The sequence below is a fragment of the Cynocephalus volans genome, chromosome 13, assembly GCF_027409185.1.
Source record: "Cynocephalus volans isolate mCynVol1 chromosome 13, mCynVol1.pri, whole genome shotgun sequence".
In the NCBI taxonomy this organism is placed as follows: domain Eukaryota; kingdom Metazoa; phylum Chordata; class Mammalia; order Dermoptera; family Cynocephalidae; genus Cynocephalus; species Cynocephalus volans.
This window is the reverse complement of record NC_084472.1, coordinates 68,482,883-68,543,830: the sequence shown is the minus strand read 5'-3', so window position 1 is coordinate 68,543,830 and position 60,948 is coordinate 68,482,883. Positions and strand designations below refer to the sequence as shown.

The 60,948-nt window shown below is 47.8% G+C and overlaps 1 protein-coding gene across 1 annotated transcript; it reads left to right on the top strand.

Moving 5' to 3' along the window:
* Positions 1 to 564: 564 nt before the first annotated feature.
* DIPK1C (divergent protein kinase domain 1C) lies at positions 565 to 28,578 on the top strand. The gene is made up of 6 exons (XM_063076695.1): positions 565 to 753; positions 9,727 to 10,389; positions 15,157 to 15,321; positions 19,617 to 19,807; positions 27,870 to 28,079; positions 28,449 to 28,578. Exons 1-6 carry the CDS (start codon positions 565 to 567, stop codon positions 28,576 to 28,578), a joined length of 1,548 nt encoding a protein of 515 aa, XP_062932765.1.
* Positions 28,579 to 60,948: the final 32,370 nt, after the last annotated feature.

The window sequence follows — 60,948 nt, the reverse complement described above, 5'->3', positions numbered from 1 at the left end:
CCAGGAGCCCCTGAGGACACCCAGCTGGGGTGACACTCAGGAGGGCAGTGTCTAGTGGACAGGTAAACGGGGAGAGGGCGCCGAGCTGCAGCCCCGGTGACCAGGGCCCTGGCGGGGGGGAGTGGAGGCGTCCTGCAGAGGGACAGAGCGCGGCGGCGGGGGCACGAGTGGCCGCCCAGAGAAGGAGAGGGCTGGGGGATCTTGTCTGGCAATTAAAGATGTGTTGACAGAGGAGCCGGGAGTCCGAAAGGAGGGAGGGGTTGAATTTACGCGGATTCCGTTTCAGTGGCGACTGTTCTCCTGGGGAAAAAGTGCAAAAAAAAAAAAAAAAAAAAAAAAAAGAAAGAAAGAAAAATCCGCAAAGTGGAACGGGCGGCCGTAGGAGGGTGGAGCAGGGCGGCACCTCGCGGACCCCTCTCCCCGCCCCCCGCTCCGGGACTGCGCCGGGCGCTGGCGATCGGGCCGCCCCTCTCCCCGCGCCGCGCCTCCCCCGCACGCCCTCGGGGCCGCGCCAGGCTGAGTCGCGGGGCGCGGGCGGCGCGGCGGGCGCGGGACCGGCTGGCCATGGCGCGGGCGGCGGGCGCGCGGGGCCGGGCCGGGCGGGCCGGGCGGTGCGGGCGGGGCGCGCTCCTCGCCGTCGCCGCGTGGACCGCGGGCTGGGTGCTGGCGGCCGCGCTGCTGCTCCGCGCGCACCCGGGCGCCCTCTCCGAGCGCTGCACCGACGAGAAGAGCCGGCGCATCCTGGCCGCGCTGGTAGGTCCCGCCGCCGCACTGCCGAGCGCCGCGCGTCCCGAGGGGGGGTCCGACACTCTCTCTCCCCTGATCCCCCAAGAGCCGGCCCCCTCCCGCAGCGCTGCGGCGTCGCTGCGTTCATCCCTCCCAGGGGACTTGGGTGGCGGTGGCACCCGCCAGGGGGACGGGTCCCGACACGTGCGTGGAATGCCGGAGGCGCACGGCCGGGGCTCGGGAATGGGGACTCGGCCGGGGAGTCTTCTGTGCGCGCGGGGGGTTGTCTCTCTCCTTTTCGCCAAAATTGATCCTTTGTCCCAAGACAGTCTTCCTGTCCTCTCTTCCGCCACCCCTGAGCCCACGCTCCTGAAAGTTTGCGGGTCTGCTCCGAGTCTCCGGGCATCCCCTCGGTGCCCGCGCCCAGTGGCGGGGGGCCGGGCTCAGGGCGCGGGCCGGTGTGGGGCTCAGGGCCGACCGGGACCACGACTGTGTCTTTCGGGTCCCCAGCGTTCTAGCCCAGCCGCCTCCCGCCGGGTCAGCCCCCACCTCGCGGAGCCCGATGCAGATGGCTTGCAGGGCCCCCGCCTCCCTGAGCCCGAAGCCAAGACTCTGCGGCGTGGTGGTCTGTGGGAACCAGGGCAGAGCGCGCTTGGGTGAGCGGAGCGTGGGGCGGAGGCGGCTCGGACCCCTGCGGACTCCTGTCCTGGGCCTGGACGGCGGAGGCTCCTAACCGCGGAGACCGTGAGTCCAGCTGCTTAGCTGAGCTGGGCAATTAGGGAGAAGCACTTTGGCTTTTGCAGACTGCTGCATGTGCTGGGCCTCGGATGCCCAGAAACAAAATGCTCATCTTTAGTTGATTCAAAACATAGGCTGCTCCTTAGTCTTTCCATTTGGCGCATGAGATTGTGCGCACAGGAAAGGTAGGAATCCCTAATAGGAAATCCAAGAAAGGGGAAGAGAACAGCAACTACTATTGCATGATTTCTTAAGTGATCATTCACGCCCTAAAATAGTGACCATCTGAGCATTTGGTTTGAAACGTGATCTATATTCTAAAAAGTCTTCAAGAAACACATGGGAAAATTTTCAGTCCAACTGGGCTTTTTAAGTTTGTAGATTTTCAAAAGGTGGGAGTATAAAGGTTTTTTAAGTAAATAAGTTTTTTTAAGTGAGATTGGAAAAAATTAAATAATGAGCCAAATAAGCTAAAACAAGTCATGTTCGGTAACTGAATCTGACACTCATCATCATGAATTGACCCTGTATAAGTGAGACACACTCTTCATAAATTCATCCCTTCCCACTGGTACACTGAAGTTCCGTCCAGTTTTCAGTTGCAAGAGCTCATTGACTTTCTTAGTAAGCCATGTAAAAATCCCTTTCGTTGGTACAGATATTTGGCTAGGATGGAGTACCTATCTACACATTTCATATAACAATCTTTTAGGTTAAAAAATGAACACCAGTTTTAGTTTATTTACCTTTGGCTAAGTGGGGAAAGGCCTAATGGAAATGAAATAGCCTAATATAATTTAAGTAATTGCTAATCATAACTTTCCCAGCATTTCAGGTCATAAATTAAAACCGGTCCTGTTCAGAGGCTTTATCAGTATATCTTCAGTAGCAGCCATATGGAATTGTTTTTAGTCAGACATGAGGCTGCAGAGATTGGTCCTGCCTCTGGAGGCCCTCAATCTTTCCTATTGCCAAAAGAACGATTTAAAATGCCACGGCCGTCTTCCTAAAGGCCTATCTGACAGTTTCTCATGTGAACTGATTTGTCAGGGTGCATCGGTTTTTCAGCCCTGTTTGAGTTCATTATTCCGCCCATATCCCTTTCTACCGTTTTCATTCTGAATTCACCGATGTGAGCCCTACGCAGCACCCTGGCTCAGCTTTTACTCAGGACACTCTAAACTAGCACAGGGTTTAAATACGACCGGAGTCTTCACAGACTCTGCCCGGCCAAGTCGCCGAGCAGAGGGTGGCATTGTGGCTTCTGAGGATGGAGCTGAATCAAGCCTCTGTCTCTCAGCTCCCACAGCACTGTTCAATTCATTCTGCCTGGCTTTTATCCTTCATAATAAAACTGGTTGTTATTTTTCTGGCTGGCCTCCAGACTCTCATTAGCTTTCACTCTGAATACTGGAGGACAGAAGAAAAAACTTTGCCAACCCTGCCAGAGAGAGACTCTGTCTGGCAGAGCTGAAGGGGTAGTGGTGAATTCCCCACCCTGGCGGCGTCTGCCAGTTCCCAGGTCTCAGCATGGCGGGTGGCATAGCTGGCCTGCCAGGGGTGAACCTACATGTAGGATAAAGCAGTCAGGTGATAAAGCTCAGGAGAGGGTTGGGGGATGGGGGCTGGAGGTCTGCAGGTTCCCCCAAAATCCCCATCCACTCGTGAGGGAGCCAACCACACTCCATGAACAAGAGTCCATAGAAGAGCCAACTTGAGTTGTTTCAGAAGAATCCAGCTCTGGAGCTTCAGGCTTTGGGCTTTCCTAGTCAGACCATGCTGCTCTTTTTTACTGCAGCTTTTCAGCATGTACCATAAGCAAGAAATAGGTACCCTCTTGTTGACCTCCCTATGAGGGTTCTAGAGCCCCCATTTCCAGTGAACTGTGACGGGAGGCTAAGCAGGCTGGAGAGTGCTATGTCGTGCCTGGTCATTTATCAGCCTGCCTTCTTGTCCTGCAGGCGGAGCACTTCACGTAGAGGCCAAAAGATGTTTGCTACTGGTGCCTGTTGATGCCTGCCCTGGGCAGACACTGTGCTATGTAGTTTTATTTATTTCATTTCATTTTATTTGTTTTAATTCTCTCAACAGCCTCTATGAGGTATTTGCTTTTAGTATCCCCATTTTGCAGATGGCAAAACCGAGGCCCAGGGAGGTAAAATAACTTGCCCTGCTTCACACAGTTAGCGGGTTGAGGAGCCAGACTGACCCCGTGCAGTCTGAAAGTGGAGACAGAAGTGGCTTCTCCAATAGCGTGAACCCTAAGTAACAACTCCATATACTGAACCTTCCACAGCACACCACTTTCAAAGCATCTCCAAAATATTCCCACACACTACGTTATTTAGAAGGCTTACCTGCCTTTTAGCTAGTTAGGTCCTGAGAGGATTTAATTTAGTTGCCCACATTAGGGATTCATTCTTAACAGGTCAGGCTTATCTTTCTTTGCTGTGATAGAAACTGTCAAGGTCCCAATGGGACTACACACACCCAGAAAGATTTCACAGCAGCGAATGACTCTCCATGAGCATGTGGGCCATACTTGTACCGTAGCAAGGCTGCACAGGGAGCGAGCCAAATGCATGGGGGCTGCAGTGCACAGGGGCACTGCTCGGGGAAGGACCACCGTGAATCTGAGCGCTGCTAACTGCACAGGAACTTAGTGCTCCTTACAAACAAAAACACACACACAAAAGAAAACCCAGGCTTTAGGCATGACCTCTGAGACCCTGTCAATAGTTTTCTAGACTAGATTGGACAGGTTTTGTTTTTGCCTGAGAGCCGTGATACCAGCTGGAGAGATACTAAGCCACAACTGCAAAGAATGCTTCCTGGGAATGTGCATTTGTACAAATCTACACACATCCATGAGAAACACGAATCTGCCATGAATTTAATTAATTTAAAAAATACACCGGGGGTTGCGGGTGGGGCTGGGAAAAGTGGTCAATGGATACAAAATTGTAGCGAGGAAGGAAGAATAAGATCTAGTGTTCTATAGCAATATACGGAGACTGCAGTCAGCAATAAAGTACCATCTAACTTCAAGTTGCTAGCTGAGAGGATGTTCAATGTTCCCAACCCAAAGAGGTGACAAATGCTTGAGGTGATGGACATGCTAAAAACCCTGATTTGATCGTTGCACACTGTATAAAGGTACCTAAATATCACATTGTACTCCATAAATATATACAAGTATCATGGGTCAATTAAGAAAAGATAAAAAGAAAAAAAAAATTGAGAGACAAGTATATTAGAGGTTACAAGGAACTGGAGGGAAGGAATAAATGAGCAGTTATCACTTAGTGGGTACAAGAGTTTATGTTTAGGATGACGAAAAAGTCTGGGAAATAGATGGAGGTAGTGGTTATATAGCACTGTGAATGTGATTAACTCCACACAATTGTATGTTTAAAAGTGCTTAAAATGGCAACCCTGTTATAGATATTTTACCACACACACAAACACACCAGCGTTAACTACAATGAGACTTTAACTCATTTTTCTAGTTTATTTCCAAGTCTGATACCAGTGGATTGTACCTGTCTTCAAGGGCACTTAGGAACTCCTCCTATGCAGAGAAAGGTCTGATAAAGTCTGATTTTAAAAATGGACCTAAATTAACCACTTTTATTGAGTGTAAAAATAGCTACTTCAACCGAGCATGCTACTAATAAAATAATTTCACTATTGTCTTTAACATGATGAAAATCTTAAATTATCTTTTAAATTTACAATCTGTACACTAACTTCACTGCTTTTTAAAATGCTGGATTAAATCTTTCTCTGTATTTAGCAGGCACAGACAGGCAAAAAGATCCTGCAGATTTTCCCTGCCGGTGATGACTGGCCATAGATGACGAATTTTACATTCTACATAAGAAGGGCAGGAACAGAAATGCCAAAAATACTTTATCATAAAGGGTAACAAAATACAGCTCTGTAATAACCACACTGTGTATACTTTTTAGTATATGCTTTGTGTTAATGTAAATTCTCTTATGGCAAACAAGGTAACTGGGGTACCAAAAAGTTAGGTCCTAAACCTAAGACCTCACCTGTGGTAGCGGGAAGGCCTGGGTCAGGGTTCTGGTCACCCTGCTCCACTCCTGCCCTTTTTGATACGTGGCAGCCCAGCAAGACGCCAGCTGTGTGTGAGGCAGGTTGCCAGACCGTGTGCTGATCTTCAGAAAAACAGCCAAAATTATGTTCATCTCCAAAACCCACAGGCTGTACGCTGAATTCAATGATTGTACCATTGTTCAGAATGTCTCACAGCTCCTGTTTGGAATTGCCTTCCAAATTCACAGGGGTAAATCTTATATAGGTTTTAATTTGATTTTTATTCTGTTTCATTGATGCAGTACCATTTCGTGTAAAACACTATGCTGGGGAGACCCAACACAGTCCAGTGCTCAGGTGGCCATTACTTGATGGGAGCTGGGGGTGGAGGAGGGGACAAGAATCCCCACTTGGGTGTGGGGCTGGCATCCTGGAGAAGATTGACTTGACCCCGCAGGGGAGAAAGCATATGTGTCAGATGGAGACTGGGAAACAGCATTTTTGATAGAACATCCCAGCCTGTCACATAGGTGCCACTTTAACTTGGCTGTCTACTCCCCTGGACAGTCTCTGGTCGTCTGAAGCTCTGGGCCTTTGCACCAGTTACTCCCTGCTTCTAGGTAGGCTTCTAGCCCATCTTTCAACATTGAGCTCAGTCACATCTCCAAGAAGAAGTCCCCACCCCCCAACACCCACCCTCTGATAGGTAGGACTAGAGAGGGTGGAGAGGGGACTAGCATCACCTGAGACCAACAGAGGGTGGCACAGTGCTAAGGGCTGTGCACATGTGACCTTGTCTAGCCTTCCCAAGTGTACTGTGACACAGCATCAATTGTCCTCACTTTACAGCCTTGGAAACAAGCCTCACAGCTATAGAGTCCAGAGGCAAACCATCTGCCCCTTTACCAAGCCTCACTGTGTTCCTGCCTGGCACACGTGACCCTCTAATGTTGTTTAGGAGTTTCAAAGAAAGTCACCTCTGTTCTGGGAACTCAGAGCCTGAGTCAGATGGTGCCCCGTGAATACTCACAGAGAGCTGGGCTCGCTTTGGAAGGTGGGTGCTGTTAATTTGTGGGTGGAAAGGTGGGCTTCAGCCTTGCCTGTGGCCAGTCCTGATCCTGGTGGAACAGAGCTGGCTTCATGGCCTGCAGGTGTCTCTCCTGGCTAGTGGCAACACAGCTACAGTACAGATGGGAAGAGTTAGGGTCCTGCAGTCAGTCGATGCCCTCCCCACCCTCTGCTCACAGACACGTTGAAACAGCGCCATGGCTGGGCCAGAGCCCAGGCCCAGCATCCTGCCTCCCACACTTCTCTCCTGGCCTCCCCTCCAGCTGTAGCCGGGATTGGTCTTCCCACACTCCCACAGCTCGCACTGCGGGGCTCAGGGTCACTGTGGGGCTCAGGGTCACTGCCGCTTCTGCACTGGGCATCTAGTACCTGCTTTTCTTTCCTTTTCAACTCTGGTCTGTACTTCATGCAAAAGCACTTTTGATTAAATTACAAATGTGATAACACTATAAAAATGCTTATGGAATTGAATCAACCCATTTTGGATATTATACTTACAAGGTTTTTTGATTTATAAGGAAATCAGGGAAAAATTGTTTCATTTTCTTATCAGGTTTATTACAGACATGTGAAACAATATAAATACAAAACAAAACGGGGAAAACCCCACAAATAAAAACACCACATACTATTTCTGTAATTCACTTTTCCTCACTCCTTGGCTGTCTTGGGCCCTTACCATTTGTCCCCCCCCTCACCTCTCAGGACTGTCTCGAAAGTCTCAATGGAGTCTGACCAGCTGCCATTCTCTTCCAAGGGTGACATGGAAACAATTACAGGCAGAAAGTGGCTGCCATGAAGGTCCTGACCCCTCCCATGCTCATTCCATGACCCAAGCCTTGGAAAGAGGTACCAGAGTTAGTTTAAAAATGGCCTTTTACCAAAATTCTGTTAAATTCCAAGACAAAGGCAGCATGCACACACAAGTTCATGTGTGTTTACAACCTTGCGTGGGTGTGTGTTAAAACAGCTTCATTAAGGGTGTTAGTTTTCCAAAGACAAAAAGCCAGCCCTAGGCAAACAGGGTGGCATTTACTAGCACAATGATCAGGTTGTGCTCGTGATCTCTAGCATCTGTGATCTCTATCGCCTACATCATGGTGTTTGGCAAGCGTGATAACCACCACCTCCCATCCGATGTGATATATAGACATCTAAAGTCTCAGCGGGAAGCCAGAGGGGTCAGCTCAGACAGTGTGGCTTTGGCCTTTCAGCCTGTTGTCGAGCTATTGCCTGGAATAGTCCTGAAAATCTAGATACTTCTTTTAAGCCCTGGAATATTTCTTTTTGAAAAGCACTTTGGGCAATTAGCCTATATTATTAATAAGGGTCCACAACCCCTTATCTAACACTTTTTGGCCAGGTGTGTTTTAAGAATTCAAACTTTTTAGTATGTTAGAAAGGCAAGATGGCACATACACGTTGTATTTTGCATATGGGGCAGCACTGGTAATCAAACAAATTAATGATTCTGCAGCAAAATATATGCAAATTCACACTGAGATGAAGACATACAGACTATAAATAGCCTTGCATCTTTTCAGTCAGGTTTTGACACCACATGAGGCCAAATGGATCATGAAAACATGTAGTTTTCAGAGCTGTTTTGATTCTGGAATTATTTATATGTCTAGGCACTGGAGATATATTATTCAACTTCAGGGAGCTGCTTCTAATCTACTTGGGGTTAATAAAGCCGACCAACACTGAACCCCAACAAGTCTTTGAGCAGCATGTGATTAAATAGCTCTCAACGCCTGGCACTTGTGCATACCCTGTGGCTTCTGCGTGTGTTTCTCACTTTCCTGGACCGTAAGCACACAGGGGTGGCAGCGTAGGTGTGATAGGTGAGGGGATGTGAGGCCCAAGCAGTTAGGGGACACACTCAGCATGTGGCAGCATCTTCCGGGTCAGAATTCAACTTTTTCTGGCTTTTGGTCCAGTCCTGTGTCCAGTGCATCCTGCTGCACATTCGCCACAGCTCATCATTCAAGGCCCTTTCAAGTACAAGAAATAGGGTGAAAACACCAACTTCGTGATTTTATGTTTGTCTTAGAACCTTGTAAGAACGAGGGGGACTCCCGTGTGCCACAGAAGTTCCAGGAAGCAAGAGAGGACTTTATTTGCTGATGTGAGAGGAAGATTCATTTGTGGGGGAAGCAGGTGGAATTAGAAAATATGCTCAACCCCTAATAAAAATGGGCCTGGATGTTTAGATTTTCTGCAAAAGATAAGAAGGAAGGACAGAATTGTAATCTTCCCTTTCAGGCCATGCTACACCCCCTCTTCCTCTTCCTCCCTCTTGTGGGATTGTTGGGGGGACAGTCGGAGGGGGTTTGTGGTGTGGTGGGGGGGCCACCAGGTCTGCTCAGTGGCCTCATCCTAAGGTTCCCTGACATTTAGGAGAAATGCCCCATCTGAAGGCTCCTGGACGGCCTGGCCTTCCTCACAGTGCCTGGAACACGAGCTCTCCCTGCACTTGCAGAATGTACCCCATGTGCCTCCTCCTGGGTGCTGCCTGTGCTGCAGTCCACCGGCCACGAGACCTGTGCCTCCTCCTGTATCCTCCCGTGGGTTCTCCTCTAAACACTTCTAATCCTCCTAGAGCCTGCTAGCCTAGTAGGCCACACAGTTTCATGTCAAAAACAACATGCTCAAGGAACAGGCCTGCTGGAAGGGTCATTACTGTGGTGGACCCCAGGGCAGATAGGGGTCCCAGGTCCCGTCTGACTTAACCGTTCTTGGATGGGGGCATTAAAAGCTCTCTGGATGATCCTGAAGGGTAGCCAGAGTTGAGAACTGTGGGCTTGGTCCAGGCCTTTCATTTCTATGATTTCATGGTCTTGGCTTTTCCCAGGACCATCCAGCTGGAGGACCACCTCAGGTGTCCCGACTCTGCAGACCCAGTCCTGGGCCTCACTGAGGAGGCAGTGACGGTGTGATTCTCTATAACCCTCTCACTGGGCCATGCATCGTCCTGAGTGACCTCTGTGGTCCACATTAGTGAGGTTTCTCTCAAAGGCTGGATTATAAGCGCCTGAGTGCAGGGACAACCTGTCCCCTTCTCCCCCCAGCCGAGCCCAGCGCGGTCTGTCCCTACCCTCTTCTGACCGACTGTTCGCTTCCTTCCAGTGCCGGGACTACCTGAGCGGCAGGCTCACGGGGGACCTCTGCGAGGATCTGTGTGTGGCAGGGAAGCTGCTGTACCAGCGCTGTCTATACTATGACAGGGGCAAGAAGGTGCTGCAGGCCGAATGGCGCGGCCGGCCCGTCGTGCTCAAGTCCAAGGAGGAGGTCTTCTCCAGCTTCCAGCCCCTCAGCCTGCTGGACGAGGCAGAGGAGCATGGCCAGGACGTCCCGGAGGCAGAACTCCTCCTGGTGGTGGCCGGGGAGATCAGGAGCGCCTTGGGCCTGGAGCTGTCCAATGGCAGCCTAGGGCCCCTGTGGCCAGGCAGGCGGGGCCCTCGGTGGCGGGGGCAGCTGGCCAGCCTGTGGTCCTTGCTGCAGCAGGAGGAGTTTGTCCACCTCAGCTTGCTACAGGACCTGAGCCACCACGTCCTTCCGGTGCTGGGCTCCTGTGGCCACTTCTATGCGGTGGAGTACCTGGCCGCCGGCAGCCCCCGCCACCAGGTTCTCTTCCCGCTGGACCAGGCCATGGGCACCCAGGCCCAGGCCGTCTGCAACATTGCGCTCAGCTTCCTGGACATGGTAAAGCATTTTGACAATGACTTTTCCCACCGCTTCCACCTCTGCGATGTCAAGCCCGAAAACTTTGCCATCAGGAGTGACTTCACAGTGAGTAGGGCTGGGTGGGTGTATTGACAGTATGGAGCAGGGAGCTGGTGGATCTGGGAGTTTCTGAGATCCTGGCCTCAAAAAGCAAACCACTGTAGTGTCTTGCAGCTTTGTAGCTGCAGGTAACTGCCATTTCCTGGCCACTTCCTTGCAGGGGTGTTGAAGAAAGAATTAAAAGAAAACTTCCACCTTACATGACCCGCAGAGTGCGAATTTGAATGAATGGAGCTTATTGCAGGGAGCAGAGCACCCAGGCAAGGTCTGTCCACCCCGAGGGCTATTCCAGTTCCCCCAAAGCAGCTCAGAGGCTTCATAGAGCTAAGGTTTAAACGGGTTCTCTTGAGGGTGTTTAACTCGTGGTATGCAGGAGATGAGGGGCTACAAAGGAGGTGGGAAGGATGGCCTACGGGGGTGATTGTGCAATGGCTCAGTTTGGGGCTGCTGTTTTCAAACTGCCTGTGCTCTAGGACAGTGTGCAGCTTTTGCCAATACTTTGTTTCTGGAGAGGTTCTAGTTTCCACTCCATGCATCAGACTTCTCAAAGGATGAATGGAGTTTTAGTGCCTTCCAAAGGGAAAAGCCTGCCCTGCTGGAAATGCCTGGCACTGCCCGGCTTCAGAGAGGGCAGATGCGTTTTTATCTCCCACTCTGGGCAACGCAGTGGCAGGAGCAACACAACGAGGAGTAGCAAGAGGGACTGTGTGTTTATTGTGAGATCATCACATCTCCACCCCCCAGCTTGGCTAAGACCAGCCACGTGTCAGCTGAATGGCATTATGTCAGGTCACCCTTATGCTGGGGCATCGCCATGGTCTGGTGCTGGGGCCACCCAGTAGGAGGTGGTGACAAGACTGGCGTTGACATAGTGGTGGCTCTGCATCCCCCTGAACCCCCCTGCCCCTGCCATTGCAACAAGTTTGTTTTTACACTGCAAGTGCTGGCAGGTGACCAACCAGATCAGCTGAACTCCCAGTGTGCCGGCCTTAGTGGGTTCTGGCTCATGGTGGCAGGATGCTCTTCATCATGGTCAAAACATAAAAGGACAAAAAGAAGGTACCATTACTGTCAGTCATGGACATCCATGGCAGGTGGCATAGGAGTGGCATAGGAGTGGCATAGTCTCCTTAAAGCGGCTTGAAATCTAGAAAACTACATCTGCCACCCAGGTAAATCCCTTCCCTGATCAAGCCTGTGTCCCTGGGAGAGGCATCATAGCCTCCTGCCCTCACGGCTTTGTCCTAATATCCTGTCCCTGGCTGCCCTGGAGGGGATGACAAGCTGGGGTGACTCCAAGTGTGGAAGGGAAAGAGCTGAGAGGTCCTGGAAGATTCCAGAAGGTTCTAGGAGGTTCCAGGAGGGTCCACACGACACTGGATAGGGAGCTCTGGAGGAGCTCAGCCGTGCCAGCAATACCCTGAGCTCCACACTACCTCACAGACACAATCCTGAGTTGTGAGGGGGGATGCCCCATAATTGGACCAGCTTATTTCTTAGAGCTGAGGTGAAATCGCTGTCCTGGCCAAGGCTTCCCTACGTCATGAGCAGGAAGCATATGTAGTGGGGAGAAGGACATTGCTATCCACTTTAGAGACGTCCTGGGGACACGGCCACCCTGGGGCACTGGGGGGAGGGGGCGCTGTGGTTGTCCACACACAACCACCCGGCTTTGGGCAGGGATGGGCCAGTTCTCATGACTCCATCACTCGTTTATCCATCCAGCAGGTGGCACTAAGTGTCGGTGAGGGAACTCAGGTGCCCCTAGACCTGGGAGAATTGAGAGGAGGTCTGCTTTATCGAGGAGCTGGGGCAGAGGGGTCTTCAGTGTGGCGTGGGCAACGTCAGACATTTTCATCCACACGTCGGACGATAATGCAGTTGCTGGTTTGTGCAGTCCACCTTGCACTTGATAGGCATGAAATATTCATTCAGTGTCATAATGGCTACGCACGTCTCAATCTAGCCTCAAACTGTTTCAGCAGGTGCTGGGCCACAGTGGCTGTTACCTCTCACTTAGCTGTGGCTTGGGTGAGAATGGGAGGGGAGGGACAGGAGGAGTTCTCTTCACCAGTCCTGTTAATCTTGACTCTTCCTGCAGATAGGGAGGTTCAAGTAGTTAATGATTTCACCTAAGATTTTGCAACTTTTAAGTGAAAACCAGCAGTATCTGCATGACCAGGGAACTTGTTAGAAATGCCAGTTCTCAGACTCCACCCCTGACCTACTGAATCTGAAACTCTGGGGGTGGAACCCAGCAGTCTGGGTGTATTAGTCCGTTTCTGTTGCTTATAACATAAATACCTGGAACTGGGAGATTATAAGAAAAGAAAATTTATTGCTTTCAAGTTTCAGAGGCTGGGAAATCTAAAGTCTAGGGAACACATCTGGTGAGGGTCTTTTTTGGTGGTGGCCTTACAGCAGTGCAGGGGTCTCACATGGCAGAAAATGGCAGAGCAGAGAGAGATTGCTCCTCATGTGCTCTCCTTTTAAAGCCCTCAGAACCACGCCCATGACCACCATTAAACCATCAACTTAACCACTTCCTCAAGGCCTCAACTTTCAAATGCTATAATAGGGTTTTCCACCCTCGACAGTTACCATGGGGATCAAATTTTGGGGGGACATTCAACACAAAGCACTGGGTTTTAAAAACAAATCTTCTAGGAGATTCTGATACATGCTCAAGCTCGAGAACCAGTGAGCTCAGTGAGGGACCCAGCAGCTGGGCCCTGCTTTTGAGCCCAGTCTGCCGTGTTGCCCTGGTGGGAGGAGGGGGTGCCTTCCAGATGAGGTGTAAGGCCTGACGGTCCCAGGTCCTCACTCCTCTGCGGGCCAGGAGCTCACCTGCAGGTCTTGAGAATTTATCCAGTGCTTGGAATGAACAGCTAGGAAATGTCATGACTCTGTGACCCAAAACTCTCGCCAGCAGGGGCTCCCTTTGAACAGGTGATATGTTTTCCTACTCCAGTGCCACATTCTCCAGTGGAGAATGAAATAATTCTGATCGATCTTTCTATTCTGATGCCAGGAGGAAGTTTGAAGATGATGCAAGTTAGGGAATTTCATGTAGGAAGAATTTTATGACTCTTCTGATATGAAGAAACATTATGCAGGTTTTTCTGTTTGTTTTGTTAGTGTTCTCTTTTAGGTGCCTAGGGTTATGCTCACAAGAGCTGTGATCCGTTCTAGGCCATACACTAAAAATTAAAGAATAAACCTGGCTCTCCTTGGGAGATGAGAAGGAAACCGTTATAAATGGGAGAAAGTAGCTGCGAGGAGCTGGAATTCTATCTAGAGGCCCAGGGGAGTCCAGAGGCATTGCCAGCAACTACAGAAAGGAGAGAAGGGTTTGCAGCCCCGATAATAAATGATAAAGACAGTAGATTTGGGCTAAATAATGAGATAGGAAAGACTGATTACAACGATCAGTTCTGTTCAGTGTGCCTGAATTAGGAAAAGGCAAAGCCTCTCAGATAGGGAAAAGTTCTATATTCTTTACTTTCATTATTCTCCACCTATTTTGAAATAAATTATTTTTCCTCCTGCTCTGTTTTACTCAATAACCCCCAAGAAACTTTACTGCCTTCTGGCATCAATCCTGAATGAAAAATCCAAACCAAAACCAGGGAACCAACCTCCCAACCCTGCACTGACTTGAGGAGGACACGATCACCACACAAATGCACCCTTCGTTGAATCGTCACCAAAGGCAGGAGGAGAGGCTGGTTTCCCGACACTGATCTGTGAAGGCTTGTGAAACGCCACAGACTCCATCAAATCTATCAAGTTTTCTAATAACTTTTTAATGCCTCGAAGCTATAAGCTGCTTGATTTGGGCAGGCTCCAGGTCTTCTCAGGTTGCAGCTCATCTTTTCTGTTGTAGGCAGGTCATGGAGGAAAATCTGCATAATTGAGAAGTTACTCTTTTTCTGTGTTTGAACTTTCTTTGGTTTGAAGCCAGGAAGATAAATCTGAAATTCCAGGGGCTCATTGTCAAGTTCTCCTGATGACGATTCAACTCAGTAGCTGATCCTGCGGGATCGGGTTCCCCACATACCAATCCAAATTCCAGAACTTAGACTCTGCCATTTCCCCCACCTTCTATCTGACCGGTCAGTTGGAAACCAGTTGACCTGGGTTACAGATATGCCATGAACGGAGGACTCAGGTCCTGCCCAGCTCCATTTCACTGTCACAGCCAGAGCCGCCACTCGAACGCAGCTTCCTTTCATTGCTTATATTCATGGGCATAGATATGTTACAGCTTTTACAATCCTGACCCTTGAGGTCAGAGACCAGTCTCATCAAGCCACAGAGGGAAAATTAATTTTTAAGACATTTCAGAGATTCTACTTTTAAAGATGTGAAAGTGTTTGTTTATTTATTTATTTATTGGTGAGTGGCCGATAAGGGGATCTGAACACTTGACCTTGGTGTTGCAAGACAGTGCTGTAACCAACTGAGCCAACTGGCCAGCCCCCTGAGAAAATGTTTAAAAGATGAAAGGGGATGGCTGTGGTTATAGTTCTAAATCCTAGGCTTTAACTAGTGACAGCAAAGGTCCTTTTCGCAGTTAAAGCCTTGAAAAGTCATTTGTGACACATAAACACTGTGGGGGAAGCAAGCCACTCCCTGGGTGTGGCCTGGGCTCTTCCTCTGGCTGGCAGAGTTCTCTGGTCACCTGCAAGCTGGACAAGGGCACCCACAAGAGGCCCCCTCTCTGCTAAGCCTTGGTGCCCTTTTGATTGCTGTGTGCTGTTTTGATTACAGGTTGTGGCTATTGATGTGGACATGGCCTTTTTTGAACCTAAAATGAGGGAGATTCTTGAACAAAACTGCACGGGAGATGAAGACTGCAATTTCTTTGACTGTTTTTCCAAGTGTGATTTGCGAGTCAACAGGTGTGGAGCACAACGGGTCAACAGCAACCTGCAGGTGGGCTGCAGCTGCGCAGACGGGGTTGGGGGCATCGTGTTCACTGTGGCTGCCTCTGCCCTCCAGCACTGCCCATCCCTTTAGTAGGCTTGAAGACCAACCTGAACACACTGGGCTCAATGTGTTCAGTAAGGGCAGGACAGTGGGGGACGGGGTCATCATTTGTGCTTTGTTGCCCACCCCATGGGGCTGGTGATCAAGTGACCCCTGGGGGGGTATCTAATGGGTGGGCTTCTCTTCCCTGAGGCTCCACCTGGAGCTATGGGGGCTTAGACAGATGTTGCCTCTGGGTCTAGTGTCTGCATCTACATGCTTACACGCAAAGAACAGAACCCAGAGACTAACTCATCAAGGATAAGACTGAAAAGAGCACAGAACAGTCCTGAGAAACTAGCCAAACTAGAGAGGCTGGACAGAAGCACAGTCCAGACAGGTAATGGGTCAAGGCCAATAGGTGGTTCACAGAAGCGAAAGAAGCCAGGTCCTGGAGATCAGCAATAAGTAGGAAGCAATGCTGGGTTCAGGCATTCAAACTGGGTCTAAAGGTAGGGAGATCCCAAATCCAGGTTGAACACTCCATCAGTGGGAAAACATGTCTCTTCCTTTGGCAGAAGCTGCCCTTTCTGCCCTCCCTAGGCTCTCAGGAGGGTGAGAATAAACCTGGGCTGACAGGTGCTGGTTACCCACTGCCTGACTGTATGTGATTGCTTGTCCAGGCTCTTGCCCTTCACTCTCCTATTTTGTAATTCTGTCCAACCTGCTCTCCTGTTGAAACTCCACTGTAGCTGGTCCTCCCTACAGTCCTCAAATCTAAAATGCCAATGTGATCCCAATGCAGACCTGAAATGTATGTAGATTAGATCAGAGCAGGCCACAAGAAGACTGATTTCGGGAGAGCTTGACAGTTGTGTTGTTGATCCGGTGGTGCTTGGCCAGGCCAGACAAAAGCCCCGGTTCTGCCACCCCAGAGTCTACACACACTTCTAGGCCAAGTTCTAGAGTCCAAGGGTGTCTCCACTTTGCGGAAGTCCAGCAATGATGTCTTTAAAGGCGTCCCCATCCTCTTAGATCTAATGTGGATTCACACCCTCAGTGGGGTCTGTCATGAAGTGATTCTTCTTGAGCTGTGCAAACAAGATGATTTCACTTGAGCATTCACCCTCTTGTGATTTCATCCCACAAAATAGGAACAGGAACACCTGCCCTTTGCAGCATAATGACAGACTAAGGCAACATCCTTAATACAGAAAAGGCTCTCACAGATTCATTAAGAGGCTAGAGGAACACAAAGAGAAGTGGCAAGAGAAAGCAAATACCAAATCCATAAAGGAAGAAATCCAAATAGCCAAAGAACTTGGAAAATTATTTAGTCTTACCATTCAAAGACATGCAAATTAAAACCCAATGATAATAAATTTCATTTATCCATTGGGAATAGTGATTAAAATGCTATTAATTAATGGTTGAAGCTTCAGGGAAATAGATGTGTCTATATCGTTAATGTGATTGTAAATTACATCTCTTTGGAGGGTATTTGGCTGCTAGAAATATTCTTGCTACTTAGCTGAGCAATTCGATTTGTGCACATAACTGACTATTTCCTTTGAATAAAGTCCTAGAAGTGAAATTATACTTTCTTTAAAGATATGTGAAAATATGAAGCATTATTAAGTAAAAACGATGCAGGTTACAAATCACTATTTATAATATGATCCCATTTTTGTTAAATAATATGTGATTGGAAAAGTAGGTACCAAAATGTCAAAGCAATTATTTCTGAATGGTAGAAATACAGATGATTTGTATTTTCTTCAACTTTTCTACATTTTGTAAGATTTCTACTTTTTTAACTTAAAAAGCAATCCCTGTCCTGCATAAACTGACAAATCAAGGGAACAGAATAAACGATTTTCAGAAACAGGCCTAATGATATATGGGCATTTGGTCTGTGATCAAGGGGGCATTCAGACCACTGGGAGGAAGCTGGATTATTTAATGACTGGTGCTGGTACATTGGGTAGCCAGGCACAACAAATGATCAAATTAACTCCCCGTTTCACCCCTTCTGTCAAACTACATTCCAGATGGCTCAAGTACTTACATAGAAAAATGAAATACTAAAAGTACCAAAAGAAAACTTGGAGAATTTTAAATATTAACCTCCTGTAGGGAATGCTTCTGTAAGTGTGGAACAAAGCTCAGAAGCCACAGAGAACAGCTGACAGACGTAACTACCTAAAAAATAATTCACATTGGCAAAACAAAAGTACAAAAAATATGAGCACACTTAAAAGTAAAATGAGAAAATTTGCAAAGTATGTGCAATTCCCCTTACAGACCAGGCGTGTAGAGGATGGATGGAAGATCATGTCTGGTTGCTGGGGCTCGTGTGGGTTCCCCTCAGGCCCGTCCCTGGTCCACCGGAGCTTCTTTGCCAAGGTCACACTCACTTCCTGGGGGCAGCATCTAGTGACTGGGGGAGGGCTGGATATGAAGCCCAGACCCTTTGCCTCCATAAAGGACAATGCTCAGGGCCATCCCAGCCCAACTCCGTGGGGGTGTGGTTCCCGAGAACACCCCTCACCAAATCCCTGTGTGCACATGTCCATCTCAGAGTCCACTTCCTGGGGAACCAACCTAAAACAAGGGGCTCGTGTCCTTAAGATATAAAGAACATCTGCAAACTAATATAAAAGAGGCCAACAACCTGATAGAAATTCGGGGAAAGGATATAAACTCAACCATTCACTGAAAAGGAAGTGCATGTCTCTTTCAACCTGAGAATAAGAAAAATGCAAATTAAACTATTTTCACCCATCTGTTGGCAAAATGAAGAGTCTGTGACGCTTGTTTTGGAGGCCATGGGGGTTGCTGAGGGAGTGTAAATTGGTACAACTCTTATTCTGTCACACGTGCAAAATGACAATGGCATATATATGCGAGATACCTACTGCAGCAGTGTTCCTCACAGCGAAAGTTAGTAAACAGCCTCAGTTTCCATCAATGCAGAATGGTTAAATAATTTATGATACAGCCACACTTCTGAGATGCAGCCATTAAAACAAATGGGATATCCTTATAAGTGGATTTGGAGGGGGCTCCCTGATATATGGCCAAATGGAATGGAAGCTTTAGAACAGTATGTATGATATCCTACCATTTGTGTAAAAGAAAAGAAAACGGAAATACCTGTATAGACTTGTGTAGGCATGGACTCTCTAGAAAAACGTTCGAGGGAGTGGTTGCCTCTCAGGGGGTAAAGCCGAGGGTCAGGACTGAGATTACAGTATGTCCTTCAGGACATTTTAAATTTTGCTCACGAAAATGTATTCCCTATTTTAAAAAGAAATAAAATAAATTTTTTTTGAGAAGAACCTTGCCTTTGTGGGCATTGGGAAATCGAAGTTAGAGTTCTGTGTCCTGTGTAAGACACGAGCTCTGCAGATGGAGGCATTCGTTAAGGGAGTCTGATATAAAGTATGATATAGAAAAATAAAGCACTATCAATGACGCCACTCCTGGGCCAGGTCCCCCACAGGAGGGAACCTATAAAAGGTGTGAAACAAATAACACATTTAAACTGGGAATTTTAAGAGCTCCTTAGCATCAGTGAATTTCATACCCTAGAATTAAAGGCTATGAGATGGTGGCTTAATTTTTACTTCTGTTCCTAAAAAAAAAAAAAAAAAACATTTCCAAGGCCCTTTCAATGAGTCATATGCCTGCAGCTTTTCCGTCAAATACACCTTTTTTCCGTGAGCCTTCAAGTGCTGCTTAGGGAACAGCTCACACCTGCGTACTGCTCTTCACTAACAGCCACGGGACCCACAGGACAGCCCTGCCAGGCGGCGACCTCGTTCCCACGGCCACCACCGGGGGCTAAGAGAGCCGCGTGCAGGTGTGGCAGAGCAGGGCTGCCCCGCGGCCTGCAGAGGGGCCACGTCCTCCCGCAGCAGCTACCGCCTGTGACTCCTGCTGCCCTCGCTCTCGGAACCGCGTTCCGTCCCGTCTGGAGTGCCACCCAGAACGTTCCCCACCTGCTGCGGGGCTGGAACTGGAATGTCCTGCTCACAGAGAGGCAGCCTCCTTCTTTCTGAGGCCAGTTTGTTCACGGTGCCCAGCGGCTTAAGTCTGGGAAGAAAAGCGCTTTCCAGAATCCAAGGGTACCCGCGGTGCCCGCAGGGGCTGGGGGGGTGGGGGGGGGGACAGAGGGCTGGGTCAGGAGCGGCTGCGGCCGGGGACGCTTTCGAGGGTGACCTGCTGTCCTGGAGTAACGCGCGCCTTCTCTCCCGCAGGTGGTGTGTGACAAGATATTCCGCCGCTGGCTGTCCCCAGCGCTCGAGAGCTCGGCCGTGTCCCTGCGGCTGCGGCGGCGGCTGCGGGCGGCGGTGCGCGGGTGCGCAGACCCCCCGGGGGGCCCCGCTGCGCTGCGGGAGCTTCGCGGGCTGCTGCGGGCGGCGCTGGGGCAGCTGCGCGGGGCGGGCAGGTAGCCGCGGCCTCCCTGGAGACGCCCGCCCCGGAGCCGTGGCCCGCGGGTGGCTCGTCCCTGGGCCCCGCAAGGCGAGGCGCGCCACGTGCACATGCACTCCCTCCTGCGGCCCGCCCCGGCCTCTGACCGTCGCCCCTGTGAAAGGAAGCGGAGGGGTTACCCTCGCAGGGCTCTGGGTGGGAAGACGCATCCGTCGCGCTCTGCAGAGCTCGCACCCAGCTCTCTCAGAGCAAAGACGCTCCAGCCGTTCCTTCCTGTAAACTGTTAGGTTAGAAAAGCGTGACTGTGCACACCAATGGGTGTGCGTGAGTGAACGTGTGCATGAGAGTGGGTGTGCACACAAGCAGGTAAACATGCATGTGTACACAAATGAGTGTGCTCTTGTGAATGTGTGTAAACGAGCATGAGTTGTGCATATGAGCATGTAAACACGTGTGTGTACACAAAGTGTACGTGCTTGGGAGTGTCTGTGCCTAAGCGAGCATGAGTGAGTGTGCAGGACTGAATATGAGTGGGTGTGTGTGCACTTAAGTATGGTGTGCTCATGCATCAGTGTGTGCACAGTGTGAGCTCATGAGTGTGCACGTTTGCACACGCTTGCGCAAGTGTGAGCTGTACAAGGATGTGAGTGTGCATGTACACGTGTGTGAGCAGGTGAGCGTGAGCAGGTGTGTGGGAGCGTATGTGTCTTGGAATAGAGGAGGTGTTTTCTCTAGTATGTCCTCTGGGACAGCTGGCCTTGCTAGCAAAGATGTGATACCTTTCTTTTGGAATTAAATATAATAAAAAACAAATGTTGTATATTTAGGGAATGTCATTTGCATCAGAGAGTATGTGCAATAGCAGCTTATAGTATGTTTTATTTTGTGGAATCCACCAATTTTATGGATTGTGTTTTAGTGAGCACTTTACCACTTACTGTGATACATCTTCCTCCTGAGCTGGGAATTGCAGGTCTGCTTAATGTACTGTTGTCTGGCACTGGAGAGAAAATTTAAAGAATGCTGATTTTGACATTGACTACAGGCAGGACCTGAGACCAGCACCTTTCTGTTGATGGATTGATTTAAGGCCAAGTCAGAGGCATCAAATCATAATAATACTTTGTGCTTTTTGGTGTATTTTGGAATGATATGCTCATCAGTGGGGTTCCCAGTGAAGCTTTTCTGCAGAAGGTAAAACCCACAGAAGTAGACCATACCCTCCATCTTACTCCTCCAGGACAGTGGGAAGAACCACCTGGAGCCGGCAAGCCCTGCACTACAGGGACTTTTTCCATATCTGGGACCTGTGAGTGCTCAACAAGCTGTCAACTGGTCACTCATTTTCAGAAACCACATGAAAAGGGAGATGGGGAAAGATGTTAAGAGGGAATAAGGAAATGATGGTGGTGGTTTGCACATCGGAAAAAACAAATTAACCTGAAGCTTAAATAAAATCACAGATTGACAGATTTTAAACTATTTCTCTTTTCCTTGCCCCCATTCCCTTTCTAATCCAGACAACGGGGACTTGCCTTCTCAGGTTCTCCTGGGATGCAGATCTCAGGCTCTCACAGGTCTGCACTCGGCTCGCACTGTGAGAAGTCACGTGGGGGACAAGGATCTAGATCCTGTCATCCCAGAGACCATGGTTACCTGCTCTTCCCACCCTCATCCCTCGCCAGGGGCAGTTGTCCAGATGAGGCCGAATTTCCTGAAGTGTCCCCTCTAATCACACACACAGGATGGCTCATGTTGCGTTTGTATTCTCTGCCAGGAGAAAAAAGCCATGCCAGTCACTTGTGCGCAGGAGGGAGCCAAGACCACAGTCTGATGCCAGGCTTGGCACTGCGGGCTCCAGGAAAGAGTGGACTGGGTTTGGTTCTGCTTGGAGTCTGCTGTTCCCCCAGGGCTGTGCTGCGGCCTGGTGTGTTTCTGCGGCGGTGACAGGCTCACACTGGACCGACCTCACCCTCTCGGCAGGCTGTTTATGAGCAAAATGTTTGCAGGAGGATGGGTGTGAGAGGACAGCAAGGGAGGGAGGCGTTGGTGCCCTTCAAGCCTTGGGTTTTGGTTTTTGCTTTGGGAGGTCAAGCGGGTCTCTGAGCGGGTCGACGGTGGGATCACAGCCTTTCGGTAGTGGCTGGATACTCACTGGCCAGGTGGCAAAGCCAGCTCAGAAAAGGGAAAAGGGTAGTTTTCATTTCAACCAAAATGGAGACAAATGTTTTTATTTACTATAGAGACTGTGATATATAATTGCACAACACAATAGTGGTTTTGTTGCTGAAAGCCATTTTATCTCTTTTCCTTCATGTTTGGCTACCTGGGTGCGCACACACACACACACACACACACACACACACACACAAATTCCCTTTAGGGCACTGGTTCTTAAACTGTACATGATGAAGTTCAGTTTTGTTTTTCATTTTCATACCCCTGAAAAATAGTGCTTTTATATAATACAATAAACCCTGTGTATATCAATATTTGATACTTTTAATGTGGAAAATGAGATTGGTTCTTGTTGATTTAATTGAGCGACAACCCTACTCATAGGAGAAAATGTCTCCCTAAATGATTTCTATGTTTTGTTTTAATAACATTCGTGGTAGAAAATGCACTCTGCTTTTGTTGATGGGAATTGGAAAAGAGATTTTAAAGTAAGCTCAGCAAGTTCAGCCTATTCCTTTCTTAAGACTTATCCAAATTAAAGCAAGTAGTGCTTTATCCATCCAGTCCTTCATCAGAAGTCAATTTTCACAATTTATCTTAATAAATTATGGTTAAAATGATCATTACAATAAAATAAACTATTCCAGAATTGTATGCCCTGTTGTCTTACAGCTGACAAACTTCAACACATATCAAGCTATAGTGAGGTTCTCCTGTGCAGAAATCGTAGGTGGTTCAGGCCACATAGACTCATAGATGCCTGCACTTGTTAAAGAGGTGGACATCCTGGCAATGTCATAAAACGCTGCCAATGTTTGCAAACATTTACAAACACTGCCAACACTGCTAAACCCTCCTCTCAATCCTCATCTCCACACACAAAGTGAGTAGCTAACAGTTCACAGACATGCCTCCTCTGAGAAGTCCACCAGGCTTGCCTCCGTGAGTCCTGCTCCATGGCAAGTACCAGCCTGCCCAGCCCTCCTGGAGCACCCAGGACAAATGCCCAAGGGATTACCTTAGATTAGTAGAAGAACAGCTATTTTAAAAACTTGATGTGGATGCTGTTCTTTGAACAGCTAGGGGTGGAGAGCTGCGGTAGATCATACCACGCTGGCACCCTGCAGCTGGTGAGTAATGCCACTCTGGCTCCAACATCTGTGCGTTCACAGGGGAAATGGAGCCATGGAAAGAATGCCCCCACCTGGCTCACATTCAGGCACTATTCTTCTTACAAACCAGCCTTTATTTCTAGACTTCTAAAAACAACCTGTGTTACGGCTGAAGCTGATGGAGCTGATTACTGACTTTCATTTAAGAAATTCACCTGTCAGAGTCCATCCCTCGCACTCTAAGATGGAGACAATTGCCCAGCTTGTGGGCTATGGTGAGGGTCTCGAGATGATATACACCAAGACTGTAGTGCAGCGCCCGGTGCAGAGATAGGGCTGGATACTCCCCAGGGACGGTGGACCAACACTGGGCAGGAGGACTCAGGGTCAGGAGCCAGCATCTCAGATCGATCACACTGGACCTCTTGATCTCAGAAAGGCTATCAGGCCCTTTCTCTTTGCAGGACATTGCACCTGTACCACTCTCTGTTGATGCTGGCCCTGGCTGACAGGTTTGCCGGGGCTTTTCCTGACAAGTCAAAGGAGACCAGAGAGGGCTTGCAGGTGGAAGTTGCTCTCTATGAATGTGGATGCCTCTGCTGGTCCCCAGTACTGAAGCCCTGGCTTGAAGTTTCCTCAAGGAGGACTGTACCAATTTACCCGCCTAACTACAGTGTATAAAACATGCTTTTCCTCACATTCTTACCAAAGCTGGACATATTACTTGATTCGGTTTTTGCCTTTTTAGTAGGAGGGGAAAACACAGATCTTAATTTGCATTTCCCACATCCCCAGTGAGGTTGTGCACACGCATTAGCTTTGTGTTTCTTTGGTGGACTGCCTGTTCATATGTTTCTCATTTCTCATTCGGTTGTCTTTTTCATTTTTACATCATTGATCTAGTGTGTATGTGCTGCAGATATATTCTTCTGGTTTGTGGTCTGTGATGATCAGTGGAGCCACCCGCTCTCTGAGAAACCCACGTGCTCTTTTTTCCTTTCATTGTTGAGGACATGTTAGACCTGTAGAGTGGGCAGACTATTTTCCTATCTAGAAGCTAATGGTTTTGGTGATTTCTTTCTGGAATGTAATAATGAAGGACTGTCTGGTTCTGGGGCTGTGCCCTTTCCTGGATTGTTTTTGTTTTGTGTTGAGTGAAAATGCCTGTGACCAATTTGCCCCACTTTTGGATTCCAAAGCCTGCGTGGAGGCTTTGATACCGGACATGGGCCTACAGCACCCTGGGGAGCAGGGCAGAGCACTTGCTGGACTTGGCTCTGAGCATCTTCGCCGGGCAGCCAACATGGCTGGAAGTCAGGAGCTCACATGCAGGGGACTTTCTTCTCGCCATTAGACGTTAGAAGGGTGGGCTGTGGAAACTCGCCCACCCTTCTCCACCTCTCTCTGCTCCTTAGGACACTCTGGGTTCAGCCCATCTCTCTTGTCATGTCGCTGGCACCCTTTGTGTTTCTCATGGTCTAGTGGTTCAAACATGAGCTCTGAGATGGGACGATCTGAAACTTTTCCATCTCAGCAACACCATTGACCAGTCTGTGACATTGGGAAAGCTACTTAGCGTCTCTGTGCCTTAGTTTCCCCATCTGTAAGTGCATTAATAATTGCAATTACCTTATCACAGGGTTGCTGTGAAGATTGGATGAGATAGTGCATGAATGTGCTGGCAGGTGATGAGAGGTCAGTAACTGGTGGTCATTAGCTATTTTAAGACACAAGATCGGCTTTGGTGTAAGATATAGTTCCTCCTGCTTCTCTTTCTTCCCCTTTCTCATGTCCCCTTAAACTCCTTTCTTGGCATAGACTCCCTACTCAGTGGTCTAATGCTGCAGCGATAGTCCTGCCCCATCCCTCCTGAAGCCCCGTCAAACAGGGTGATCCGAACACAGGGCTCCAGCTGCAGCAGGAGTTTCCTCAGCCACGGGGCCCGGGCCCTGCCTCACGTCTAAGGAACCAGAACTTCTGGGGTGGGCCCTGGTGTGTGTGTTTATGACACCCTGCATGTGAATCTGATGCACATTCCCTGCCTGGATGCTGGGCCCCTCTTGCAGGAGAGGTGCGCATCGCAGGAGCCTTCCCACGGCGCAGCTCAGCAAACGGGAGATTCCGGAGTTACTCCCATTTGACCTAGAGCAGACAAGGTCAGCAGTTGGACAAAGCTTGTGTCTACTCTGGAGCAGAGCTGGCAACAGCTTGCTTGTTGTAAATGCCATTTGCAGGTAGAAAATAGCCAGTTGTACCCAGGAAACCTGAGCGCAGGGTGGGCGAGTTTGCCTGCAGGAAGGGACTCTTCCACACGCACTCTAACTTGACCCCTTCTTGTTGGGCCTCCTTGGCCCCTCATCCTTTTCCCCATAAAGTGGACCCCTAGTTTATGTCCCGCCATGGTGAGTTGGGAGGCTGAGACCCACAGTGTCGCCCGGGAATTTATGCTCGTTAGGAGGTTGTTCTCCGGGGCACCCACGTACTCTGTCTTGAGCATGTCAATGCTTCAAAGAGACATTTTGGCCAGAGAGTTTGCAGGGACCAGGGAGACACATGTGGCACATGGCTGTGGTTAAGAAACTAAAGTGTGGTGTTTGGACTTGCTCTAGCCCCTCCTTAACTGCTTTGTCCTCTGTTTTCCTGGGATAAGCAGAATGTTACATACTGCATTATGTAACCAAAAGTCAGGACAAGTGATCATTTCTGATTTTTAAAATTTATGAACATGAAAAGACTTTATACCACTAAAGCACACTTACAGTCGTTTTTATCGAAAAGAATAATTATTGGAAATTACAACTGCTCTGGAAATTGCGTATGTCTGGGTAACACCGGAACAAAAATCCCCTCACATTTAGAGAATTTGCAGGAGAAAAGCACCATAAGAAATACCCCAATTTTTATTTATTTGATGGCTGGACAGTATAGGGATCCAAACCCTTGACCTTGGTGTTAGCCCCCTATTTTTGTTGTTCTAAAGTGACTTGTTATTCAGATAGGTTTTTACAAAAGTTTTCTCTGTCACCTTAAATTATTTTCTCTCTTTAGTTCCAGCTTTATTTTATTGCTATGTATCAAGACATACAAATTGACCTGGTGTTTCAATTAAAGTCAGCTGTGTGCTTATGGAAGGCTCCCAAACTTGGAGCCAGAAGTCTTGGGTTAAGGTTCCAGTTCTTGTGCTAACTAGTTGTGTAACTTTAAACCTTCTTCAGCCTCAATTTTCTCACCTGCAAAATGTGATAAAATGTTCTGCAGGGAAATGAATGAACTAAAGTAGGTGAAAGAGTCTGAACTTGGCAGGAGATGAATGCACAGATGCTGATGTTTTACTCTAAAATACATGCGTTTTGATCCATATAAACCACTTAAGTCAGCCCCCTCCTAGCCCTGCTGCTGAAGGGAGCTCCCCAAGAGAGCAAGGACAAAGAGTAAAGGTGTAGGGTTTGGCAAGAGTAGGGCTGGGGGGGCTGCTGGGTGGGCACTTTATGTGGCTGGCCAGAGCGGACACTGTAAAGACATTCACTGATAGGCATGCAGAGCATTGCATCTCTAGTTATTTATTCTTAACTCCTCAGAGTTTGGCTTTCTCTCACATTTTCTGCCTACAACTGAAAGAACCCATCCCTCTTATGTCAATAGTATTTGTCCCATACAAAACATGCTGAAAAATTCAGATTAAAAATTTATGATTATAGTTATTCTTGCTATTATAACCTCTACAAAGGCAACATGTACCATAAGCACTGTTATTATGATGATCACTATCGAAAATTGGCCCTACATACACTCCTAAAGGGAAGAAAGGTACTTTAAATCCAGTTTGGCACAAAGCAGGGACTCAGTAAATAATCACTAGAGCTAGCAGGGTCTCAGACATTGAACTTCACCATCATGGTCCGTCACTGTCTCTGAACAAGACTGATTAAGAAAACCACAGAGCAGTCCTCCATGTGTGGTCCCACACCCCCACTTCAGAATCACCTGGAAGCGTCTTCAAAATGCAAATTCCCCAATCTAGATTAAGGTCTCTGGGACTGAAGCTGCCTTTCCCCACTGATGGTTTCCGAAGCACCCCAAAGTTTTGCTTTTTTTTCCGTTATTTAGAGAACACTTTGTTTCCATAATCAAACCCATGTGGATAAGACCTTACATACTTAGTACAGTGCGTTACCCTTGCACAAATGGGATCAAATTAAGTTTAACATTTCTAGACCAATACGGCTGTTAATTTCTGTACAATGCCAACTCAACAAGGTAAACTGGGATACTTTTTCAAAGTTGGCAGCACAGCTAAAGTTTTGAAAAATTCAAATTGTATATATTTATATAAAAAGCCTAATAATAGCATGCTGTGCATTAATAGCAGCAACAGCTTTTCCAGGTTCTGCAGTCATCTGAACAAAATTATAGAGACATCCAGCACACCCCATTTAAAAAAGTTTGAGACTGCTTGTGCCCTAACTCTGGTTAAGTCTCTCCTTGCTCTATGTAGTTGTGTGTAATCGTGGAGGCCATCGCGGGGTCTTGGGTTGGGGCATGACATGGACAGCTGTTCTTGCTTCAAGCATCCTCTCCTGAGTTGCAGGGCAATTAGTCCGTTTTCCATAAATGATTATCTGATCATCTTTAAATGAAATCAAGACTTGCTGAACACCACAGTTGCACAATCAACACGGAGGTGCTTCTATTCCTACCACCTGTATGCCGTCTATTTCAAAACTTCATCACTGAAAAAAAAAAAAAAAAAAAAAAAAACTTCATCACTGGCCCCTGTCAAATTCCCAGGTTTAAGGACCAGTTGACCTTGACTCCCGTCCTCAAGCCAGAGGTACGTGGGACCAGGCCGCTGACGCAGACTGTGGCTCTGTCTGAGCCTTTGGCTGCCTGTCTGCGGCAGAGGGAAAGTGCCATGCTGTCCCATGCAGCTGGGAAGCACACCCCTGACGACGGCTCCCTGCTAACTCTCACCGTCGGAAGAGGAGCCCAAAGCTCAAGGTAAGGAGAGAAAACGTGTAGCCTCCCATTCAGTGTGCCTCTGATTTTTATTTGGGAATGGTCACATGGGCAACCCCAACAGGCTTATTCTGACCCATTTACACTCTCTCTCCACCTGCGTTTCCAAAGCTTGTTCAAGCGCTAGGACATTTACAAGCTGCCGCACACACAACCATTCTCAACAGCACTGCAGGACTCACTCCACGGCTGCAGCGGTCTCCTCCCGATGCCTTCTCTCCTTCCTGCTGACTCAGCATGGCTCGCCCCTTGCATTTCTGAGGACTGTTGGGTTTTTGATCTGTTTTTCCAACAGTGATGATAGAGAACTCAGAGCCCTGCGTGATCACAGCTGTTTCCGCTTTTGAGCAGGGCACGTTGGTGGGGGCTCGAGGCCTGTCCTGGAGAGGACCCAGCTGGCCCGGCCAGGATCAGGGCCACACCCGCAGCTGCTTTAAAACCACGCCTTCAAGGCACCCACATTCGATACCAGAGCGCATAAAAGAGCGTAAGGGGCTCTGGTCAGATGTGAGAAGCTCCCTGAGCTGCAGACCCGACTCTCTCCCAAACCATCCTCTCCTCAAGCCCCCTGAGCATTTCCAGCCTTCTTTCTTTGGTGCTGTTTTCCTTCCCTTTGATCACTTCTCCTTGTTTCCTCGCCAGCATCCGGATGTTCCTTTGAAGATAGGAAGATGAAACTGAAGTGAACAGTCTAATAAGGGGTCGCATGATTCTGCAAAAGCTACGAAATCCTTTCGATTAGTGCTTTCAATCAATGCTCCTCCTTTAAATGTTCTTAATTTCTGCCACATTTTACATCTTGCTGTTTTTTCTTAAAATGTCTGCTGGAATTTTCTGCAAGCCAGTCCCTCTCCAAGTCCCATAGCTATTCCGGGCACAACTAAACACCTGGCTGAGCTGTCTCCTAGAGGTCAGGGTGTGCTTGAAGTTTCTTTGATGGCTGCCCTCCTGAGCCGCAGCTCTGTGTGGGAAGTCGGTAGGGAACCCCTCAGGTGCAGAGCACTTCTCACAGGCCATGACCTCCTGCAACAGCTGAGGGTCTGTGGGGCCTCCAGAGCCTTCTCTCCTGAGAGCGTCTAGTTCCGAGGGTGCTCGTGCCATAGCGTCCAGTTCCAGGAAGGACAACAAGGAAGCATTTATTTATTTGGGGGTGGCTGGCCGGTACAGGGATGGAACCCTGGAACTTGGTGTTATCAGCACCATGCTCTGACCAACTGAGCTAACCAGCCAGCCCCCGATGAAGCATTTAGAAGCAATTCTATGACTTTCTGTGTTTCTCTAAACCTGTTCCGGGGAACTCTGTGCATGCTGGATGTTACCGCACAAGGTTTTCTTCAAGGGACCAATTTCTACAACAGTGGAGGAAAAAAGAGGCAGAGAGCGGAAAGGCTTTAGTTTGTCCTTGAAGAATAAGGTAAATGCAGTCTGTTTTCTTTTCCTTGTGGCAAAATATAAAATACACCATTCTAGCCAATTTTAAGTGAGCAACTTAGTGGCATTAGGTACATTTGCCATGTTGTGTAACCATCTCCACTATATCCAGACCTTCCATCATCCCAAACTGCAACTCTGCCATTAACCCCAACTCGCCATTCCCTCCACTGCCCCCAGCCCCAGCCCGCCTTGACTCCACTTTCTGTCTCCATGAATTTCCCACTCCAGATGTCTTAGATGAGTGGAATCATTCAGTATTTGTCTTTTGTGTCTAGCTTCACTTAGCACAGTGTCCTAGAAGTCCATCGTGTTGTAGCAGGCGTCAGGCTTTTCCTTTCCCTTTATGGCTGGGTGGTATTCCGTTGTGTGGATACAGCACCACTCTGGAGTTCTGGTTTCTAATCTGCTTGTTAGCTCACTTCACCTGGGTGTGGGATCAAAGCTGCATGTTGAAGTCCGATCTGCTGTGCTCCTACGATGTGTGGCTTGGGCCAGACCCTGACCTGCCTTACTGACTGAGAATGAAAAGACCAGGTCCTGTAAGAATGGTGGACTGCTGAGCGGGGTGGGGGCACTGGCCTTTCTTGCCAGGGTAGGGACACGTCAGTTCTCCCAGGGCCCCTCGCAGAGCCCATGCCTGATACTTGGACAAGCCCTGCTTTCCTTCTTCCTCAGCCCTGAGGTGCAATGAAGCAATGCTCGGTCAAGCTCTGTTTAAGCTGTAATCACTGCTTTATGCAGATAATGGAGCTTCATCCTCCCCTGGCACCTGCAGGAATCTCCCAGGCAGGAGGGTAGAGGCCACCCAACCCATGTACTGGCATTTTGTGTGAGGCTGGAGGAGACAGAACTAAATGTGGCCATGAGGGTCCCTGGAGGTTCGAGTCATCGAAGAGCAGGTCTGACTGATAGAAACACCCTCTGACCCCAGGTGGAGGAAGGACTGGAGAGGACACAGAGCATAGGAGACCTGAGCATAGGGGCTTAGTTAAGAAGGTTTGCAGTCACCTCGGGAAGACCAGCTTGTGGCCTGAACTTAGGTAATGGCCTTGCAGGTGGGCAAAAGGGCATGCATTTGAGTGGTATTGAAGCCAATGGATGGTATTTAGTGGCCAATTTGCTCAGGAGTGAAGGGAAGTATTTCAGGACCACCACAGACTTCTCGTACCTTGATGTCACCCACGGAGAGGGGGCAGGCGGAAGGACAGGCTTTTGTTGGTGCTGGGAGGGGGCTAGAACGGCTTCTGTCTTTGATGTACTGTACGAAGGGCCAGTGTAAGTCCAGGTAGAATAGATTTAAAGTTGTGCAAAAGGAAAAGAAACATGCATGCATGTCTCTGCTTTTCTTCTCGAAAAGGAAAGACCAAGGATTAGGACGTACAGAGGAGTCTTTCTTGAGATTAGTGAGGCAGTTCTCCTTAGGAGAGAAACTTTTATTTAGTGAGAACTTGACACTATCATGAGAAGCTGTGTTATTTGACTGTCAGTTACCTTGAAAAGTGGAAGAAAGTACTGGAAAGACTTGCAACATACAGTCCATGAGTGTCTGCCATAAACAGTGGGCAGAACTCAGACCAGACTGCTTTATACACTCACACACACACACCAGGGTACTTCAAAGTTTGTGGAAAAATAGAACTAAAAGATAATACAAATCTTTGCATGAACTTTTGAAATACCCTTGTACACTCACACACACGTGGCCGCAGCGTGGAGAATAGAAAGGGAAATTAAGGAATCAACCATCGTGGTCTGTGATGGATTGGACTGGCTACTTCATGCCATGTAAACTTAATAAGAAATAAGTTTGGGAGGCAAGTGCAGCCGTCCCTTGGTATCCAGGGGGGACTGGTTCCAAGACTCCCCTCGAATACCAAAATCTGCAGATGCTCAAGTCTCATCGCTCGCCGACTGTGTGTGGAGGAGTCAAGGGCAGATGGGGGGCTGGTGCCACATGCGGTGGAGCCCTGTCTAATCAGGGGAGATACCGTCCTTGGAAGAAAAATCGATGCCTTCAAACTCATTAGCGAGAAATGTCACTAACATTTAGCAGAAGAGGCTTTGGCTACTGCAGCTAGTGTGGAAAGGGCAAAAAGGCAAACCTATTTATAAAAACTTAAAATCGCTTACCTGAGTGGTAAGACAGCTGTGGTGGCTCAGAAATCCCAGAAGACAAGAGCACATTACAAAAGCAACATCTCTACTAAGAACAGTTTTGTAGCCTGGAAAAAAAAAAATTACATGTTCTGTTTTTTATAATAAAATAATTTATACAGCCTCTTGGAAGGAAAAGCATCCAATTCTCTTCTTTAAATGCATAATGATGCATAACTTTACAAATGCAGTAATCTAGATCACCCTTTGCTGAGGGAAGGAACATGACCCTGGCTCAGTTGGGCCCACTGGCGTCCAGGAGCCGGCTTCCTGGGCTGTGGCTGGGAGGTTTCCTAGCTCTAGCAGGATCAGCTGTGGGACCACAGGGCAAGGGCTGGGCATGGGCTGGGCCGGGCGTCATTACTTCCAAGGGCATCTCTGTTAGGTGCATCATCAGGCCAGCATCTGCAGCAAATACTGCTGGTTCTCTCTGCTCTGTTCCTCTGAGGTTAGAGATCACCTCGCCCTGCATGGCGTCATGGTCCTCCCAGTGACACGAGGAGGGCAGCAGAGACCCTACGTGGTCTGCACTTGGTGGCTTCTGGTCAGACAGCCGCCCCCACTCACACACAGGGCTCTTCACTGCACGCTCACACATACACCCCTGCACGTGCATGTGCACACATGCAGACGCACCTGGAACTTAGTCCTCGGAATTGCCACCTGCTCCTACTGGCTCTTGGCCATCAGGGATTCCATGAATCAATGGCCACATCACTCAGCCCCTCTCCTTCCCATGTCCACGAATGCCTTCACCCATGGATGCCGAGAGCTGACTGGCACACATTTCATTTAAGTGACACTCCACCCAAGTCACTGATGATTTTCTGTCTGGGGTAAAACAAAAGAAACCTGCTTCTGAAAACTGCAACCAGTGATGAGTCACCAAAAAAGGAAACATGGGATCGCCCTAGCACCAAAGCAACAGAAAATCATGTGTACTAGAATAATCCGCCTCTTACAAACTTGGGTGGGTAACTAGTGACATTAGCATCCAAGGTCATTGTATAGTTCAAGATGTGTCGGCCGGCTTTGCTTCCGTTGGTCTGTCCTGGGCATTCACCTTCCCCCCTCCTTGCCCCAGGCCATCCCCAGGGAAGCCCCCTCCTCAGGGTGGGTCCCAGCTCCTGATGCTGCCGGCAGGGCATTTCCCATGTGGTTGCCACTGTGTAAGAAGCCGCCAGGGCAGGACCCACGTCTGTTTGCTGTTCCTTTTATCCTCCCTCCGGGCCAATGCCTGGCAGAGTAGCCATTCAGTAAACTCGGTAGATGTCAAATGAAACCAATGAACATCTCCTAAGAGCAGTGAAACCTAGCAAGGCCCCTTGTTGGGCACAATACAGTGATCTAAACGTCCCCTCGCTGCTGGGACACTGCGTGCAGACTGGTGGAATGGGCACCGAGGAACAGAGTGCACGAGTCATCACAACGGTTATCATAATTTCAGAATAGTCGCACAGCCAGCAGACTGGCCTCTGTGCACTCTGCGTGTACCTCATCCTGTCCGTGCTCTGCCGACATCTTTCCCGTACAAAGCCTGAGCTCATCCCGTGGGAGAGGCTGCTCACATGACTGCAGGTGATGGTGATTTGGGGCTTGTTCTGCCTTGTCTATAGGACTCCCTGCACTGTCCCTACGGGGTCTTTATGCTACCCTCTGGTCTCTCAGATTAGCATCTCCTGCAGCCTCAGGTGTGGGGAAGGGAAGGGGAAACTGAGGCTGGCTCTGAGCCCCCCATCCTATTTCAACCAGAGCAATTTTCCTTATTTTTTTGATATTGGTGGTCCAATCAGCTTTTAATTGAAAAGGGATTCTTCTGCTTAAAATAAAAGTTAAAAACCACTTTTCTGGAGCTGAGAGTGCTCACTCACCTGTAACTATGAATACAAGGCTGGAAGCCCCTGCTAGAGGCTGACCAGGCTCTCCCTGTACCCTCAGAATCGAGGCCTCGCTTAGCTTCTCCCGCACTGGAGGGACTCTGCCACTTCTTAGAGATGCACCTGCCCAATCAGCAAAGTCATGTGTACAGGAAGTTCACGGCAGCATTTCTTTAAAATAATTAAAAATTGGAAGTGACTGGATTGTCCACCCATAGGGGACATTCAATTGACAAACGAACCACCGCGATAGCCATAAAATGGGAAAGTGGGAACCTCCTAAGAAAAAGGAGAAACTAGAATTGGAAGACACCCATGATAAATCGTTAAAGAAAGCTGCAGAGTAGTTGGTAAAATGCAGTACAATTTTTGTTAAAGAAAAAAATATCACATCTGTTTGTGCATGTGTAAATACACCTACGAGTATACGTATTTAAAATTCTAGAAGTATACACACACAACTACCGATGGTGACTAGCTCAGAGGGAGTGAAGGATAGATATTCACTTCTTAAATCGTATTCTTCTATATTGTAGAGTTCTGATTTCTTTGGTAATCATTTTTGGTCCCTAAAAATAACAATATACATTTTAAAAGTCAATGTTTTCTAAGTTTTAAAATCAGTTTTCAAACTTTCCCAGCGAAACTTATTTTGAACTGTTAAATTTAATAAGATTATGGGCCAAGGTCTTGGAAAAAAAATACAAGTCTATAAAAATCGAGGTTATTTTTGCTCAGATCCTTAGGACAGAACTTGCTCTGTGAGTTGGGAAACAAAGTAACTCAGTGCTCACATTCGCAATGCATGCTGTCTGTCTTTGAATAACCTTTGAGGCACATCTGCATGTGTCTTCATGTAACGGACTTGATTTCATGTTTTCAGGAACTTAGAACTTGATTGTGATTAAGTTATGGCCCTGCAGAAACACAGCTGTATGATATGCTATGCTCACTGTTTGAGAGAAAATTCCATTATTTGGACCTACTGCTCATTCTCAAATGCTCTAAAATCCTAGGCACTATTTACCCAAATATGCTGTCTAAATGGAATTTGACTTTACTTCTGATATTGCTTTTCCTTCATGTTTTGCAGTTTTTCGAAGTAATTAGTCTATTTTATATTTATTTATGTATTTATTGAGGTAAGGAAAAGCAGGACATGGGGATAAGTAGGCTATAAACATAAATATAGAGACAAATGATGTATCTTTAAAATCCCTTTCTTTCTCCCCAAAGATGGGACAAGTTTTGTTTGCTGTTACAGTGTAATTGATCAAGCACACTGGATTTATGAAGACTTAAGACTTCTTACAACTTTTAAGATACAGGTAGGAAAAATAGCCTAGATGTGCCCGGCAAAGAAAGTAGGTTTGTAAAATTTGTGACAGTAATTCACCAAAGGTATCTTTTTTGGGGGGACGGGGGGTGTCTTTGATTCTTTATTTTGCTTTTGGTTTGGTTTTTGATTTTCTTGCTTGAGGGTAATTGAAAATATATATTTATTCCTAAACCAGGAGCAAAGGCTGTAACATCGTGATCTGTCTTCAGTCCTTTCTGGACTGAGCGGGGGTGTGACTAAACACATCTTCCCAGGTCCAGCACTGGCTGGTGTGAGGGAGTCTGCTGGAAACGCACATAGCACATCTGTGTCTTGGCCATACCTTTTGTTCTTGTATCCACCCTTGCAACTCTGTTCTCCAAGCCTTCCCAGGGCTATAACCTCCCCACAGGGGGACCATCGTGGCAGGGGCTCACCAGAGAACAGGAAGCTCCATATGGTGACTTGGAAAGTTCAGGGCAGGGTGGGTGAAGAAATCTCTCCTTGAGGTCAATGGTGTAAGTAATTTCCAAGCACATTGGCAAGGGCGACAGAAGACAGCTGTTTCTGCTGCTGCTCCCAAGGGTCCATATGGACTCATAATTCTAATGTGGATTTTCCTGGGAACACAGAGGTCTGAGGTTCCTGATGAAGTGGTCAATGCAGCCATCTCCTCCCCAGCTTGACTGAACAGCTGAGTCTGAAGATTGAAACAGGGGGCCCAGTTTCAATGAACAAACAGCCAGAAGATTTAGATACTGCTCTAAGGAAAGAACTGGAATGTGTTAGCTTTGGAGAGAGAAGCTGTTATCTCAGCCACCTGTCTCTTGGTTGATCCACCTAGTCCATCCATCCATCCATCCATCCATCATCTATATCCATCCATCCATCTATATCCATCCATCCATCTATCCATCTCTTCCTCCCTCTCATTTAACCATCTTATGATAGTATTTCCTTAAAAAAGAAATAGCTTGTGCAGAAGTTATCTTATTTTGAAAAGAAAACATATAGGGCCAGCCTGTGGCTCATTTGGGAGAGTGTGGTGCTGATAACACCAATGCCACAGGTTCAGATCCCTACATAGGGATGGCCGGTTGGCTCACCTGGGAGAGCATGGTGCTGACAACACCAAGTCAAGGGTTAAGATCCCCTTACTGCTCATCTTTTAAAATAAATAAATAAATAAAAGAAAACATAAGTGAGATGATACTGCTTTTGAGAAATAACACCCACAGAGGTGCTGAAAGTATAAATGATATAGATTAGCACAGGAATTGGAAAGCTTTCACGGTCAGGGGCCAAGTCTTCGTAATGCTCTGGGGGAGCCAATCAGCCAGAAAGCTTGGAGAGCACTCAGTGTTCTTGGCAGGTGAGACAGTGAAGGGCCAGAGGAATAGGAGTGAAGCCCTCCCTGACCCCTCTCTCCAACGCAGAAGTTTACTTTTATAATGCAATTATTATCTATTAGTGAAAGAGCAAGACATGATTTACTCCCAGCTTCTTACCCTCCCACCCCCGCCCATGCCCCTGGCTTCAGGGGATGGCCTGAGTTTCCTAGGCCTTTGTAATTGTCATCTTAAAGCTTTACCTGGGTCTTCATAAAGAGGCTAAGCAAGCAGGCATATATCTCAGAAATGGTCCCATTTCTTACTCTGGGCAGGCCCGAGGAAACATAATCTGCAAGGATTGGGGTTGTCTTAGTCTGTTTTATGCTTCTGTAACAGAATACCACAGACTAGGTAATTCACAATGAAAAGAAATTTATTTCTCACAGTTCTGGAGGCTGGGAGGTCTAAGGTCAAGGTGCTGGCATCTGGCAAGGGTCTTCTTGCTGCGTTATCCCATGATGGAATGGAAAAGAGGTCAAGTCTGAGATGGGCAAAAGGGGTCCAAATGTATTCTTTTATCAGGAGCCCACTCCTGGGATAACTAACCCACCCCTGTGGTAACAGCATTAATCCATTCATGGGGACAGAGCCCTCATGACCTAATCACCTCTTAACACTGTTGCATTGGTGATTAAGTTTCTAACACCTGAAGTTTGTGGGACACATTCCAACCATAGCAGGGGTGGTGGTGGGGGGACAAAAAATGCACTATGCCCAAGGTGAGCGATGCACTAGCTCCTACAGGGGCACTGGAGAGCTCACCAATCATGGAGTTCTTAGGGAGCGTGTATATTCCTCCAGATAGTTTTGACTCTGTGGCTCCCCCTTGAAGTTGAGATTGGGGGTGCATGTGAGTGTGTGTGTGTGTGTGTGTGTGCGCGCGCGCACGCACGCACGCACGTGCGTGTGCAAAAGTGTGAGCATGTGTGTGTCCAGTTGGCACCAGCTTGATGTTTGGAAGAAAAGAGAGACACAGATGAGAAGACGTGGGTGCCTACTGGGGACAGCCTACACCAGCCTAGACTGTTGTAACACCCACATGGCATATTCAGAATGGAAATTCTAGCAGGGGGAAAGGTACTGCTGGGGTAAGAACTAGGTTGTCTCCAGGGCAACTTTCTGGGTAAAAGAAGGGGTGAAGTCTGCTGAGGTCTTAGCCTTGTTTGGCACTTTTCCCCTTGGACCTGTGAAGGCAGACCTGGGCTGTGCTGTTGAAAAGGCTTCCTCTCCAACCCTGTGATGCCCTTTAGTGGTTCAAACCCACCAGGAAAGTCTTATTCAACGTCTCCTGATGTTGGTGTGGGAATGAAGGGCTGGGGCCAAAAAGGCAAGATCAGTAGGCCACTGTCACCCTCGGCTGTGCTGGGTCCCCAAAGCTAAGAAGTCAGTTCTTGGGAGAAATCCCTCAGGAGGGAGAGGAGCCAGCGGAGGGAGTAGCAACTTAAGAGGGTTGAAAGCAGCCCCCGGAGGAGGGACTGAATTTCATGCTTAGAGTGCAACCAACCTAAGACCGGTGAAGGGACCCCATAAGTCAATTAATGACTGTGAATAACTTCTAATGCTAAGTTGCTGAAATGGACAGCAAAGCCATCAGTTTGAAATCACAAAGAGGAAATGAGGTGTTGATGAGTTATCGGCAGAACAAGTCATTGAAGAGCATCTTGCTGACTGGACCTCATTTCCAGTGACTTGATGATGAGCTTGGTGGCTGATGAAGGTGCAGAGAACTGGGGTGTCTTTTTCCTGCTTTTCAGCATTTGTGGTCTCCCCATAAAAATCAACCTCAGGGAAAATCAGCTAGTTTTATATCCATGTATTGTGGTTCTACTGGCTCCTACTTTTTTTTTTCCTAGTGAAATCATATACTGAGTTATTATTAATAGTTCAATGTCAAGGCAGGAGGAAGTATTGATCTGAAGAAAGCACTTTTCTCTACTGCTACTGGCTTTGGGGACTGAAATTGACGTTAAGCCTTTGAATTCTTCGGAAAAAAATAAGTGGAAATCAATAAAAGAAGGTTTATTGGGGGCTAAACAAAGAAATTGGTTGGGAAAGAAAAAGTGTAGTGAAAAATGGTGGAGGCAGAAGTCTGGGTGGGCAAGATCGTGCCCTGGAGAAGAACTAATGGTGGCGTGAGATCCTCTCTAGATGCCTAGCGTGACGTGAGTGGTGTTTATCGCTCATTCATGGGAACAGCCAAGGATTTAAGTCATAAATGGGTGCTATTGTGATGAATGTCAGCTCTAACCAGAAGACCTCATGATGGAGTTTCACTGGCTCAGGGAGGTGCTCACCTGTAACCCAGCACTGCTAAGCCGTTTCCTCCGCTCTCAGGAGGTGGATACCTGGAGTGCGTTTTGGCAAACTTCAGTGGTAGAAGGTAGGCTGGAGGTCTGTGAAGGAATTCTGCTGGTCCAGCATATTCCTGAGGACAGATGACTTGGGATCAGTGGTCATGAAGGGAAGATGATCAGAGAAGAAAGGGAAGAGGGAAGTTCCTAGGTTTCCTCAACCTTGAGAAGAGAAACCTGAGATGCTGGCCGACCCCTGTAAGGAGCCTTTCCAATGGACGGGTGACAGATTCCAAGGGCAGGGATTTTTATCTGTTTAGTTCCCTTCTACATCCCTGGTGCCTGGCCCATCACAGGTGCTCGACAAAGATAGTGAAGGGATGAGCCAGACTTACCCTGAAAATAAAGAATTTAAGTTGGGTGTGGTGAAGGATTTCTTTGCCACGGTTGTTATTGGGCTCTGAAATTGATCATGAAATCCTGTCTCGGGAGGAAATCAAATCTCTGAAGGGAGACCCAATTCAATAAACATTTCTTGAGTGCTAGAAATGTGGAAGATTCAGAGCTGAATAAACAGTTTCTTAAATACCTGTCTATGAAAGTGTCAGACATGCAAGCAATTTGCTGTAAAGCTACAGTGAGGTCATCACTGTCAGAGCTAGATAAACTGCTGGGGCATCAGGCATGTACAACAGGGCTTCTCTGGGCCACTGGAACAGGAGAACAAGCACTTAAAAATGCAGATGCACAGGCAGCATCCTACATCTCCTTCATCAGAATCTCTGGAGTGGCTCTGGAATCAGCTTTTTATTTAAGAAAGGCTCGCCCTGTGATTCTGATGATCAGCTAAGTTGGTCTGCCAAATATCAGTAGAAGAAAATAATCAACTAGGACAGTTTTTAAAACTAGCAAATACTAATGTGTTTAAAGTGATTTTGGTTCTTCATGGAAGCTGGGGACCAACTTTATACAAATAAACTGAGGCAGGGTCTTTTGGAAGTAGGTGAAAAATGCCCCTTTCACATATCTTCCCTTCACTCTGCTGAATACACCACAAACTGACTCCCCTCTAAAAAAGCAAATATAGCATTTTGGGGAGATTAAACTATTACATCATAATGTTTCCTATGGCTGCTATAGCAAATTATCACACATTTACTAGCTTAAACCAACATAAATTTATTCCTTTATAGATCCTGAAGCCAGAAATCCAAAATCAGTTTCACTGGGCTACAGTCAAGGTAGCAGTAGAGGGCTGCTGGGGCTCCAGGGGAGGATCGCTTTCCTGGCCTATTCCCACTTCTGGTGGCTGCCAGTGTTCCTGGCTTGTGGCCACATCACTCAGAGCTCTGCAGCTGTGGTCACTGCCTCTGTGGTCACATCACCTCCTTCTTAATCCTGAACTTAATCACATCTGCAAAATCCTTTTGCCATATAGAGCAACATTCACAGGTCCCAGGGATGTGGACATGGGGTGGAGGGGTGCTATTAGCCTACCACAACACCTTTGTTTGAATGAATGAGCAAATGCAGGCATTTGGCAAGTTGGCCTACCTCCTGAATTTAATGGAAATCAGCTGTGTAATGTGAATTTTGTGTGATAAGAAAGGCAACACTGGGGATCTGAGCCCCACACAGCACAAGAATGAGGCTGTTCTGTCTCACGGTGGCTCGTGGACCTCTGGGTCTGGGAAAACAAGCAGGGGTGGGAGTGGGCTTGGGAAGAGGGTAGAAGCTCCCAGGGCAAACTTCACCTGCTTCTGCAGGGGCATTTTTGGGGAAGGGTGAGGATTCGACACCCGTCCTGCTAACCTCTGTGCCTGACTGTGAGGCGCAAATGAGAGAACTACTGTGAATGCTTTGGGAACAGAGACATCTAGACATGTGGCAGTATTACCATGACTGCTGTGACCTGTACCCAAAAGGTCACATCTATACCGAAGCATCGAGTTCCCTAGAAGAAATGCTCGATTTTCACTTTGTCTATTTTGTCCTTTTAACCTAAGCCACACTGTTCTAAGAAACTTTATTCTCTGCGAAGAAGGATTTTGCTAACGTGAACCCAAGAGCATCTCTCAACTTCACACTGTAAATATTAAAGTGGAGACCAGCAGATTGCAAATCACCAAGTGCTTTTGACGAGGTCTTGAAGGAAGGTTGAAAGGAAGGGGTTGTTTTTTCTAAAAGTACCTCAAGATCATGAGTACAAAATTATTGAACTTAAATAACTGTATTTTTTAAAAGAGACGTTCTTTCCCTTAAAGCGAGAGTAATAATGTTTTTTGTCTTTGACACCAAATAAAGTCATTTAAATGAAAAACTCCTCTGAGCCGCCAATGCTTGGAAGTGAGTCTGTGTCCGCTCCCCTAAGTGTGTGGGAACGTGTCCCTTCTCTTACGAGCTTTCCAAAGGGACACTGAGCCCAGAGGAGAGCCCTAGGGAGGAGCCCTGTGGGGGGCCCGGGAAGCAGGGCAGAATGTCAGGCAGAATTACATTTGTGTTGGAGAGGAAAATGCCAGAAGGATGGCACACACCACCCGCCCCTGGAAGCCCCCTCCTCTCCTTGCTCACAGTCCCCTCTCTGCGGGCCTGCTCTTGAGTATGGAAGATTCACAGCTGGCTGGGGACTGGGCCACAGCAGGATGTGCTCATGGAAAGGCCTGGGGAACAGCTGCCCCAGAGGCTGAACACCCCAAGACACCCAGACTTCTGCTGTTGGGCGTTTAATCTTGAATGAGTCACAGGCTCTTTCTGAGCTCTGTTTTTTTTTTGTTTTTTGTTTTTATAAAATAGGATCTCATGTCCCCAAAGTTCACAGGGGTTTGAAGGCAATAAAGCATAGAGCTGGGGAGCATGGGGATATCATGCCACCTGTCACCACATGCTGTGTGCATGTATGCACCTCAGTGTCCCCATCTGTGGGGCAGATGCTATCGACCCTCAGAATGCTCATCGAGGGGCTGGGTGGCGGCATGTTCTGGACCAGGGCGCTCTGTCAGTAGAGCCATGATGATGTGTGATGACTGCAGTCCAGAAAAAGGCTGTAGCATTCTCAAGGCTTGGCCTTCCACTTAGGAATGACCCCTATGAACTCATCTCCATGGCTGCATTGATGGTCATTCTCTTCGCAGGACATGATGGCATGAAAATCGCTATTTCAACCCACTAAGTGCTGCAGCCATTGGGGGAGGACAAGGTGGTGGAGACCCTCCCCGCTTAACTGACACGGCCCTGGCACTGGGGGCAGGACGCCTGGGCCCCTTCTTCTCACTGTCCCCCTACCCCCAATCTGTCTTGCAGAGTCACTTGAGGGGAGCTTTGACATGGAGAAAAGTGTCTCCAAGGCTGAGATGTCCCGGGAGACTCTTGCTCAGTGTGAACGTGACTGGCTCCGGGACTGACCACGGCTGGGTCAGCGCGGGGGCTGCCTCATCTGGAAAGCAGCTCCATGCCTGGCCACCAAAGACAACATGGAGAGGACGGGTGTGAGGCCAGCTCCCATCCAGCACAGATGACAGGATCGAGGGAAAGCGCAGTGGGCCACGAGGGTCACAGGAAAACACTGCAAGGCCATCAGGAACCCATGGGGAAAAGCTATATTTGAGGACTCAGATGGTCTCTATCTGCATCATCCGAGAGGAATTTTCTCCATGAGCCAGCGCTGAGCGCCGCCCTGCAGAACCCCCTCCTGGGCCGGCTGTGACTGTGCCTGGGCACAGCCATGAGAAGCAGGACCTCCTCCTGATGCTTTGTGAGTAGTTCCTGATGGTGTATATACCTCACAGAAATAAAGTCGTCCTTTGGAGGGGAAATGTCTGTAATATCCTGACGTTCCCCCACAACCAGGCCCTGGAACAGTGAGCCTCGGTGGCGCGGCGGGACAGGCTCTCCATGGTCAGGATGCAGCACGAGCCTTTGCAGGGGCTGTCCTCCCGGAGCGGCCTGCTGAAGGCTCCGGTGTCCTCCTTCCATGAGTGTCAGCATCCATCCTGCTTTTCTAATGGGGACAGAGCCTGACAACACGCAGTCCCAGGGCTGCCTGGGAGGTGGCTTCGCTGTCTCCTCTGGTGACCACCGAGTGAGGATGGTCGACCCCCAACTGCTCCATGACCGGGGGCTGCCACCTCCTGAGCTCCCACCATGTGCAGAAGCCCCGGGGTACAGGTGACAAAGGTGAAAGCTCTGTGACCACCCGGGGTTGGTCGGGCAAGCTGGGCCTCTCTCTGGGAACATCTCTGGTCCGGAAATGATGTCTCTCAAGGTCACGATCCCCTGCCCACATCTGATGTACTCCTCTGGTTATAAAACAGGAAAAAAAGATGAGGATGCTCCTGTCTTTCTTTTTCTCTTTTTCCCAAAACCCAAAGGAGCTGACATCGATTCTGAGCCAGCTGCTCCCACGTCTGGGACCGCGTGTGACCACTGCGCTGCTGGGTTCCTTCTTGCTATTCTGAGCTGGCACTTTGGTTGGAAGGGCTGGCTTTACTGTGGAGATCTTGGGCTAAATGTGCAGGAGAATGTTCAGTATGGACCTATCTGTAGACACCTTTCTAGGGCATCCCTTAAATCTGGAGGTGAGCACTGGTCCGCGTGAGCACATCCTGTCAGCCCTGTGGAGCCCCTTTCCATGGTCAGTCCCTGGAGCTTAAACGCGTCGCTGGCTGCTGGAAGGAGAGCCTTCCTCACATGCTCCTGATGCCTTCCTCCTCCCAGCAATCCATGCTCTTGTCACTGAGAGGGGACAGGGGGAGCCTGGCTGCTGCCAGCCCAGCCAGCCAGTCCTGGAGTGCCACAGCTGAGGCCCGCAGGTGCAGGCTTCCCCGAGGGTGGCAGGAACAGCAGGCACCTGCCAAGGACTTACTCACAGGGGTGGGGACGGTAGGAGAAGCAAGGGCGTGTCAGACCCTGAGCCCTACTTGTAGCAGAGGAGGCCCTGGATGAGTGGATGGGTGGCAGCCTGCCTAGTGCTGTCACCTGTCGGTTGCTGAAGTTGCTTCTTGTTTGTTCTCTGCCCACTGCCCTCTTGGGGGGCCACAGTGATGCCTAAGGTGACTGGCTCAGGGGCACTGAGCTGAGGGTCCTGAGAGGGCTAGGGCACATCTCAGAGAGGGGAGCCCGACTTGGGGCAGGACGGAGAGCAGGGCCCCTGGGAAGGCACCATGTGGAGAGCCGTGACCAGACCCAGCCAGAACAGGGGTTGGAGGGACAGGCCAACCAAGGCCCTGTCCTGTGGGGCTTGGAGGCCAGCTTGGGGTCCCTCATCACACACATACAGGCCACTGAGCTTCTGTGAAGCCCAAAGAAACTGCCAGAGCCGGATCTAGCAGCCTACTGTTAAGGAGCCCATGGACACTTAACACGCCCTGGTGCCAACAGGTCCTGCCTTGCAGACTCCAGAGCAGCCAGCTAATCACTGTCCCTGCCCTGGGGAGTAATTAGCCGTCCATGCCATAGCCAGTCCCCAAGTCAGCACATGCACGAAGAGCTCCTGCGGTGGTGGAGGTGGCAACTGATCAAAACGAATTCTGGAAAACACACTCAGAGGCTCTGTCCCCACCCCCACACCTTCTCTCCTTTCTGCTTTTTCTTCTCTTTCTTGTTTCTCCTGCCAGGTCAGGGGCTAAGGGGCCACTCCCTCGCCTTCCCGGGGAGGCTGTGAGGCTCTGTCCTGTTGCCATGGCTGGTGCCCTGCAGGCCAAGGATCTTCTTAATCCTGACGGTGGGAGAGAAAAGGCCCCCAGTGTAGCAGCTCGGTAACTGGACACCCTCCACCAGGACGGGCCACCCGCAGAGCACTCCCTGAAGCTATGTGGGTCATCAATCAGATCAAATGCAGCATTACAGTCCAATGAATGGCAGGCTCTGAATGGATGGGAAATAGCTCCTGCCAGAGTCCCAGAACAGAGGAGAGGAAAAGGGTCCCCTGGCTGAACAGTTGCTGGAATCCCCCCTGCAGCAGCACCATGACAGGTCACCCACTCAGCATCTCGACTCTTCTGATGCCCGGGAACTCGTTACCCTTCATGGAGGCTCATTTGGATGTTTTAATTGGTATAAAAATTCCTTAAATGAGTCAAAATTATTTCTATTTAGCTTCCACCCATTCATCCCACCTTACTGCTGAGGTCACACAGAGTAAGTCTCTTCCTTTTCTGCACCAGTTTGAAAGGATCCATAGTGTGGTAGCTGCTGAAACAGACTTGGACCTCAGAATTCTCAGTTTTACCACTTTCTAGCCGAGGGGACTTAGGCAAGTGACTTAATCTCACTAGGTCCCAGAGTAGTCACGATCACAGAGACAGAGTAGAAGGGTGGTTGCTGGGAGCTGGAGGGAGCTAGTGTTTAATAGGTATAGAGTCTCAGTTTTACAAGTTGAAAGGAGTTATGGAGATAGATGGTGTTGATGGTTGCACAACATTACGAATGTATTTAATACCACTAAAATGTACACTTAAAAATGGTTAACATGGTACATTTTATATCATATGTATTTTAACCACAATAAAAAAAATACATTTTTTGAAAAGGAACAGAAAAACAAAACTAAACAGACCTACTTCAAAAAGTTATGAGAATTAGAGAAAATGTCTAAAGCATAAGCAAATGCAGCTGCCTGTTGGTTGAGCACTGAGGCTGGGCCAGGCATGGGGCTGGGGGGACTCGCCCCTTCCTCAGCCCAGGGGAGTGTAACAGTGCTCAGGTCTTGGCACTGGGACTTGACATCCTTGGGTTTTTCTTTCAAGCTGGAATTAGTCATTAATTGAAAATTCCAGTTCTGCCCCATGATCTCAGATTTCTGGTCCATATGACAGGGTAGAAGGAGCTGATAGGAAGACCACCCCCACACAGAGTGTCCCTGCTCCAAACACATAAAAATGCTTGATAAAATAACAAGACATTTAAAAATCCAGATCCAAACTGGAAATTCCCCACTGTCAGAATGAAAGATACTCCAAGCCACAGCTGAGAGCCAGGGTGGGAATTTAGTGGACTGTGATGCTCTCAGAATTCTGCCTCTGCCTACAAGATGGAAGGAGCTGAGCCCACAGGTGTCCTCTCTCCCCAGCTCCACATCCCTCACTCAATACAGAATTGGGATTTGGTATTCATGGGGGAGCCAGGGAGCACTGCCTATCTGTGACCTGAGGGCTAATAAAACTGCCCATCTGACTGGGGACACTTGGAAGCATGTCCCTCACTCTAGGCCATGGGTGGGAAAAGAATCTGCAGACTTCTGGGCCACATGCATGGGTAGGGCCTGAATTCACACCTCCTATGAGGTGCAGAAACCTTGAGCTGGGAAATGAACACATGAAACTTGTCCAGAAATAGTGAAACTCAGGGGCCCTGAGGGACATCCCCACATCCCAGGGCAGGTGCAGGATTGCATATGGAAACAGTTCACACTTAAGTTGATTTCACAGCCAGATATTACATATTACATGAGGAAACAAACTACCATGTGTGAGTGGTTAGATGCAGCCACAAGGATAAAGCACACCCTGGAAGTGATCTGGAAGAAATGTCAACATAAATATGTTTGAAATCGTAAGAGAGGAAAGGTAATAATAATAATAAAGTGCAGGTGGATTTAGCAAGGAATGGGTAGAAATTCTAGAAATAAGAAATATGCTCGTTGCAGTGAAAACTCAATAGGCAGCCCAATAATCCAGATGCTACTGAAGAGATCATTAGTGAACTGGAAGGTAGGTCTGAAGAAGTCACCTATAACAACACAGAGAGCCACAGAGAGGAAAAACACAGAAGAAATACTGAGCAATGTGAAAGACAGGATGAAAAGTTTCAACACATGCCTAAAAAGGATGTAAGCTGGATTAGAAATGGTCAAACCCACAAAAGTTCCTTCAGAAGGAAGAAGTGTAGTAAATGGAGAAGATGAAGTATTTGAAGAAATAAGGCTGAGAATTTTTGGAATTTAAGAAAGACAACTTTTCAAGCTGAAAAAGCACACATTGTCTCAATCAGGAAAAATAAAAACAACTTCATACTTAGACTCATTGTAATAAAACTATGGACTATCAAAGATAAAGAAAAACAAACTCCCAAGAAAAATAACACATCCCTTACAAAGGAAAATCAATTAGTCTAAGAGCAGATTTCTCATCAGCAATATTAAATGACAGTAAATAACATTTTTTAAATAAGACAATAACTGTTGACCTAGAATTCTACACTCAGCTGGGTTCTCATTAAAGAATGAGGTTAACATAAACACATTTTCAGTCTAAAATGTTTCCATGCTAAGACCCCTCTGAAGGAATGGCTAATAGGTGTACCCAATAAGAGGGGAATCACACCTTTGAAGGACAGTGGGTAATGCAAGAGAGGAACAAAGGAATCAATAACACATGATAGAAAATCTAGATAAGTTTTAGCCCTTAAAAATGACTAATTTGGGGAAACTTAAGAATAAGATGGAAGTAAAATAATAAAAAATAACATGGAAAATGGGAGAGAACTTGGAGTGAAAACATTCTAAGGGAGTGGTTTTGTTCCAGAAAATAATCAAAATTTTAAATAACTTTAATTTTAAGTGGGAGGATATGAATCACAGAAGTATTCCACAGGAAACCTACCATATAAAGGGAGGGAAAGACATTTAGTTTAGCTAGTAAGCTAGGGATCTAAGCCTAATTCTAGTTCTTTATAACTGTGTGACCTCGGGCAAGTTACTTAACCTGTCTGTGCCTCAGTTTTTTCACCTGCAAAAGGAGAAAAACAATAGATTCCGAACTATGAGGTAGGGTTTTTTTATACGGATTAAGTAAATTAATCCATGGAAAGAACCACAACAATGTTTGCCACATAGAAATAACTCAATAAATGTTAGGTATTATTATGATCTTTTAGTGTAACTACATCATAAATAAAACATTTTTTCTTTTAAATCAAGACAAAGAATTGGTAACTAGAATACGAATGGCTAACAGCACATGAAAAGATGCTCAACGTCATTAGTCACCAGGGAAATGCAAATCAAAACCACAGCGAGACACCACATTATACCCACTAGGATGGCCAAATAAACTAACAAAACCAGAAAACAGCAAGTGCTGGTGAGGATGTGGAGAAACGGAACCCGCATACACTGCTGGTGGGACTGTAAAGTGGTGCAACACTAAGGGAAGCAGTTTGACAGTCTCTGCGTTAGACACAGGACTATCACCTGGCTCAGCAATTCTGCTCCTAGGTCTATACTGAAAAGAACTGAAAACAGGTGTTCAGACAAATACTCGTAAACCAATATTCACAGCATGTTATTCACAATAGCCATGAGGTGGAACAACCCAAACGTCCATCAGTGGATGAATAGATAAACAAAATGTGGTCTGTCCCCAGGATGGAATGCTCTCCAGCCGTGAAAAGGAGCTCAGCCTGAAGCCGGCTGCAGCACGGCTGAGACACAGGTGCCCTGAGAGCAGGAGGACGCAAGGGCCATGTGTTGTCTGATCCCACTTGTAGAAAATATCCAGAATCAGCAAGTCCAGAGAGGGAAAGCAGATGGGTGGTTGCCAGAGTGGGGAGGAGAGCGGACGGGGAGTGACTACTTAAGGGGGATGGGGTTTCATTTTAGGGTGATGAAAACGTTCTGGAACTAGGTAGTGGTGATGGTCATACAACACGGTGAATGTACTTAATGCCTCTGAATTGAACACTTTAAAATGGCTGAAAGGGTAAATTTTGTGTTATGTGTATTTTACTATAATAAAAAGTTGCTGATTAGAGAAGAGAGATGCCAGCCAGTATTTGTCCATCACTTAGCTAAGGGGGAGACAAATGTCTTACGGACAGACTTCCCCTAAAGATGACTGCCTTCAGAGTGGTTTTTTCCCCACCATAGGTCAATACCTTTATTAACTTTGAGTAGTGAAAGATATATTGAACAGGACATTAAGTGTACTGACCATCAAGGAAACAGTGGGTAAATTAAGCATTGAAACCAAGAACTTACGTCTTCAAAAATGATCATCAAGAGAGTGGTGTGTCAAGCTGCAGAGTGGAAGAAAGTATTTGCAATATATACATCTGATCACGTATTCCATTCAGAATATATGAAGGACCAGAATAAATCAATAAGAGAAAGAGCAACAGCACAGCAGCAAAAATGGTGTCTTGGCCAGATACCTTCTTAAAAAATATATGCAAAGAGCCAATAAATAAAAACAACAGAAAACCACATAATTTTGTTAGTAATTAGAAAAATAAAAATGTAAACCAAAGTGCCGTGACACTGCTGGGAAGAAATTTTTAATGGTAGCTCTGCGTTCTTTCTTCCAGTGCGAGTTGTGTAGTTCTTCATCATCTCGATGAATTTATTTTTGTTTATTTTTAAATTTTTGATTGGCAAATCAGAATTGTATACATTTATGGGGTACAATGTTATGTGTTGATATGTGTATACAACGTGGCCTGATTAAATCAAGCTAATTAACATATCCATCACCTCATTTACACACACACTCCTGGATTTATGTTCCTGAACTAGAGTTTTTCTTGGAAAGAACGTGGTCCTCGGAAGCCCATAGGCACGGAGACTACTTTGTGTACTTTGGGAGCCAGGGGTCCACGGTTCCACAGAGCAGGCTGGTTGGAGTCCCCGATGCTGGTCTCGTGGGGGAAGGGCTTCCAGGTGTGGCTGGGAGTGCTGTTGTAAAAAATGTGAATTATTTCCTCTTCGGAAGAAGAGAGGCAGCGATGATGGAGATGGGGTGGCGGTGGCAGGGAGGGGCTTCCCTGCAGGAGACCTAGCCAGGCAGACGAGGATAGTCATGGAATAATCCTGAGCCCAGGGCTGAGAGTTTGATCCATGCCATCCACTTTTATCATTCCGTCTTTTCTCTGCTGGAATGCTGGTCCCCGTCACCTGCCAGCCTCTTGTTCATGCCTCAATTGAAAGGAAGCCTTTAGTGCTCACCCGGTCAGAAGCAGCCTCGCCTGCCTCTGTGGTCTCCCAGACCTTCTGTGTCTCTGTGCTGCTGCTTTGTCCCACTGGTTGCTCACACAGGGGTCTTGGCTGCCTGCCCTGTCTTCACTCCACTCCCATCTTTGGGCCAGATTAAGTGCAGCAGAGCACGCTCAGTGGACCTTCAAGGGCCATTTTCTTTTTCCTTCATAACAGAAACCTGGTCTTATTTGGAGAGTTGGTGCACCTTTTGCCCTTCTCCCTTCTTATTTCCAGTGGCCTGGAAAACAGGTGTGATGACCAGATCTCCAGCAACTATCTTGGATAATGAGGTGTCCTTAAGTATAGAAGCCCCTACTAAGATAGTGAAGCAGAAAACTTGAAGGAGCCTAGATCTAATCGTCATAGACCTGCCATACCAGCCTCAGACTTCATGTGGACTCCTTTACATGAGGGAAGAATGCACAAACTCGTATACGTTATTTAAGCCACTATTATTTTGGATTTTTCTGTTACACACAGCCTGAGTGAATCTTAGCTCATATACTTAGCATACCCCTGCATCCCAAAATTCCCCTACAAACTCCAGAAGCATGGATGAGTCATGCTGACTTTACTGAACATTTGTAAAAAGATGGAGAAGGATATTGTATCACATGAATTTCTAAAATCCCTTTAAAGACATTTCTGTTCCTTCTGCAAGGTTCTTTCCCCTATAGCAGCTGTTTCATCCCTTCTGTTTCTCTCCCTGCCCCTCCAAATCTCCTCCTAAGCTTAAACAACCACTCTCTTCCCGAACACACACTCCAAGTGCTGCCAACATATATGCTGTAGCCCAGCAGTCTGCTGAGTGAGACGGGACCACCAATTGCTCACCAGGTATGTCCCTGTAGGTCCCAAGTTACTCTGCCCCATTTTAGATCATAATTATTTATATTTTCCCAGAACTTCCTTCCCCTCTACCTCCTACGAGGGGTCCTGCAGTACCCAGCACTGCCTCATGCATCCTGCACCCCCTTCCCCAGCCTAGCGTCTGGCACGCTGGCACTTGGAGATTATTGATTGAATGATTGAACGAGTTCAGCTCAATAATTCCTAGTCCTCTTTCCTATTCCACATTCCCCACCACAGCCTCCAGAGTAAATGGAGTTTCGTATCTCATTGCTAAATGAAGCATCTGGCTGAACCAAGGCTCTGCTCTGGGTCACTGCGAGTCCCTTACTCTTGCCCTGACTTGGGGGCTGCGTATCACCTCCTTTTGGTCTCCTGAATAGGCAGCACAGGGAGGGCTGACTTCATGTGGCCCATTAGCTACAAATTTTGAAGCAAATGCAATTCTAGGCTTTGTGTATTTCTGTGGACTTTGCTCTGTGCTTTCATTGGCTTTATCCCAAGCCTCTTAAGCAATTATTTTTGGCTCATTCAGTGAATGGCTTTAAATCAATTTCTTCTGTTTTGAATGCTTAATGTAGGGCTCGTCTGCATGTAGTATTCACCAGAATTATTGGGAAGTGTTTCTCGTTAATAAACCTTTTGTCCCTAACCCCATTTCCTGCTCAGGGGGCTGCATACAGCCTATCTGCCTACCACGGTGGAGGGTTCTAAGTGGCTTCTCCACTGGGGAGATGTTCCTCAGATCCCAGATCCCAGATCTGAAAAATAGTGTACTAGAATTTCCACAATATTTAATCCGTCCAGATGAGCATAAGGCCTTTTGAGTCCCTAAAGATCTGTGGGAAACAGTGGGGGTGAAGGGACCAGCTGGAGTCCTGGGATGCAGGGAACCCGGCAAGGCTGCACCCCTGCAAATGTAAACCACGCCGAGTTCCCTGTGCTGGGAGTGGGGCGGGCAGCCGTGCCAGGCTCTGAGGGATCGGGGTGGGGTCTCAGGCTTGCTGCGTGCTCCTCTCTAAGGCTGTCCTCCTCTGCAGAATTTTCTATGGCTGCTGTAGGAAATGGCCACAAACATAAGGACTGGGAACAACATGGATTCACTACCTTACAGCTCTGGAGAAGGGTCTCATGGGTGACAGTCAAGGTGTTGGCAGGACAATGCTCCTGCTGGAGGCTCTGAGGCAGGACCCACGTCCTCACTCTCTCAGTGGCCAGTAGCCGTCTGTGCTCCTTGGCTCAAGGCTCCTTCCTCCATCTTCAGACCTGGAAGCTTAGTATCTCCAAGTCTCCCTCTCTGCTCCTGTGGTCACATCTCCTTCTCCCACGCTCCCACCTCATTCCTTCCCTTAGGACCCTTGTGATTACACCAGACCCACCCAGATAACCCAAGATAACGTGACCATGTCAGGATTCATCACATCTGCATGGTACCCAATGCCATGTGGGGTACCACAGTCCCGGTCTCTGGGACTCAGGACATGGAGCATCTCTGGGGGATGCTGTATATTCTGTATATCACGTCCCCAGTGCCCCGAGACCCTTGAAGTCCAGGCCTGTGCTGCACCCCTGCTGCGCCCACCACACGCAGGCAGGCACTGCATGCAGCAGCCCCTTGGCACTGACTGAGCCGGGCCACGCCTTCTTCCACTGACCATCGCCTTCTTCCCATGGGACGATGGCTGCAGTCTTTCAGGGAACCCCAGGTACCTCCCTCCACCTTGTTTTGTTTTTATTTTGACTTCTCTAGTATTCCCTTCCACTTCACTTTTCATGTTCTTTGATTGCATAAGAAACCTTCCAGAACCTACCAGAGGAAAGGGAAGAGGAGAACCACAAACAAAGGGAAATGCTTCTTCTGGCTCCATTCCCCGAATGCAGCTGTGGGGGAGAGACTCAGGAGGTCATTAAGTGGCCAGTGGGGCATTTTGGAACTGGTTTATTTTAAGCCCAACAATGCGCTAGAGCTTTGAATCACTTCTGCGTCCGCTGGCATTTTCCTCTTTTAGACTTGGTTCTTCACTCTTCCTCTGTTCTTCTCTTAAAATATAACAAGACTTATGTGTGCTCTGTGGCTGGAAAGACGAGATAAGCTCAGTGGTTGTTCAGCAAGTGTGAGTTTTAAGATTAGGAAGCAGAAAAAAGTCCACGCCTGCTTGGGTAGCTTGATATTCTCAACAGGAGCATAAGGGCACTATTCTGTTTTAAAGGTGACAGTTTCAAAGCCTAGGAATTTTCCTTAAAAACAAAACTAAATCAGTTGATAGTTGCTCTTTTATTCACATTAAAAGCCTTTCCCCCCCTTAAATGATTTTGCTTAATCACTTTAAACTCAGTTGTAATGGATTGAATGTTTCTGTCACCCCAAAACTTACATGTTGAAATCTAATTATTGATACGGTGGCCTTTGGGAGATGTTAAGATCATGAGGGTAGAGCCCTTATGAATGGGATTAGTGCCCTTATAAAGGAGACCCCCAGAGAGCCCTCTCACCCTCTTTCTGCCGTATGAGAACACAGCAAGAAGGTGGCATCTGCAATCTAAAAGAGAGAACCAGAACCCAACCACACTGACACCCAGCCCCAGAACTGTGAGAAGCAAGTGTTTGCTGTTTCAGCTTCCTGGTCTGTGGCATTCTGCTACAGTAGCCAGAGCTACAACAACAGTAAACAGAAAATATGGGGTGGAGGCGGGAATTGCCGCACATGCCATAGTTCAAATCCAGGGCCTAACGACACAGCAAGTGACAAGAGAAGCCTGGGCTGGCTGCTCCTTTTCCACTGTGTGAGGTTATCTGAGAAACACATTCCTTGCCCAGCGATCCCAGAGTGTCCTGGCCCGTGGGGCAGCCAGAGCAGCAGCAGCAGCCCCTGGGAACTTGTAGGAAATGCAGGCCCCTGCCCCCACTTACAAGCAACTCTGGTGCACACTAGACTTTGAGATGCATCGTCCTGGAGTACAGTCAACATGACTGAAGGCACCGTTGTAATCTTCAGGGCCAGCCTCCACTATCTGAGTTGAATGATGAGTCACTTTTCTGTTACTTATAACAGAGCACCTGAAACTGGGTAATTTATTTAAAAAATTTAAAAAAAAATTATTTCTTACAATTCTGGAGACTGGGAAGTCCAAGATCAAGGGGGTGCATTTGGTGAGGGCCTTCTTGCTGATGGGGACTCTCTGAAGAGTCCTGAGGCAGTGCAGGACGTCAGTGTGCTAGCCCGGGTTTCTCCTCTTCTTATTATTAAGCCACCAGTCCCACTCCTGTGATAACCTATTAATCCACTAACCCATGAATTCATGAATGGATTTATCCTGATCACCCAATCACCTCTCAGAGGCCCACCTCTCAATATTGCCGTAGTGGGGAGTAAGCTTCAGCATGAGTTTTGGAGGGACAAATGTTCATATCATAGAAACATAGAACCTCCTGTGGATACACAAGATTCCACAATCAGCAATGCATTCCTTCTATGCTGGCTGTTGCTGCCCCTTTTCAAAATAGGGAAGACAATGTCACTTCAGTTGTGCTCTGTCTGTGCTGCCCCCACGTGCCTGTACACTTTCTGTTGTTTAAAAGAGCATGGTCTTTTAGAAAGTATTACTCTAATGTTATGGAATGAGATGAAGTAGTATGTGGAATTTGGGATTTATGATGCCAGAGAAAAACGATACAAGTGAGCTTTCCATTCTGTGTACTAAAGTCTGCCTGGATGAAGGGTTTCCTTTCTCTGTTGCTAAGGGATGTGAGGTTTATGCCCAACCTTGTGCTGGGGAAGTGTCCCTGTAACTTTACGCAACCAGACAAACCTGGGCTTGAAAACTGTGAGAGTTCTAGTCATGCTCACATATGTGCTGTGGCTTTGTGGAAATGGCCTAACTTGCCTTTTCTGGAGTACTGCCACATTCTCCCAAGAGAGGTATTGAGAAAAAAATATCTTAAGAGCATTTAAAAATGCTTTTTGCAATTGTGGGTGCTACAGGGAGCAAATACTGCTAATAATTATTTTCTCCAAGCTTCTCATTTCTACACATGCCAGACAAATGCAAGATTAAATTAAACATTAGCAAATACTTTTGAGTGCTGCATTCTTTTTTAAAAAAAATAATTTATTTTATTTATTGAATAAAAATCGATTATACATATTTTTGGGGTTGAACATTGAGATATGTTGATTAAATCAGTATTACTAGCATATATATTGTTACAAATCGTAATTATTCTTTATGCCCCTTGTCCAACCTCTCCCCTTCCCATTCCCTCCCTCCCCCCGCCAATTGCCCTAGATTCCTTCTCTCCTTCTGAAAGAATAATGGTTATTCTGTTAACTTGTTGCCTAGATGATCTGTCCAATGCTGAGAGATGTGATCAGGTCCCCCAATATTATCATACAGAAGATGCTTCTTCTGTCACTCTGAAATGGGTTTTGTGTATATAGACATCCTCTTCTTTTCTTTGTCTCTGCTGGTGATTCTTCTTGTGTGAATGCACTCCAGTGGTTGGCAGACCATCTGCGTGGTGGCTGTGGTGTCTAGCCGCTTTTGCAGCAGCCATGGTTATTGTGGTGGCTGTGGTGGGCCACCCATGTGGGGTTGCTATTTTTGGCATGCTCCTTGGCACTGTCGGTATGCCTGGTTGTGGGGTATGTTTGGTCCCCTTCTCCATGCCTCTGGTCCCTGGGCAGAACCCAAGGCACTGGCGCCATGTGCCTGGTTGTGGGAAGGGGGTCCAGTCCCCTTCTCCATGTCCCAGGTCCCTGGGTGGGCCCCAAGGTGCTGGCATGTTGTATTTGGTTGTGGGAGGGTAGTCCAGTCCCCAACTCAATACCCTGGGTCCCTGGGTGGGCCCTGAGGTGCTGGTTTGGTGTGCCTGGTTGTGGGAGAGAGGTCCAGTCCCCTTCTTCATGCCCCGGGTCCCCAGGTGGGCTCCGAGGTCCTGGCATGTTGTGCCTGGTTGTGGGAGGGTGGTCTGGTCCCCGACTCCATACCGTGGGCCCCTGGGTGTGCCCTAAGGTGCTGGCTCAGTGTGCCTGGTTGTGGGAGAGGGGTCCAGTCCCCTTCTCCAGGTTTCAGGTCCCCGGGGGGGCCCTGAAGCACTGGCTCAGTGTGCTTGGCTGTGGGAGAGAGGTCCATTCCCCTTCTCCTTGCCTTGGGTCCCCGGGCAGGCCCCAAGGTGCTGGCGTGGTGTGCCTGGTTGTGGGAGGGTGGTCTGGTCCCCCTCTCCATACCCCGGGTCCCCCGGTGGGCTCCGAGGTGCTGGCGTGGTGTGCCTGGTTGTGGGAGGGGGGTCCAGTCCTCTTCTCCATGCTTCAGGTCCCCAGGCTGGCCCCGATGCACTGGTACAGTTTGCCTGGAAGTGGGAGTGGTGTCCGGTCCCCAGATCCAAGCCTCCAGTTCCCAGGCAGGCCCCAAGGTACTGGTGGTGTGCCTGGCCCGGAACTAATTTTTTGTCCTTTGCTTCTAACACAGGGGAACTTCCTGTGGGAACCAGTACTTGAGCTGTGTGGTTGTTTAAATTGCTATTTTGCTGCTGTTTCCATAGGGAAGGCTTTTTGTGCAGCTCAGGGTTTAATGGTTGATCTTATAGGTACTTCCGGCTCTCCAGAGACAGTGGGTCTGTGTTGTGTAGAGTCTCTGATCTGGGCCTGAGTCTTTTCATCAAACTGCACCCCATGCAATTCTGTATTCCCAACCAGTCTCCTCTGAGTGGTCCTGTGCTGATTGGGGGGCAGATTGGCTGTCCTTGCTGTGCCCAGTGTTCCCCTGGTGGGCACATCTCCCCCACTGCCCGTGCTGTAAACACTTCCCAGGGGATGGGCCCTGTGCTGGTCCCTTGAGATGACTCACTGGCTTCTGAATGGCTCCCTTTTTTCAGTTGATCTGGCTCCTTGCTCCTGCATTGGTCCACGTGAACCCTATTAGTGGTTTTGCTGTCCTGGGGGCTGCCAGGGCCCTCTTCTTCCCTGCTGCCTCTGAGTAACTCCATCTGAAAGGCACAGCTGCGGCTTCTGCCAGCTCCTGCTCCATGTGCTCAGCAGCTTGAGCCTTAAAGTAGCCATGGCCCGAAATGCTCAAAGCAGCTTTTTCTTTCTCTCATTGTAGTTTCTCCCACCTTCATGAACTCCATAGGTCTCTCCTCCTCTTCCCCTGAGCTCCAGCGGCCACGGCTTGGCTGATGTTACATTTTTTATAGCTGTAAATTGGTTGATTTGTGGGAGAGAGTGATGCTGTGGACCGTCTATTCCGCCATGAGTGCTGCATTCTTAATGTTGATTAACTGTGCTATTTCAAGATGGGAAACATGAGACCACAATATATAAATTGGAATCCTAAGTACCCAACCACAATCTCCAGGGGAGATTTGAATAGATGTAAGCAGCAGTATTTCTTGAGAACGTGCCCAGAGATCTGGAACCGGGCAAAAGTTTTTCAAGTCTAAGAAATAAGAAAATATTGGGTTAGTTATAGTCAGGAAAGATTTTTCTTTCCTTCCTTTTCTCGTGGTGTTGCAATTGTCACTTTTTCTTTCACAGCGTAGGTCTGACAAGCCCCAGGTTGGTCTAGAAGCCAGTGCCAGGGATTTGAACTATGTCTGAAGCAGGCTCAGGGGTGGGAAGACCCCAGACATGCATCTGGGAGGCCTGGTCTCTGGCCCCTGCTTTCCCTGTGCCCCCCCGAGTGGTCTTGGGCAGACTCCGGTTTGTGGTGCTGGCCTCCAGGCCTGGTTTCCTGCTCTGCACATGAGGAATAGACTTGATCTCTGGGGAACCCTGTGCTTACCATCCATGACTTGATTCCCTGGTGATCCCAGGGGTTTGGTTGCAACCTGAACATGAGCCAGGGGCCGCCAAGCTGTTGGCTCTGCAGGGCAGGACCCTGGTAAGCCTGGGTGTCACTGGGTACCCCAAGCTTGTTGCATAATGGGATGTTCAGTAAATACGCTCTTAAAGAATTAATCTGACTTTTCCAGGCTGGGAAGTTCAGGGAGGCAGATCAACATCTAGGTAGAGGATCTTTTGGTGGCCAGCTGCAGTTCGTTTGGAAGCTGATGTGGGCATGAGCCCCTTGCCTGGAGGATGGTGGCAAATCAGCGACTTCCACGGTAAGAAGAAGACACTTGGGTGAGCCTAGGAGGGGCCTCTCCCACTGCAGCCTGGCCATGGCTGAGAAGGCAACTTGGTGTAAGAGCTGGGGGTGGGGCATGGGGAAGGGGCAGGAGGCACAGCGAGGCCTCATGCACAGGAGGGTCAGAGTGGACAGGCATGAGTCCCTGTGCTGTCCACTGTCGCACAGCTTCCAATAATGCGTAAGGAACAGAGTTTAAAATGAGGCTGGTAAAAGTTCAGAGTGAATTAAATAGAGTGAGAGCTGTTCCTTCAAAGGATCCACACAGTGTGGGGATTTCATCTGCATGTCCAGTCCTATTTTCTTCTCATATAGGGGTCAGAGTCTTTGGGGTGGTTATGTTCAGCCTCAAGGGGAAAGCAAAACAAAGCAAGAGTGCTGATCTTTGTGGGGTCCCCGAAGTCCTGTAGCTCTGCTGGCCATGCTCACTGCCCTGCTCATCTCCCTGCTCTTGGGGTGAATGTGGCCCCAGTCAAAAGTGCTTCACGTGCAGGAAATGTGAGTGCATGCAGCCTGGTCTGCACAGGGTCTGTGCAGCTGCGGGAGGAGCAGAGGGCTCAGTCGGGGCTGCAGAAACATCGCCTGCCATGCGGGGCTGTGGCCCGGACCTGCCTAAGCTCACCTCCTGTTGATTGGGGAGCTAGAGGGAAAGTAAATGAATACCTTCCCCAAAGAACTCAGAACTCTTGAAAGGCATCTGTAAGTCAGGGTTCTCTAGAGAAACAGAACCACTATGGGAGAGGGAAAATACATATGTATGTATTATATACATAAAATCTAGGAGAGCCGAGTCTAAAAGCCTGAGAAGCAGGAGAAATGATGGTGTAAGTCTCAGTGAAGGCAGGAGAAGGTTGATGTCCCAGCGCACAAGGGGAGCATTCTCCCTTCCTGGGGGTTCTGTTCTCCTCAGGCTCCCGCAGATTGGCTGGGGCCCACCCCCAGTGAGGAAGGCGATCTACTCTACTGAACCCACCAATTCCAGTGCTCACCTCATCAGGAAACACCCTCACAGACACACCAGAAATAAGGTTTAAGCAACATGAGCTTTTAAGAAAGATAAAATTCCCCATTACATAGACTAATTTGAGGGAAAGATATATTTAAGAGTATTTTTAAAGTGAATGAACACACATTAGCAGGGTAGGGAATATCCCTACTAAATAGGCATATTTAATTTTCACAGTATAATTTATAAAACATTATAGCCAGTAATGAAAATTTCTTCCATAGCTATTTCACTGAATTAAAAAAAAAAAAAAAGCTAATTGGCAGGATATATTCTTGTTTGTTATAAATTCTTGAGTTATTTCAAACTTAGTTTCTCTTTGTTTTAATCTTGAATTTTATATTCTTTCTAGTAGTGTCATGATGAGTGAAACAAGTTTCATCTGTCATACAAAAATAAGCTTTAAGTTTCAACAAACCATGTTGACTTTTATGCAATTCCCTTCCTTATGTTTAAGCAAACTCAGTTTCTTAAACAAAGCAAAACTATGTAAACCCCAGTGCTTAATCACTCTCCTCAAAAATCTATGTATGCTAGATGCAGTATGGTATAATGGTTTGGAATGTGGAACAAGGAAAGAAGGTAAGTGGAAAACTAATCAAATCCAAATAAAGTCTGGAGTTCAGTCCAAAAAAAAAAAAAAGGAAAGAAAGAAAAAAAAAAAGAAAAACAATGTTTAGTCATATATCTGGGCACCCTGTGGCCAGTCAAGTTGATACATACAGTTAACTGTCATGTGCCTTTGACATTTTTCAAGATAAAGTAGCAGCATAGAACCACAGAAAGCGTATGAGCACAGGAGTCAGTCAGACCTGACTCCAGACACTGGCTGTGCCACTTGCCAGCAAGGCTATCCAGCATCCTCTTCTGTGAAAGGAGATGACGACATCTGTTTTTCAGAGATGCTGGTCCTTGATTCAGCAGTCCCTGCCAATTAGCTATAAGCCAACCCCAAAAGTGCACATTTCTGACCAAAGTTTATGCCCCTCGCAAGAAAACCTTTCACCCAACACTATCATCTCACAATTTCAGCCCCTCTCAACATGAGACCACCCACACCCCATGACAGGGTGTGGGGGGATAGTATTGGCAACACTAGGATAAATCTATTTTCCCAAGAAAACTTTGCCCTTTGCCCTTGGGGGTCCCACCCATCTTCACTGTGTTTGGTCTCCCATCTTATGGTGGTTAACACCTGCCCACAGGTATTGAAGAACCCAGCTTTGCTACACACGTTGGTGCTTGAGTCTCAGCCATAGTCAGCACCAATATGTATTCAAAATTTGCTCAGAGTAGTAGATCTTACAAACCGACTAGGGGAAAGGTGAAAAACATTCTAAAATAGGGAAAAAAGATTATTTATCCCCTTAGGTAAAAAGATGAGTAGCGTAGCTCCACAGGGAAAACATTGCCTGATCTTGAGAAAGTTTATACTCCTAACCCTTGAAGCTTCTCAAATTCTCCAATTCCACTGATGCTTCCAAAACAGTAAGATTTTGATGAAGTAGTGACATGCTGAAACTATACAATATATGGTAGTTTTATGACAGTAAGTCAGAAATACTTTAGACACTTTTGAGATCATTTAGACACAGGCTGGGCTAAATCTTAAGATTTTAATTTTTTGTTTTGTTTTCTAGTTTTTATTATCATCAAATTTATATATGCACATAATTTAAAAATCCAACTAGTTCTATGAAGATTGTTAGAAAAAACAGCAGTTCCCAGCCCTCCTGCCCACTATTTCTCTCTCAAGAAAGCAACCACTTTAGCTGATCGTTTGAGAATTGACCTCTGGACCTTTAAATACTGGGCTCTGTTCCTGAGAACACTCTTCATGTCTCAGTGCCAGGCATTACCTTTTTACTTGGGATGGATATGAGGATTTATTGCTCTTTCTTCCTGCCCCTCCCCCCAGCTCTTGCCCCCACCCTATTCATACACCACCCCTGTGTTGTTCTATCAGACTTTTGTTTAGGTCAGTGTTCACTGTTTCATTATTATGACTAGAGATTCTTCACAGCTGAGACATGAATTTACTGTACAAAGTTTTGTTTTTTCTGAACTTCATAATAGTCTTTTTTGTTGGCTTGGTTTTTGTATTGGTCAGGGTTCTCCAGAGAGACAGAACCAATAGGATAGATGGATGGATGGATGCATAGATAGACAAATAGGTGAGAGAAGATTTATTAGGGGAATTGGTTCACACAATTAGGGAGGCTGAGAAGTCCCACATTAGGCTGTCTGCCAGTTGTAGACCAAGGGAAGCCAGTAGCTTGCCTCAATCCAAGTACAAAAGCCTCAGAACCAGGAAAGCTGGAATCTTCTGTGGAGATGTTTGGATGCATGGGTTTCACTGACTGGAGGACATCTCTCTGAGGTCCTTCTATGCTGTGCCTTCTGGTGGTTGTCCTCTAGGGCAAGTGAATAGCCAGCGTTC

Excerpts from the sequence above, each read along its gene's own strand:
- DIPK1C (XM_063076695.1), top strand. The coding sequence starts at position 565 with ATGGCGCGGGCGGCGGGCGCGCGGGGCCGGGCCGGGCGGGCCGGGCGG. Across the intron at positions 754-9,726 it reads GGCGCATCCTGGCCGCGCTG|TGCCGGGACTACCTGAGCGG; the intron begins GTAGGTCCCGCC and ends GCTTCCTTCCAG. Across the intron at positions 19,808-27,869 it reads CAGCTGCGCGGGGCGGGCAG|GTTTAAGGACCAGTTGACCT; the intron begins GTAGCCGCGGCC and ends TCAAATTCCCAG.